This window comes from Salvelinus fontinalis, chromosome 14 (genome assembly GCF_029448725.1).
Source record: "Salvelinus fontinalis isolate EN_2023a chromosome 14, ASM2944872v1, whole genome shotgun sequence".
Taxonomy (NCBI): domain Eukaryota; kingdom Metazoa; phylum Chordata; class Actinopteri; order Salmoniformes; family Salmonidae; genus Salvelinus; species Salvelinus fontinalis.
In genome coordinates, this window is record NC_074678.1 from 16536726 (window position 1) to 16608814 (window position 72089).

At 47.0% G+C, this 72089-nt stretch overlaps 1 protein-coding gene across 1 annotated transcript; it reads left to right on the forward strand.

Annotated features, from left to right (window-relative positions):
• Positions 1 to 8254: 8254 nt before the first annotated feature.
• LOC129869558 (desmocollin 2-like protein) lies at positions 8255 to 45056 on the forward strand. The gene is made up of 16 exons (XM_055944063.1): positions 8255 to 8540; positions 11732 to 11822; positions 23648 to 23847; positions 24112 to 24276; positions 24546 to 24701; positions 24862 to 25006; positions 25088 to 25242; positions 25635 to 25769; positions 27083 to 27268; positions 28239 to 28486; positions 28990 to 29132; positions 36634 to 36861; positions 42822 to 43043; positions 43302 to 43411; positions 43580 to 43918; positions 44172 to 45056. The coding sequence occupies exons 1-16, from the start codon at positions 8502 to 8504 to the stop codon at positions 44379 to 44381; spliced, it is 2772 nt and encodes a 923-aa protein (XP_055800038.1). The 5' UTR covers positions 8255 to 8501; the 3' UTR covers positions 44382 to 45056.
• The last annotated feature ends 27033 nt before the right edge of the window (positions 45057 to 72089 follow it).

Genomic DNA, 72089 nt, shown 5'->3' on the forward strand with positions numbered 1-72089 from the left:
CAGCGTAAACTGTCTCTAACCAGAATAGAAAGAGGAGTGGGAGGCCCCGGTGCACAACTGAGCAAGAGGACAAGTACATTAGATTGTCTAGTTTGAGAAACAGACGCCTCACAAGTCCTCAACTGGCAGCTTGATTAAATAGTACCGGCAAAACACCAGTCTCAACGTCAACAGTGAAGAAGCGATTCCGGGATGCTGGCCTTCAAGGCAGAGTTGCAAAGAAAAAGCCATATCTCAGACTGGCCAATGAAAGAAAAGTTTAAGATGGGAAAAAGAACACAGACACTGGACAGAGGAATTCTGCCTAGAAGGCCAGCATCCCGGAGTCACCTCTTCACGTTTGAACGGTAGTGTATATCATTGAGTTAATAAAGCCACATACAAACATGTCTCTTTTTTGGTTTCTTGAGTAAGGCAGCTCCAAAATGCAGGTATTTCATCCTTGTTCAGTGCTTTCTGTGGTGGTGGAGCAAGCCAGCAGACAATATTGAGCGTTGTACCAATTGACTCAATGTTCTGTCGCTCATCGGGACACGTCACCGCCAAGTCTAATGGTAGAGCTCTAAAATTCAAGCCCCTTGGGTGCTGCCATAGAGTTACATTAGAAGTACCCATCCAAGAAGGCTCAAGGTCATTGGCCACAGATAAAATTACATCAAATCACATTATATCTACAGTAGCTTTGATTGGATTGATCTTAGCTAGCAGTCATCATCATGAATCAAGTCGACAATCTACTGGCAAATCCTTTTTAATCCTTGTCATATGAAGAGAAATTATGAAATTATAGATAAAACATATTGGTGCTCATCGGCCATTGGACATAAACATTACACAATAAGTTGGAAATCGCAAATTCAAGGAGTTTGGAAGGAATCAGTGGCTAACTGCAAGCATTGCAAAGCAATCATTAGCCTGTTATTCCATGGAGTGGCTGTGTGGTCCCAAGTCTAAGATTAAGGGTCTCTTTTCCTAGTTTAGAATTATAAACATTCAACATTGGCCATGCAGTCAATGAAGCATGATTTGTGCCGCACTCAAAACAACTGTTAACTCGGAACTGCAAAATCTGACTTTAGTGAGTTCAAGACAACTGGAAACTAGGGAAAAATGAGCTACGACTGGGAAAATACATTTTGAACTTTCATCCAATTGTAAATCTGGAACTCAAGCCTCTTTATAGAGCTACGACATGAAGGTCACTGACGTCATCATGATTCAACTTTTTTTTCTTCAGATTTCCCAGTTGTCTTGAAAACACCATAAATCCAGAGAATGCCAGACTTTGATGACAAAGTTTGATGACAACATTTGCCCAAGGGCCACGGCGCCACCTTCCTGTTCAAGTGAGCACAGCACAACAAGGTGAGTCCAAAAATGTCTTGTGTGCTGCTGCATAAACTATGTAATATGCCAGGGAGGTATGTATACTGTAGCTAAGAAAGTAATACTAAGTGTATGTTCTGTAGTAAGCTGTTAGTAGCCCATGTGCCTCACCCTAATAATTTGGTCTATTTTCACCTCTTAATTTCACGTACTGTTCTGACTTGGTGGTACACATGTAGCCTATAACCTGTTTTTGAGAAATGTAATCATCGAATATTGTAAGAGCTTTCATTGTCTGCTTATATGCCCCCTTTATTTATCCTACAGTTCTGATTTTGTGTACAGGGAGAACACTGTAAGAATGGCCCATGTTCTGAATTCTGTCGTTGTACATTTCAAAAGTGCTGAACAAATAGTTATATTGACAACGTCCGTTCTAGCTTGCTCATTAATGTCTTAATTGGAATTACGGATTGCCTCTGATCCGCTTGTCGTCCCCTTATGCCATAGTTTGTACATCTCAATTGTCAGTAGAAACCACATTTGTTTAAGCAAGTCAGCCATATCAGCTATGCTTTTTTTAAGGGAGTAAATGAGGTCTAAGGAACTGTTTTGCTGCCAGACAAGGCTCCACTGATAGCCAGGTGTAGCAGTGGTAAGGTGTTGGGACTCTGCTGTTGGAACAGCTTTATGTAATTAATGTATTGTTTAGGGTTGTGTTGTGTAGTGGCTTTGCTGGCATGCATCCCACATAGTTTATTTTTTTCTCCCACCAAGATGTACATGCTAAAATCGCCACTGGTCATACGGGGATGATAGCTGGTCTGTTGATCCCTAGCCTAGTTTCGTGGTCCCAAATAGCACCCTATTCCCTACATAGTGCACTACTTTTGACCACAGCCATATAGGAAATAGGCTGTAATTTGGGACGCAGACAAAGTTTCTCTGATCTGCTGGATGAAGTGGACTTTCCCTTTCAGCAGATCAGCAGTTGCGTTTCAAATGGAACCCTTTCCCCTACACTATAAATGGAACATAGTGCCATTTGGGACAGACCAGTAGTTGAGGTTTTCTTTCAGTTCCCTCCTTCTTTCTGCTAATGTAATTGGACACCACTGTGGGAGGTTGTCCTCTCGTTGCCACTGGTTACAAGCTACAAGTCAGAAGGGTGGAGGCCCGGGGGTGGGAAGCTAAGGATTGAGTTGGACCTGAGGGAAGGAAGGGGGAGAGAGAAGGGAGAGGAGGGAGGAGGGAGACACTCCCCAAATATCAGAGTAGTGCTACATTTCAGGCTCTGCTGGAGCCGCACCCTGTGAATCCTGCGGCTCTGCCCTGGCAAATCTCTTTGCGTGTGTGTGTGTGTGTTTACCGTCGCATTTATTGTGTATGTGTGTGTGTTCTCTTTCGCGGTGTGATGATATATGCTTCAGAATGACTGGAATAAAGTGTTGTTGGGAAACAAATTGGATTTGCAGGCGCAGTGCCAGGATTCACACACACACACAATCTCCTCGACCTCGACCTCAACTGAAAACCCGTCAATCTCTCAGTTATAATTTTCGCAAACAATCATCTGGTTAGATAATATGTTCCAGACAGTTATTTGGACCAGGCTGCTGTGATGATTGTCATGCAGATTGCTGTTTTTGTGTTTATGCTTTTTCATAATGAAAGGACAACTTTTTTGCCGGACAACAACGATAGAATGTTAAAGAGCGACTGCCCCAAAAAGCAACAAATCCCTTTGAAAACGGCTTATGTGGCATCTATATGAGTCAGAAACATTTTGACTACAAAGTGTAAATAGGATCATTTTGGTCATAAGTTCAGCCTCGTCTGAAACAAAGTTTGGAACCTCAGTTCATCACGAGTAAATGAAGGTTGGGTTTGGATTAAAATTATGTCAACAAATCATGCCCCCTTTTGCTAAGCTCCACGTTCAAATCGCCCCTCCGCCCACTTTGCTTCCCTGCATTTAATGGGGCTCCGTTGTTTCATGGCCCCCAACGCATTCAAAGGACGGCAGACTGAAAAGCCCTAAACGGATTGACCATGCCTCCACAGCCAAAGTTCTATTTTCTGCATGCCATGCCGAAGGACCCTAGTATGCAGAATAGGTGGTTGGAGTTGGTCAGCCCCCAAGTCTGCACCAGTAACGGTAGCTTTGTGTGCAATGACCGGTGGTGGTGAGTATAATCAGGGATACTGGAATATAATGACCTCTCTGGTATAATTTAGGTAACGACGTTAGATAATGTTATTGCTGGTTATGTAGGTAGCTATCTTTTGATAAAGCAGGCAGGCTAGCTAACGTTAACTAGCGAGGCAGGCTAGCTAATGTTTTAGTTAACGTTAGCTACCAAGCTACCTCATTACAACTTAGTTAGGTCGTAGCTCATACCAGTTTATTGTGTATTGTAGATACTGCTGGTTATGTAACGTTATCATTTGATAATGCTAGCGATGCAGACTAGCTAGCTAGCTACAAGGTAGTTTGTTGCTCATAAAGTGTATTCTGTATTGTCTAGGGCAAAACAAAATAATAGATGCAGCTATGGCGGCAGCTAACTCATGTCTGAGTCTGACTAATACACCCAACTAGCCAAAAGCCCCAAAACGAGGCCAAATCACCGGGTGCAGTTCCCCTTTAATAATTGAATGCGTGCTAACGACGGTAATATGAAAGTTGACATTTATACATTACCGCAATCATGACTAGGTCAGATGGTGGAAATAGAAGTACAGGCTTTGTGGCGGGCAATACCTTTCAGATATAAAGAAAAGTTGGTGGAATGTTAAAGTTGGCAGGTTTTCGTCTCTGTTTGAAAGGAATATTAGTTTGCTCTCTCTCTCTGCTCCCTCCAGTGTCATGCACCCTGATCAGCTCTTCATAAAGAGGTGGGAGTGAGGTCACCATTCTGCTTTCTCACTCCCTCTCAACTCCCCTGTCTGTGCCCCTCACTTAGCCTACCACACACATTGACACACAAACACACACACTTATCACACACACATATGAATGTAGATACGCACACATATTCCTCACACACACACTCCTCAAGGGCCTGGAGTGGTGGATGTGCATTCCTGGAGTCTGGGCTATGAAGGCTAGGTGGTTTATTTTCTCTGTGGAAAAGTGTGCGGTACATGAATAAGAGGCTAGAGCAGTAGTCTTTGTATAGACACCTTAATATACAACCACAAACAAAGATTAACATGTTTTACTTTTGTAACAGTATAGCTTCTGTCCCTCTCCTCGCCTCGAACCAGGGACCCTCTGCACACATCAACAACTGCCTCCCACGAAGCATCGTTACCCATCGCTCCACAAAAGCCGCAAGGGTAACAACTACTTCAACGTCTCAGAGCAAGTGACGTCACCGATTGAAACGCTATTAGCGCGCACCCCACTAACTAGTTAGCCATTTCACATCGGTTACACTGTAATGACACATAATAATGACTTATAATAATTGATTGGAATAACTTTTCCACCTAGGTGCTCAAAGCGCTTTACATAGTAAGGGGGAAACTCGCGTCATCCACCACCAATGTGTGGCACCCACTTGGGTGATTCATGGCAACCATTTGTGCCAGGATGCTCAGCACACATCACATTTGTACTCTCCCTCAGCAGGCTTCTTTCTGTATGTCTGTATTTCAAGGTGTAGACTAGACTGTGACTCATGTACTATTGTTCTGTCTGATACACCTGTATGAATGAATTAAGTAAAGTTCAACCTGTTTATGTCTGGAGATAATGTAACGCATAACAACATAACTAAGGTCAGAACGTGACAGTACCCCCCCCCCAAAGGTGCGGACCCCGGCCGCAAAACCTGAACCTATAGGGGAGGGTCTGGGTGGGCATCTGTCCGCGGGGCGGCTCTGGCGTGGAACCCCACTCCACCAATGTTTTAGCCCGCTTAAGTGGCGTCTTTGGAGCGGCAACCCTTGCCACGACCTTGGACTGGGGACCCTAATAAAGGTCCCCACTGGACCTTGGACTGAGGAGCGCCTCAGGACTGAGGGGCAGCTCCGGACTGAGGGGCAGCTCCGTACTGAAGGGCTGCTCAGGCGCCTCCGTACTGAAGGGCTGCTCAGGCGCCTCTGGACTGAAGGGCTGCTCAGGCGCCTCTGGACTGAAGGGCGGCTCAGGCGCCTCTGGACTGAAGGGCGGCTCAGGCGCCTCTGGACTGAAGGGCGGCTCAGGCGGCTCCTGACTGAAAGGCGGCTCAGGACAGACGGGCGGTTCAGGCGGCTCAGGACAGACGGGCGGCTCAGGCGGCGCTGGACAGGAGGGCGGCTCCTGAGAAGGGCGGCTCAGGCGGCTCAGGACAGGAGGGCGGCTCAGGCGGCGCTGGACAGGAGGGCGGCTCAGGCGGCGCTGGACATGAGGAAGACTTTGGCAGCACTGAACAGGCGGGAGCACCTGTAGGGAGGAGACGGAGAGACAGCCTGGTGCGTGGAGGCGGCACCGGATAGACCGGACCGTGGAGGCGCACTGCAGGTCTCGAGCACCGAGCCTGCCCAACCCTACCTGGCTGAATGCTCCTCGTAGCCAGGCCAGTGCAGCGAGGTGGAATATCCCGCACTGGGCTGGGCTGGCGAACCGGGGACACCATGCGTAGGGCTGGTACCATGTACCCTGGCCCGAGGAGACGCACTGGAGACCAGATCCGCTGAGCCGGCTTAATGGCACCAGGCTCGATGCCCACTCTAGCCCGGCCGATACGAGGCGCTGCTATGTACCGCACCGGGCTATGCCTGCGCACCGGGGACACCGTGCGCCTCACGGCATAACACGGTGCCTGCCCGGTCCCTCTCTCTCCACTGTAAGCACGGGGAGTTGGCTCAGGTCTCCTACCTGACTTAGCCACATTCCCCGTGTGCCACCCCCCCAATACATTTTTGGGACTGCCTCTCGGGCTTCCAACCGCGCTGCCGTGCTGCCTCTTCATACCACCACCGCTCAGCTTTCGCTGCCTCCAGCTCTGCTTTGGGGCGGCGATATTCTCCAGCCTGAGCCCAGGGTCCCTCTCCGTTCAAAATCTCCTCCCATGTCCAGGAGTCTTGAGATTTTGGCCGCTGCTGCTGCTGCTGCTGCTGCCCGTTACCACGCTGCTTGGTCCTTTGGTGGTGGGTGATTCTGTAACGCTCGTCTTCCTCCTCTTCTGAGGAGGAGTAGTAAGAAGGATCGGAGGACCAATGTGCAGCGTGGTAAGTGTCCATATTTTAATAAAGAAATAGAACACTGAACAAAAACAAAGTGAACGAACGAAAATGAAACAGTCCCGTATGGTGAAAACACAGACACAGGAACAATCACCCACAACACACAATGACAAACAGGCTACCTAAATATGGCTCCCAATCAGAGACAACGACTGACACCTGCCTCTGATTGAGAACCATATTAGGCCAAACACATAGAAACAGAATAACATAGAAAAAGGAACATAGACTACCCACCCAACTCACGCCCTGACCATACTAAAACAAAGACATAACAACATAACTAAGGTCAGAACGTGACAGATAAAGGTTTTATTATGACTGATTACTTCACTCTCTCTTTCTCACACACGTATACCACACGAACGCACACACACAGACGTTATGTTATTTTATCCTCGTGGGGACCTAAAATTCATTCAAATCCTAGTTTCCCTAACCCCTAACCTTAACCATCCCGAGTGGCGCAGCGGTCTAAGGCACTGCATCTCAATGCAAGAGGTGTCACTACAGTCCCTGGTTCAAATCCAGGCTGTTTCACATCTGGCTGTGATTGGGAGTCCCATAGGGTGGTGCCCAGCGTCATCCGGGTTTGGCCAGAGTAGGCTGTCATTGTGAATATGAATTTGTTCTTAACTGACTTGCCTAAAGGTTAAACAAATAAACCTAACCCCTTAAGGTGTCCGAATGCTTGCCAGCCGAAACATTTTGGTAGAGTTTTGATGATGATGACTTTTTGTTTGTTTTGGACTTCGGTGAGGGTATTTTCTGTTGTTCGGGCACACACATTTTTTTCAGGAGTCAAGCCGAAGTTCGGAGCGGAAGTCTATGCCCTTCGTCTGTGATTGGTCAACAGTACGAATTCTTCAATTCTTCAATAAAGACTTTATCATTCAATGAGAGACAACTCATTTTCATGCACATTTTTTAATTGAAAAATACTTCACCAAACATTTTAGTTAGATGTAAAATTGCACGATTACGATCTCTTTGGCAAAAACATCAGAATTAATGCCTGATTTCTTGAGTTATCTTAGATTAATTTGGACTTTTGAGGAACTGTATACTGGCTACGGCGTCTCAAAATGGAAAAACAGCACTATTGCGCTTTTTCAAAATGTTCAAGTGCAGGTCGGCTAGCCGAGGTTGGCTAGGCGCCTGCTGAACTGAAGCATGCTGATGCCTTTACCCTTACCCTAACCTTTATTCTAACCCTAATTGTAACCCTAAATCTAACCCCTAAGCCTTTGTCCTCATAGGGTGTGGGAAAAGTTCCCACGAGGGAGAATTTTCCTTGTTTTCCTATCTTTGTGGGGACTTTTGGGGATTTTAGGTCCCCACAAGGATAGAATAACCAACACACACACCTAACAAGGGAATGATACTATACATGGCTGTCAGACTTCTTACCTGCAAAGAGATAAAATCACACCTCTGGTCTACACTGAAGCCTCTGGTTCCTTTCTGGTTGGTTTGGTCAATGACTCACTATGAATCCATTAAAAACATAGGCCTAATATACAGGGTGACACTTTTATTACAATAGCACATTTTGAAATGTTGGATAATAACTTAGATAAACACTTATAGTCAACATAGACAGTAAAACACACACAGTTGGTAAGGTTTGGCGTGGGTGGAGTCCAGACCCGAGATAAGACAGGACAGGAGGCGGGACAGTCCCTCTCAGTAAACCTGTAGGTGGTGATCGTTACGGCCAACCCCAGAGCGGACTCCGTACACCCTAACAGCCTGTCTCTCTCAGTCTCAATTCTTCCCGACACACCCTTGGAATTAATGTGTGAGCTAAAATAATTACAAAGGCTCTAGAGCCAAAACCTCACCCATCCCTCGCTGCACCCGGGACTTCACCGAACGACTTCGGTCATTTTAGGTAGGGCGCGATTCTCCAGACGTCTGTTTATTCATCCCGCCACGCCATGGCCCCGGGCGTCTTTTGCGTCAGCCTGCTCACTGTGGTAAGTGACGGAAACCGCAAACAATACTTTTGTCTTGAAAGTTGCAATAGCTGTCTTGGAGAATAGCTCTGATGTAGACAATTTAACACACAAGGCACACACTGGTTTAATCAATTTTGTTTCCACGTAATTTCAAAGGAATATACGTTGAATTGACGTCTGTGCCCAGTGGAAAGGTATTCAATCAATCAAGTTTATTTTATATAGCCCTTCGTACATCAGCTAATATCTCGAAGTGCTGTACAGAAACCCAACCTAAAACCCCAAACAGCAAGCAATGCAGGTGTAGAAGCACGGTGGCTAGGAAAAACTCCCTAGAAAGGCCAAAACCTAGGGATCCGTTTTTTTCGGTATTTTCGGTATTTTCCCTGAATAAAAGTGTTGAGGGACGTAAGTTCAGCTTTAAAAGTAGGTGGGCAGTCCAGTCCTCAATGTCTGACCACTGCGCTTATCTCATGCAGAAGTTTCGTAAGTAAATCGTTGTGGAATTTAGCACAGAAATGACAGACGTATGTTGTTGAGCTGAAACTGTATAAAATGAGCATGATCCGTGTTCTCTAGTCTCCTGTCCTAGTCTCTTTCTCTGACGTGTGTTTAGGCTATAGGCTACTTATTTGTCAAACTGAGTAGGCCTGTGTAGATCTTTTGCAAATGCATTCATTAGTTCTACATTTCACTGATACAGCACTCTCGCTGCGAATGGGGTTAATGATTATCGAAGGCACTACGGGTTATAAATGAAACGAAGGCCTGGGAAAGCAGAATCCAGATAAGACTTTTTTGATAAACTCCTGTAAGCTAAAATATTTTAAAATAGCCAAGTGAGTGGCGGCCCATGTTGACATATTGTTTTGAGCCATAATGACCAGGCTACTCCATATAGGAAAATAATAAGATCATTTGGGGGCTTCATACAAACAGCATTAGGCCTACTTACTCATTGCTCAACAATGACCCACCAAAACATCTTATACAGTTTCAGAGACCTATATTAGAAATATTGCTTAAAATAACCCATATCCCAATCTGGGATTTAAAAAACAAAGCAGTCACCTCACCACTTGTTTTGATAAACAGTTGATGTGAGAAAAAAAATTGATGTACCAATCTCACATTGAAGATTAAACTTGAATACATAGTATTGCCTTTGACTCGGGCTACATTTATCATTGTATGTTATTCACACGTCTACTGGTTTCCTCACACTTGCTAGAATTAGTCAGGCACTCTTCAGCAGTAGTATTACTATAGGCTTATTAGTTCAAACACATTTCAATGATGTGAACAGTGTGATTGGAAAACTGATCTGTCCAACATGAGTGTCTTTTTCCTAGCCACAGTGCTTCTACATCTGCTTTGCTTGCTGTTTGGGGTTTTAGGCTGGGTTTCTGCATAGCTGCTGATGTAAAAAGGGCTTTATAAATACATTTGATTGGTTAATATTTTTTTTTAAACTAGGCAAGTCAGTTAAGAACAAATTCTTATTTACAATAACAGCCTAGGAACAATGGGTTAATTGCCTTGTTCAGAACGACAGATTTTTACCTTGTCAGCTGTGGGATTTGATCTTGTAACCTTTCGGTAACTGACCCAGAGCTCTAACCACTAGCCTACCTGCCACTCTAAAGGTTCGGTATTTTCAGTGAAGCTAGAATCCCTAGTTTCTACATCCATTTTTGGACTTATAAATAAATGGTATATAACAGGGGTATTCAACTCTTACCCTACAAGGTCCGGAGCCTGCTGGTTTTCTGTTTTACCTTATAATTAATTGCACCCACCTGTTGTTCCAGTTATAAATCAGTCCCTGATTAGAGGGGAACAATAAACGCAGTGGAACTGGTTTTGAGGTCCAGAGTTGCGTTTGAGGGAAATATACCCTTTGATTCTTGAAGAATATAGATAAATGCCTCATGAGCTAAGTTCAACTGTCATACTCCATCAGAATCCAAAATATAAGCTTATTTTACTTCAATGTTTGTAAACAACATAAATGTGAACAAACACCGTACAGCCTCAAAACTAGTGATGGGGAAGAAATTGATACAGTTACATATCAAAATATTATTTGGGATGATATTATATTGATACTTTGACTCCAAATATAGATTTGTAGATTATTATGTTTTGGCTTGGTAGCATTAGCAAGCGCTAGTCGGCTGTATCTATGCCAAAACGGAAGTATTTTTCATCCTATAGCTTTTTAAATAGTGAGCCAACAAGTTTTCAGCACTTATATTTCCATGACTGATCAATACAAATTTGTATTATGGGTCTCACTTGTCTCTCTGCAGTAGACATACACTGAGTGTACAAAACATTACAAAAACAAATATTGAGTTGCACCCCTTTTGGTCTTGGAACAGCCTCAATTCATCAGGGCATGGACTCTACAAGGTGTCAAAAGCTTTCCACAGGGATGGTGGCCCATGTTGACGCCAATGCTTCCCACAGGTGTGTCAAGTTGGCTGGATGTCTTTTGGGTGGTGGACCATTGTTAATAAACACGGGAAACTGTTCAGCATGAAACTCAGCAGCATTGCAGTTCTTTACACACTTAAATCTTTTGTCTTGCCCATTCAACCTCTGAATGGCACAAGTACACAATATCTCAAGGCTTAAAAATCCTTCTTTAACCTGTCTTTTCCCTTTCATCTGCCATGAGTGACATCAATAAGGGAGCATAGCTTTCACCTGGATTCATCTGGTCAGTCTATGTTATGGAAAGAGCAGGTGTTCCTACTGTTTTGTACACTGTGTACAATGAGCAATACATATCGTATCGGCACCTGCGTATTGTGATAATATCGTATCGTGAGTTCCCTGGCAATTCCCAGCCCTGATACATGGTTAAAACTATTGTATGGTCAGTCCATGCATCCATAGATCTGTCTGAATTTGAGTGGTTACATTTCTCCCGGCCAATCCCTAATCTTTTTAGGAAAACAGAGGCAAGGTGCCTGCTTTGTTATTGTTTTAATGAAGGATTATATCTTAAAGGTTAGTGTTAGAAGACATACATCTGTAGCCAGTCTGTCTGCTCTCGTGACAAGGAGTTGGCAAATAGCAGAAATGGATTTGGGGGTTAATGCATCACTGCCAATAAAGAATTGAAAATATGGACTGTAGGAGGAGAGTGACAAAGACAGGATGAAAGACACACGTAAACCCTGTTCTCTCTTCTCTCTCAGATCATAGCTCAGTCTGTTGAGTGCTGTGTTCCTCATTCCATCCAAGCCCAGGTCCCAGTGGAGGTCAGGCCTGGCTATGTCATCTCTCAAGGTAGGCCTATAACACCTACCTATCTGTGTGTAGCCTAGTCAATGTAAACTCCAAAAAACAAATGTCCTCTCACTGTCAACTGTGTTTATTTTCAGCAAACTTAACATGTGTAAATATTTGTATGAACATAACAAGATTCACCAACTGAGACATAAACTGAACAAGTTCCACAGACATTTGACTAACAGAAATTGAATAATGTCTCTCTGAACAAAGGGAGGGTCAAAATCAAAAGTAACAGTCAGTATCTGTTGTGGCCACCAGCTGCATTAAGTACTGCAGTGCATCTCCTCCTCATGGACTGCACCAGTTCTTGCTGTGAGATGTTACCCCACTCTTCCACCAAGGCACCTGCAAGTTCCCAGACATTTTTGGAGGTAATGTCCCTAGCCCTCACCCTCCAATCCAACAGGTCCCAGACATGCTCAATGGGTTTGAGATCCGGGCTCTTCGCTGGCCACGGCAGAACACTGGCATTCCTGTCTTGCAGGAAATCACGCGCAGAACGAGCAGTATAGCTGGTGTCATTGTCATGCTGGAGGGTCATGTCAGGATGAGCCTGCAGGAAGGGTACCACATGAGGGAGGAGGATGTCTCCCTGTAACGCACAGCGTTGAGATTGCCTTCAATGACAACAAGCTCAGTAGGATGATGCTATGACGGACACTCCACCTCCAAATCGATCTCGCTCCAGTGTACAGGCCTCGGTGTAACGCTCATTCCTTTTGACGATAAACGCAAATCTGACCATCACCCCTGGTGAGACAAAACCACGACTCGTCAGTGAAGAGCACATTTTGCCAGTACTGTCTGGTCCAGCGTCAATGGGTTTGTGCCCATAGGGGGCGTTGTTGCCAGTGATTTCTGGTCTCTTTTTATTATTTATTTAACTAGGCAAGTCAGTTAAGAACAAATTCTTATTTACAATGACAGCCTAGGAACAGTGGGTTAACTGCCTTGTTCAGGGGCAGAACAACAGCTTTTTACCTTGTCAGTTCAGGGATTTGAGCTTGCAACCTTTTGGTTACTAGTCCAACGCTCTAACCACTAGGATACCTGCCACCCCTCACTCAGCCTATTGCGGACAGTCTGAGCACTGATGGATGGATTGTCAGCAGCATACCACCCTGCATACCACTGCTGGCTTGCTTCTGAAGCTAAACAGGGTTGGTCCTGGTCAGTCCCTGGATGGGAGACCAGATGCTGCTGGAAGTGGTGTTGGAGGGCCAGTAGGAGGCACTCTTTCCTCTGGTCTAAAAAATATCCCAATGCCCCAGGGCAGTGATTGGGGACACTGCCCTGTGTAGGGTGCCGTCTTTCGGATGGGACGTTAAACGGGTGTCCTGACTCTCTGAGGTCATTAAAGATCCCATGGCACTTATCGTAAGAGTAGGGGTGTTAACCCCGGTGTCCTGGCTAAATTCCCAATCTGGCCCTCAAACCATCATGGTCACCTAATAATCCCCAGTTTACAATTGGCTCATTCATCCCCCTCCTCTCCCCTGTAACTATTCCCCAGGTCGTTGCTGCAAATGAGAACGTGTTCTCAGTCAACTTACCTGGTAAAATAACGGTAAATAGAAAAAATAAAAAATAAAAAAATTGTGCCTTCCTTTGTGTAACTCAGGCAGTTGTTGTTGCCATCCTGTACCTGTTCCGCAAGTGTGATGTTCGGATGTACCGATCCAGTGCAGGTGTTATTACACGTGGTCTGCCACTCCGAGGACGATCAGCTGTTCGTCCTGTCTCCCTGTAGCACTGTCTTAGGCGTCTCACAGTACGGACATTGCAATTTATTGCCCTGGCCACATCTGCAGTCCTCATGCCTCTTTGCAGTATGCCTAAGGCACGTTTACGCAGATTTTTTATTTTTTATTTTACCTTTATTTAACTAGGCAAGTCAGTTAAGAACAAATTCTTATTTTCAATGACGGCCTAGGAACAGTGGGTTAACTGCCTGTTCAGGGGCAGAACGACAGATTTGTACCTTGTCAGCTCGGGGATTTGAGCAGGGACCCTGGGCATCTTTCTTTTGGTGTTTTTCAGAGTCGGTAGAAAGGCCTCTTTAGTGTCCTAAGTTTTCATAACTGTGACCTTAATTGCCTACCGTCTGTAAGCTGTTAGTGTCTTAACGACCGTTCCACATGTGCATTTCATTAATTGTTTATGGTTCATTGAAAAGCATGGGAAACAGTGTTTAAACCCTTTACAATGAAGATCTGTGAAGTTATTTGGATTTTTACGAATTATCTTTGAAAGACAGGGTCCTGAAAAAGGGGTACGTTTCTTTTTTTTGCTGAGTTTAGTTAGTGACAGTGTTTTATGTGTGTGTGAGTTATGTCTGCCTCACTGCCTGTAGTTACCGTGGCCCGTATTCAGAGTAGGATATAGGATCAGATTTCCCTTTTAGATCATACTGAATAAGTTTATATGGATAGAGAAGACCTGATCCTAGATCAGCACTTCTACTCTGAAACTATTTGTGAATACGAGCTTGAGTGTTCTGTCCAAAGTTCTGTGTTCTGTTCTGACTGTGTGTGTGTGTTGCCCAGTGTGTCAACTGTCATGATGTGCCCTGGGGGGAGGATCATAGCCCCCCCCCCCCCCCCCTCTCTCTCCCAATTCAATTCATGGGGCTTTATTTGCATGGGAAACATATGTTAACAATGCCAAAGCAAGTGAAGTAGATCATATACAAAAGGGAAATAAATAATTAAAATGAACAGTAATCATTACACTCACAGAAGTTCCAAAAGAATAAAGACATTACAAATGTCATTATGTATATATACAGTGTTGTAACGATGTACAAAAGGGGAAATAAATAAACATATGGCTTGTATTTATTACAATGGTGTTTGTTCTTCTCTGGTTGCCCTTTTCTTTTGGCAACAGGTCACAAATCTTGCTGCTGTGATTGCACACTGTGGTATTTCACCCAGTAGATATGGGAGTTTATCAAAATCGGGTTTGTTTTCGAATTCTTTGTAGATCTGTGTAATCTGAGGGAAATATGTGTCTCTAATATGGTCATTCATTTGGCAGGAGGTTAGGAAGTGCAGCTCAGTTTCCACCTCATTTTGTGGGCAGTGTGCACATAGCCTGTCTTCTCTTGAGAGCCAGGTCTGCCTATGGTGGCCTTTCTCAATAGCAAGGCAATGCTCACTGTGTCTGTACATAGTCAAAGCTTTCCTTAAATTTGGCTCAGTTACAGTGGTCAGGTATTCTGCCACTGTGTACTCTCTGTTTAGGGCCAAATAGCATTATAGTTTGCCTAGTTTTTTTGTTGTTAATTACTTGACACGTTGGAAAGAATGATCTTTTTGTTTTCTCATGATTTGGTTGGGTCTAATTGTGTTGCTGTCCTGGGGCTCTGTGGGGTCTGTTTGTGAACAGAGCCCCTGGACCAGCTTGCTTAGGGGACTCTTCTCCAGGTTCATCTCTCTGTAGGTGATGGCTTTGTTATGGAAGGTTTGGGAATTGCTTCCTTTTTAGGTGGTTGTAGAATTTAACTCTTTTTTGGATTTTGAACATTAGCGGGTATCAGCCTAATCCTGCTCTGCATGCATTATTTGGTGTTTTACATTGTACACGGGGGATATTTTTGCAGAATTCTGCATGCAGAGTCTCAATTTGGTGTTTGTCCCATTTTGTGAATTCTTGATTGGTGAGCGGACCCCAGACCTCACAACCATGAAGGGCAATGGGTTCTATATCTGATTCAATTATTTTTAGCCAGATCCTAATTCGTTTGTCGAATTTTATGTTCCTTTTGATGGTATAGAATTCCCTTCTTGCCTTGTCTCTCAGATCGTTAACAGCTTTGTGGAAGTTACCTGTGGCGCTGATGTTCTAGGCCAAGGTATGTATCGTTTTTTGTGTGCTCTAGGGCAACGGTGTCTAGATGGAATTTGTATTTGTGGTCCTGGCGACTGGACCTTTTTTGGAACACCATTATTTTGGTCTTACTGAGATTTACTGTCAGGGCCCAGGTCTGACAGAATCTGTGCAGAAGATCTAGGTGCTGCTGTAGCCCCTCCTTGGTTGGTGACAGAAGCACCAGATCATCAGCAAACAGTAGACATTTGACTTGAGATTCTTGTAAGGTAAGGCTGCAGGTTGTTCAAGTGCCCTTGCCAATTCTTTGATATATATGTTGAAGAGGGTGGGGCTTAAGCTGCATCCCTGTCTCACCCCACGGCCCTGGGGGAAGAATCCTGTGTGGGTTTTTTTGTGCCTATTTTAACCGCACACTTGTCTGTGTGCATGGATTTTATAATGTTGTATGTTTTTTCCCCCAACACCACACCACACCTTTCCATCAATTTGTATAGTAGCCCCTAATGCCAAATTGAGTCGAAGGCTTTTTTGAAATCAACAAAGCATGAGAAGATTTTGTCTTTGTTTTGGTTTGTTTGTTTGTCAATTAGGGTGTGCAGGGTGAATGTGTGTCTGTCGTACGATAATTTGGTAAAAAGCCAAGTTGACATTTGTTCAGTACATGTATGATTCTGCTGTTAATGATAATGCAGAGGATTTTCTCAAGGTTGCATATCCCACGGTAGATATTGGGGTCAAATTTGTCTCTACTTTTGTGGATTGGGGTGATCAGTCCTTGGTTCAAAATATTGGGGAAGATGCCATAGCTAAGGATGATGTTAAAGTGTTTTAGTATAGCCAATTTGAATTTGATGTCTGTATATTTTATAATTTCATTAAGGATACCATCAACAACACAGGTCTTTTTGGGTTGGAAGGTTTTTTTTTTTTGTCCTGTAGGTCATTCACGGTAATTGGAGAATTCAGTGGGTTCTGGTAGTCTTTATTAGTTGATTCTAAGATTTGTATTTGATTATGTATATATTTTTTGCTGTTTGTGCTTTGTTATAGAGGCAAAAAGATTAGGGAAGTGTTTTACCCATACATCTCCATTTTGGATAGATAATTCTTCATGTTGTTTTTTGTTTAGTGTTTTCCAATTTGACCAGAAGTGGTTAGAGTCTATGGATTCTTCAATTAATTTGAGCTGATTTCTGACGTGCTGTTCCTTCTTTTTCCGTGGTGTATATCTGTATTGTTTTAGCGATTCACCATAGTGAAGGCGTAGATTCAGGATTTCTGGGTCTCTATGTTTTTGGTTGGACAGGTTTCTCAATTTCTTTCTTAGATTTCGTCAAACCATTTGTCATTGTTGTTCATTTTCTTCGGTTTTCTAATTGAGATTTTTAGATTTGATAGGGAAGCTGAGATGTCAAATATACTGTTAAAAATTTATACTGCAAAGTTTACACCTTCACTATTACAGTAGACCATTTTGTCCAGGAAGTTGTCTAAAAGAGATTTTAATTTGTTGCTTAATTGATTTTTGATAGGTTTCCAAAGTACATTCCTTCCATCTATAGCATTTCTTAATATTACTCAGTTCCTTTGGCTTTGATGCCTCATGATTGAGTATTGCTCTGTTCAAGTAGACTGTGACCATTTTGCTGTGGTCTGATAGGGGTGTCAGTGGGCTGACTGTGAATGCTCTGAGAGACTCTGGGTTGAGGTCAATGATAAAGTCGTCTACAGTACTACTGCCAAGAGATGAGCTATAGGTGCACCTACCATAGGAGTCCCCTCGAAGCCTACCATTGACTATGTACATACCCAGTGTGCGACAGAGCTGCAGGAGTTGTGACCTGTTTTTGTTGGTTATATTGTCATAGTTGTGCCAAGGAGGATATGGGGGAGGGAATGCTGTCACCTCCAGGCAGGTGTTTGTCCCCCTGTGTGCTGAGGGTGTCAGGTTCTTGTCCGGTTCTGGCATTTAGGTCGCCATAGACTAGTAGATGTCCCTGGGCCTGGAAATGATTGATTTCCCCCACCAGGATGGAGAAGCTGTGTTCATTAAAGTATGGGGATTCTAGTGGGGGGATAAAGGTAGCATAAATGTTCCTGTTTTGATTAATTTAATGGACTGAGTTAGGGGGTATGCTAATTTGGTATAGAGTAGACCTGAGTCCCTTCCCTGTTTTACACCTGGTAGTTTGGTGGATGGGACTACTAGCTCTTTTTAACCTAGAGGAAAACCAGTGGGTCCGTCTCCTCTACCATTTTTCTGTAGGATGACAATGTCTGTATTTCCGATTTCTTTAATGAAGTCCAGGTTCCTGCTCTTTTGGCCAAAGGCAGATGACCTCAGGCCTTGGATATTCCAGGATGAGATAGTGAAGGCTTTGTGTTACATAAAGTGTCAGGCCAGTAAGTGTGAGCAGAGCCGGCTGAGCATCTGGTACATGCCATTGGCTTGGGTTAGTGTAAGAATGGGGGTTGGACCTGTTTGCTTGCTCACGGTCTGAGCGTATGTGTGCCATCCATGTTGAGGCCCTCTTTGCGGGGGTGGGGTGCATGGGGTGGGCATAGGTCTGATCTGAGGGGGCCTAAATGGGGTGTGGGTATGGTTGACTTGGGGGGGTGGTGTTGATTGGTGGGGGTGTGGATGTGGTTGGTGGTGTTGTGTTCTGGATGTAGCTCCTCTCGGCGTTGGTCCTCTGTGTAGGTACGGGGGTGGGGTTCCACAGGTCTGGGAGAGTGTCTCGCTGGTCTGGGCGGGGTGTCAATTGATCTGTTGCTCCTGTGTGAAGTATTGGGGCTGTGTTTGAGAGCGATGTCCTTTTGGGTCCGGGCGAAGGTGGGCACTGCTGCCTTGTATTGGTGGAACTGGTCATAAAGGCTGTTCAAGTCCAGGGAGGAGTGGTGGGCCAGGTAAACATTTGGTTTTGAGGCACAGTCACGGGAAATACTTGTGTTTACCCGCTGTATGGTAGCAGGGTGGAAGTCTTTTCATGGTATCAGGGTGGATATAACCACTTGTGCATTGGGGAAAGTAAAATAAGCTTTTTCAATCACTCCCTTGGGTGCTGTGCCCACCCTTTCCTGCTGTGCTCTCAGGTCGTTTGTGCCCGTGTGTATTATTAAGTCCCTAGGTGAACCTAGTTGGTCCTCAGACAGAAGGTCTATGGTGCGCTGGGTGTTTGGACACACTGTGTTTGGGAAAAAGTTTTTTTTATCTTGTGTATATATTTCCCGTTTGAGTCCATAGGGAGTACAATCTGTGTCGTGTGTATGTCCTCAGTGCGTGTGGGGGGGTTGTCAGGAGGACTATCAGGGTGGCTGACAGGGGGCTTGCTCAGAGGGGGTGAGATCCCCTGGGCTTGGGGTTCTTTATTTGTCTGTCCCGCTGTGATCATGGTCTGGGGTGGACTGTTCTGCTGTGGTGTCAAGACTTTTTTTGGGAGCTGAGGTGGGCTGTTCTGCTGGCTTCTCTGCGGGGGTGGCCACTTCTCTAGTTGGTTGTTCTGTCACACGCCATCCCAATTACCCTCTCCTCCAGCAGTCTGATCCTTTCCTCTAGTGGTCTGTTCTTCTCCTGCTCCTGCTTTTTCTCCTGTTGAAGTTGTCTCACCACAGTTCAGAGTGTAGAGATGTCTCTCTCCACCTCCAGCTCTCCGGGTCTGGTTAAGGGGGTGTTGTTGTGCTGGACTGTTGTCTGGGTCTGTGCTGACTGGAGTGTAATCACCTGCTATTCCAGCTCCACCTGCCTTACCTCCACTTAGGTGAATTTATCCTTCATTTCAATGAGGGAGTAGTACTCTGTGCTGGGAGGTTGACTTTCCGCTTGGGGTTGCTCGTCTGTGGGGTTATATAATGATGAGGTCTGACCCGCTCGGGGTGGGGGTATCTTTCTCAAGGTAGAGCTTCTCCTGCTGAGCTAATTATTTGATTAGGTGAAAGTCCAGCTGAAACTGTTTGGGGTTACCCTTTACCTATACTGTTCCAGACTTATAGAGATTATTATTAGCTGACTCAGAGTCCTCATTGTCTAGTATCCTGAGTTTCCACCCCTCGGTAACACCCCCCCCCCCCCTCTTAACTTCACTAGGGTAGGTGGCAGCATTCGGAATTTTGGATGAAAAGCGTGCCCAAATTAAACTGCCTGCTACTCAGGCCCAGAACCTAGGATATGCATATAATTAGTAGATCTGGATGGAAACACTCTAAAGTTTCCAAAACTGTTAAAATGATGTCTGTGAGTATAAAATAACTGATATGGCAGGCGAAAACCTGAGGAAATCCATCCAGGAAGTACTCTTATTTTGAAAGGCTGTTTTTCCATTGAAAGCCTATCCACCATACAAAGACTTCATAATCTCTATGGCTTCCTCTACATGTGGCCAGTCTTTAGGCATTGTTTCAGGCTTTTACTCTGAAAAATGAGGGAGATACAGCACTTTCAATGAGTGGACAGTGGACATTTCCAGACATGAGTCCAGCGCGTGATCGGGAGCGCGCATTTCTTGTTTCTCCTTTTCTATTGACGAAGCGGTTGAAATAGCGGTTTTGTCCGGTTGAAATATTGACTGTTTATGACAAAAACAACCTAAGGATTGATATTAAACATCGTTTGACATGTTTCTACGAACTTTTATTGTACTATTTTTGACTTTTCGTCTGGATGTTGAGAGCGCGGGTTGTTGTGCCTTTGGATTACTGAACTAAACGCACCAACAAAACGGAGGTTTTTGGACATAGAGGGACATTATCGAACAAAACAAACATTTATTGTCTATCATGGAGACCTGGGAGTGCCACCAGATGAAGATAATCAAAGGTAAGCGATTCATTTTAACGCTATTTCTGACTTTTGTGACACCTCTCCTTGGTTGGAAAATGGCTGTATGGTTTTTTGTGACTAGGCGCTGACCTAACATAATCACATGGTATGCTTTCGCCGTAAAGCCTTTTTGAAATCGGACACTGTGGTTGGATTTACAAGAAGTTTATCTTTAAAATGGTTTATAATACTTGTATGTTTGAGTAATTTTAATTTGGGGATTTCTGTTGTTTTGAATTTGGCGCCCTGCAATTTCACTTGTTGTTGTCGAGGTGGGACGCTACCGTGCCACTGGTGCCTGTAACAGTCCTGACCTGTTTTATGTTGTTTTTATGTGTTTATGGTCAGGGCATGTGTTTTGGGTGGGCAGTCTATGTTATCTGTTTCTATGTTGGTTTTGTTTGCCTGGTATGGCTCTTGATTAGAGGCAGGTGGTTTGCGTTTGCCTCTAATTAAGAGTCATATTTAGGTAGGGCGTTCTCACTGTTTGTTGGTGGGTGATTGTCTCCTGTGATGTCTTCGTTGTGTTCGATGTTATTCACTATCGGGACTGTTTGGCTGTTCGTACGTTTCGATGTAACGTTCCTGTTCGTGAGTTTACGTTTGTGATGTGAGTTTATGTTCAGGTTTCGTTCTACGTCGTTTTGTTATTTTGTAGTTTTGAAAGTGTTTTGTTTTGTTTCGTTACCATCGTATTTATAATAAAGATGGCTTATTTCCCTGAACCCGCATTTTGGTCAGAAGATCCTTCTCTCCTCACCTCATCTGAGGATGAGGAAAGCGACAGCTATAACAGTGCCAGAGAGGTTAACTGAGGGGTAGTGTGTTAATATAGCACTGTGCCATGCCAGGGGATGGTCTGTGTGGAAGATGAGGTTGCTGATGTTCCCATTTTTTTTAATAGTCAGCAAAAAGTGTCTCTTGTTTTTCCATAAGGAGCTTCATTTTGTGCTCTTTTCATGTGTCTTATCATTCTTTACATACACAGGGTACTGTATTTTAACTACCTCTGAACAGCGGGAGGCAGCATCTAAGGCCTCTCCATTTGGTTGGAGTAGACTGTGTGACTCTCCTGCCATTGTTGGGCGAAAGGGCTTTAGCACTGACATGTCAAGTGAGAGGTGTCAATTTAAGTTGTATCAAGCTTGGCAGCCTTAATTCTTGCATTCAGTACTTATAAAGTAAAGTAATATATTTTTCTTCTTGGCTTTTAGAAATAAAATAAAGCTTCAGACTAAATATTACTCACTCAGTTCCAGGTTGGATGGTGTTTTCAGCATTCTGTCGTTATCCAGAGCATTTGCTGTATAGCTTTGGAATAATAATCTTTGGTAGTTGTACGCCTTCCAGGTGATTCCGTAATTCCGTCCAAAATCAGGTTGTAGGTTTTGATTTGGAGTTAAGGTTATGTTGTAGAGGGTAGCATACAGTATATGTCCCTGACACAAAACATTTACTTTTTTCCAACTCTAAATCCATCTTTTTTAAGAACATGCTGAAAAATGCAGAAGCTCATGTGTTCATGACTGCTCCTCTCAATTTCAATTTAAGGGCTTTATTGGCATGGGAAACATGTGTTAACATTGCCAAAGCAAGAGAAGTAGATAATAAACAAAAGTGAAATCAACAATAAAAATGAACAGTAAACATTACACTCACAGAAGTGCCAAAAGAATACAGACATTACAAATGTCATATTATGTATATATACAGTGTTGTAACGATGTCCTCTCTCTCTTCTCTTCTTTCTCTCAAGTTTTATGACTTTACGACAGGTCATACATACCTGGTAGAAACTGCCATGCAGTATTTAGAGAGTCTAAGAGAATAAAGAACCTCTTGGCCAAATGAAGCAATATTTCTACTTTTGAGAATGTGGGAATGCTCCGTGGACACTTAGGGGACAGTTATGACAAGTGTGTTTCATTTGGTGATCCCATGAAGGACAGGAAACACACACAACTCCCAGCTATCAGGTTTGCATCTAAATATTGTGAAACGTATGTGATTAAACATTAAACTATTTGTGAAAGATGTAATGTGATGTTAACCTTATAAATGAGAGTGGGTTTTTCATATAAACTTACACGTACGTGAGCATAGACATTACGTCGGTGTCATGGACCGCCCTTTTCTCTGAAGTGTATAAAACCCACTCGTGACGCAATTCACACCAGACCACGCAAACCACAGTGTAAGCTGAGGTTGCAAATGGTTGAACTACATTACTACCTAAAGAAATTGACATGAGACTGGAAAACATGCAGCTGATGCGACATGTTGAAATCGTTGGCACTACAACTCTACCAAAGGACAAGACCATATCACGTGGAGCATTGGCTACACGGCTGGAAATGGTTAAACTCTGAGACCATTGATCACTACAGAATAAGAGCAAATGCTAGACGTATAATTACTAGTCTGCAGCTAGAAATTAAGTCTAGAACGAGAATACCGACAACCGCCGAAACATCTATTCTAAAAACATTTCTGAATGATACTCTGAAGTATCCATTCTAACAACATACAACTTTGATCTCTGGTGGACAAACCAGAGGCTTTCTGTCGACTCTCTCCAGCAGATGGACCGGCTACCATAGAGAGACAACAAGACATACATTCGTAAATATGTAAATTGCAATTTCCTTTCAAATTAAAGGTCGTTCATGTAATGTATTATCAATTTCTATGAGTGTAGTTATCAGCTATCGGTTTTGTCCGCCAGTATGTAATACCCCATGTATTAACTAATTGTGTGTATTTTCATGTATTTCTGTGACTTGATTAGTTATTTAGTAAATAAATAATTAAACCAATTTGTATATCACTGATTCATAATTTATGCTAGGGTTCGTGCAGATAACCAAGAATTTTATGACGTTTGGAATGAGACTAACGGAAGGTAAAGATTAATAAGCATTAATAGAAGACTGTACTTGATAAGATATGAAAATATCTGAAGAGTCGATTCGGGAAATAGAGACTATTAAAAAAATTCCGTGGTGCTCCGACTTCCTAGTTAATTAAAGTTTACATGATTAGTTAAATCGCGTAATAATAATTACACCTAGAAAATTGATTTGATAAAATGTCTTCACTTTTAATGATAGTTCAATCGACATAACAGTGTGTGTTCTCTCTGTGTGTGTCTATGTTCTCTGTTGTCCAGTACCAGTGACAGGGTGTCACATACAGGGTCAGTGGCTGACCTCCAGTGACCCCCACTTCGCCATGCGGAGCGACGGCACCATAGTCACGGTGGACGTCACCACGGTTACAGCGGAGGGCAGGTCCTTCTGGGTGAGGGGGAGGGACGGGGGAGGACGGCGCTGGAGGATGGAGGTCCATCTGTCCCCAGACCTTGAACAGGTGAGGAATGCCTGGGAGGGAGAGAGAGAGAGAGATACTTCTGAATGACTTTACTGAATCATGCAATGAATCATACATGCAACATGCAGTATTGAATCACAAACAGAAGACACACCCAGTACTCCCCACCAACCCTTCCACTCAAACTGCACTCTACAACAGAAATGCAATAACAGAGTTACAGTAGATATGTGAGTCTTCCGGTAAGGTTTAGAAAGTAGACTGCTTGTATCTTTACTTATCACTGTGACACTGTCCTTGTAGGAGCATATTCAAGTACCCATGAGGGTGCCCTTCAATGTGCCTGCGCATAAAGGGGTTCCGAGGGGTCCGTCTGAGGTCCTGAGGCGCTCTAAAAGGAGATGGAGTCCTCTCCCTTTCAGCATCATAGAGCAGGACATCCCTCCTTTCCCCAAAGATGTAGAACTGGTGAGGACATGCATTCATCGTTATCACCGTCCTCACATCCTCTCTTCTGTTTCCTTATGTATCCCATCAGTCTTACTCTCCTATCCCTCTTCTGTAATCCCCCCCCCCCCCCTCATCTCAATCACCTTCCTCCAATCTCAAACTCCCCCCTTTTGTTATCATCATTCACCTCTCTCCTTGGCTCTTGTTTTATGTGTCAGTGTGTTAGAACTGTACTGGTGTTATTTTAGGCTATTTCTGTAAGTCTGTCTCTCTCTCCCTCTCTGTAGGTGGGGTCAGATTCATCAGTGAATTTCACAGTGTACTATGTAATCAGTGGTTCAGGGGTGACTATGCCCCCGGAGAAGCTTTTCTCTGTGGATCGGGACACAGGCATGGTGCGTGTGCACTACCCTGTTGACCGGGAACAGTACCCCAAGTTTGTGGTAAGTGTGACAGACCTTCAGTACAGGCCATAAAGTTGGTCTAAATGAACGCACAACGATTATAGGCAAGATAATAGCGGTGGAGTCATCTTGTCTGTCTGCTGTCTGTAGCTCAGACCAGATGTGTTCAGTATGTGTGTTCTTAATGAGTGGTGTGTAGTTCACAGCCCAGGTGTTTGACAGGCGGTCAGGGAAGGAGACAGATCGACCTCTGGACATCACTGTTCTGGTGGAAGATATCAATGACAACGCACCGACCTTCTCTGGACCACTCACCTTCTCTGTTTTAGAGCAGTGCAAACCTGGTGAGTGAGTGTGTGTGCGTCTGATAGTTTAAATACAATATTGATCTTTCTTTCTCTCTCCCCCTCCCTCCCTCTCTCCAGGTACTGAGGTAGGAGAAGTGAAATCCACTGATAAGGATGAAGCAGACACCCCCCACACTAAGATCAGATACACCCTTCTGACTGGTGGTCAGTTCTTCACCATCGGGTCTCACAGTGGGCTGATCACAGCCAAGACCAGCACTCTTGACAGAGAGGTACCATAGGCAGCGCTTCCTTCCTTATTCAACACCCACCTGTTTCCCTCTAAATAGACCAGCATCACTGTAAGATGGAGTTAGCCTATTATATTGTTGGGCTATGTTAATATTGTGTGATTGTTAGTGTCTGACATTCTAGCTAACTGAATGGTGTACTGAATTTGAGGTATAAACCAGAGCAGACTTGCGTACTCTTGAATGATGATACTTCTCTGAGGTTTTCTGTGGTGGAAATGTTGTGGCTCAATTGATAGAGCATTGAGCTTGCAATGCCAGGGTTGTGAGAGACCAGTACGAAAAAATGTATGCACTCTCGATAAGAGCGTCTGCTAAATGACTAAAATGTATATGCAGTAGAAATGCCTCTCTGTGTGTTTGGGTCTTTCCAGACGCAGGTTGTCAATGCTGTTACCGTGGAGATCCGGGACATGGACGGAGCTAAGAACGGCCTGTTTAACACTGCTACGGCCACCATTACGCTACTGGACATCAACGACAACCCTCCCACCTTTAGGGAGACCACCGTACGTCACTCATCCCACTTGTGTTTAAGATGACAACTATGGTTGCATCCCAAATGGCACCCTATTCCCTATATAGTGCATTACTTTTGACCGGAGTCCGTCGGGATATAGGGAATAGGGTGCCATTTGGAATGCTGTCAATAAATCACTCATCTTTGACGCAAACTCAACGATATTGCACACAAATAATAGCCATAGAGTGAATATGTGGAAAACATTACATTTTGATATCCCAACCCCTCGCCACAATGCATTAGCCTACAGCATTTGAAAATGTTAAATAGATTTTCACTTTTCTCAAACATGCTGAGATATTTAGGTAACATCAGAGCTGTAGAGAGTGATTGCCTGGACAGGTTACCAGTTCTTTAACCTGAGGTCCTATTCTAACCTCTCAACCCTTCTGCCATGAGACAGAACTGTTCTGTGTTCCAAATAGCACCCTATTCCCTGCATAGTGCCCTATGGGCCCTGGTCAAAAGTCATGCACTATAAAGGAAATTATTTACATTAAATTGGCTGTTGGAAAATAACACTGCTGGCTAATCTCTGCGTGACAGGCCATTTTAGAGTGTATTAGTTAACACATTATTTTGATTGGAAGCAGACCTGCAAAATGTGTTTTAATGTAAAGAGAATAACACATAGTAAGGTTGTAAGATTCTGGAAATGTTTCCTAAATTACCAGATTTTCTAGAAATCCTGGATGAAAGATTTCCGAAATCGAAAGGGAGTAAGCAAAAAATCTGGGATTTTGGGGAAAGTTAACAGGTTGTGCAGTCCTTCACAGAAGTGGTATTGTCTGATATTGTGGTATAAAAAGACCATAACCTTGGTATCCTCAATTAAAACGATCAGAGGTGTTAGTGATTTAGTAATGTTTGTGTGCTTCTGGGGTCATTAAATGGATGATCTGGAAGGCTGTGTCCACAAGACCTTTAATTTGGACTTTTTGCAGACCTCTTTTTAACACCTCTTTTTGCCCTCTTTTACCCTTTTGACCTTTCGTACCTGTCCATTCAGTCAATATGTGTCTAAACAAAACAGGTATGTGGTGTTAATAATGCAGTCAACAAATCACCTCAGGGTGTTTTCGGTAGGTGCTAAGTGGTCATTATTGACACGCTACTTAAATAGTCAAATATACTCAGGCGACGCTATTTATTTAATGAATTTATTTGCACTTAAAAGGAAACATTATACATAAAAAATTAGGTGAAATATAACCAGGCAAGGGCAAAAACAACAACGACAACAAAAAACGAGGGCTCCACTTATTTTACAAAATGATTTAGTTTGTTTCTGCCTGACAGTACAAGGCCACTGTAAAGGAGAACCAAGCAGACGTGCTGGTCCTGAGGATTCCTGTGGATGACAAGGATGAGGAGAAGACTCCAAACTGGAACGCCAGGTTTGTCATCACCCAGGGCAACGAGAATGGGAATTTCCGGATCGACACGGACCCTGAAACCAACGAGGGCCTGCTCTATGTCATCAAGGTGACAGAGATATCAACAACCACAGACGAAAGCACTGACACAAACAAAGATAGTCACGTACTTGAAATATGTTCCAAATACTTTTATGGGTATACTACTATGATTTCATAACTTTACTATTCCATTAGTCAGCACATGTCCATCTCGTTTGGGTGTGTCAACACTTGCTTTTTACTTGACTGACACAAATAAAAAGACTGCTACAGAGAGAGACTGACATACTGACAAAGACAGAGCGACACTGACTAAAAGATGAATGATGAAATTAATCTGCTCACACTGTTATAATTCAGAGGCAGCTCTCTGGAGAGTTGAGCGTGGAATTTGTCTTGGCAGACTTGTCTCTCTGTGTGTGTCACATAGAGTGTCACACAGAGACACTCACAAGCTGTTTTTCTTAGTAAAGTGACAGCGCAGTCAAAAACATGATTTCCCTGTTATTTATATATATTTCCACAATATGAGGTTGGATGGCTGGACTTTTGGCCTGTCTGGCGGTATAAGTTAATAGCTCCCTGGAGAGCTGAGTGTGGATTAGTCTTGTCAGACTTGTGTGTGTGGGGGTATGTGTGTCTAAGTTGTAGCAGTGATAAGAAGTGAGCGTGGATGTTATTATTAGCAGGTCACAGTGCGTCTCTGCTCTCTGGTAGGTGGGTGTTAAATGTGTCCGAGGATGGATACTTCAGCTTGACCCGAGTCGTAACAGGAACATTTTGCACAGGTTATGTCCCAAATGGAACCCTATTCCCAAATGGAACACTATTCCCTATATAGTGCTAATTTTGACCAGGGGCCATAGGGCTCATTGGGATCTGGTCAAAGTTGTGCACTTGGTAGGGAATAGGGAGCCATTGGGGATGCAGCCACAGAGCTCAGGCTAATGCTGACAGAATGACAGCCAGGCTAGTCTGAGTTAGTCATGAGCTTAACCTGTTTTTTTCCCCTCTTCTCTCCTCTCCCACCGCTCCAGCCTCTTGATTATGAGAAGGGGAAGACAGTGAAGCTGATGATCTCTGCCCAGAACGAGGCTCCCCTGGTGGGCATGGCAGGGACCTGGCTGTCCATCCCTGTGGATGTCAGTGTGGGTGATGAGGACGAGGGGCCAGAGTTTACCCCTGCTAACATGGTGATCAGGGTTAAAGAGAACACTCCCAACGGGACCCTCCTCTCCACCTACACCGCACTGGACCCAGAGACCAAGAGTAGCAAGGGGATCAAGTACGACCCACTGTCCCCAGTGCACGCTAACGACCCACTGTCCCCAGTGCACGCAAACGACCCACTGTCCCTAGTGCACACTAACGACCCACTGTCCCTACACATCCAGAAACAGTAAAGGAAGAATAAAGACCAATGACTACCCTAAAGCTGGTTATATTAGAGTAGATTGGGAGTAAATTATATTTTCCTTTAGATTAAGTTAGATGTTATGAGATGTTTTCTAGTGTCTTTCATACATTCTTCTATTCATGTTTCTACATGCATATCGTGTTGCACTTGTCACCTATAGTTTGGAATGCATCAATAGCTCTATGCTATCTGTTAAACCTGTTCTCTCTCTCTCTCTCTCTGTCTCTCTCTGTGTGTGTGTAAGATGGTGCTGACAGACATGGCAGGTCTGCTTCTAGCTCCTAAGTAACTTTGCACTACTTCATTTTTTTGCGCAACATGTGCTAAAAATGTGTATGTGACCAATACAAATGTTGATTTGTGTGTTGTAGGTACTACACAAAATTTGACCCTGGCTCATGGATAGCTGTGGGAGAGACCACGGGAGAGCTGAGGGTAGCTAACACCATCGACCTGGAGTCTCCTCTAGTTACCAACGGAGCCTACACCATCACTATCAAAGCTGTGGACGAGAGTGAGTGTGGTTTTCACCCAAACTGTTATTACACATGGGCAACCGCACTGGAGAGTGTATGAAGGATATTTCATACATGTATTAGTATGAAATGACACATCTGCCTTTTGGGGTTTAATAACATTTCCCTGTGAGGTTTACAGCTTTACTCATAGTGTAGGTGAACATGCAGTGATACAGTAAAACATGACTTTATTGGTGTTCATAAAGGACCACGTCCTTACAGTATAACAGACTTGCTATGCTATTGTGAGGCGTTGGTGAGAACACCTGGAGTAGCTGAACTGGGGTGTGGCTGATCAGTGTTGTTGGGTTGTCAATCAGGGTGCGGTAGGCGGAAACTCTCCTTTGTGCTCAGTGTACTTTATCTATTTGCACATTGTTACAAAACTGTATATAGCTGTAATATAACATTTGAAATGTCTCTGTTTGGAACTTTTGTGAGTAATGTTTACTCTTAATTTTTTATTGTTTAGTTCACTTTGGGTTATTCTCTGTTTCACTTGCTTTGGCAATGTAAACATGTGGACACCCCTTAAAATGTGTCAATTCGGCTATTTCAGCCGTTTTAACCCGTTGCTGACAGGTGTATAAAATCGAACACACAGCCATGCAATCTCAATAGACAAACATTGGCAGAGAATGGCTTTACTAAAGAGCTCAGTGACTTTCAAAGTGGCACCGTCATAGGATGCCACCTTTCCAACAAGTCAGTTCTTCAAATTTCTGCCCGGTCAACTGTAAGTGCTGTTATTGTGACGTGGAAACGTTTAGGAGGAGCAACGGCTCAGCCGCGAAGTAGTAGGCCACACAAGCTCACAGATCGGGACCGCCTAGTGCTGAAGCGCGTAAAAATCGCATGTCCTCGGTTACAACACTAACTACCGACTTCCAAACTGCCTCTGGAAGCAATGTCGGCACAATAACTGTTTCTTGGGAGCTTCATGAAATGGGTTTCCATGGCTGAGCACCCGCACACAAGCCTAAGATCACGATGCACAATGCCAAGCGTCGGCTGGAGTGTTGTTTAAGCTCGCCGCCATTGGAAACTAGAGCAGTGGAAACGTGTTCTCTTCACTATCTGGCAGTCCGACGGACAGATGCCAGGAGAACGCTACCTGCCCCAATGCATAGTATCAACTGTAACGTTTGGTGGAGGAGGAATAATGGTCTGGGGCTGTTTTACATGGTTTGGGCTAGGCCCCTTAGTTCCAGTGAAGGGAAATCATAACTCTACAGCATACAATGACATTCTAGACGATTCTGTGCTTCCAGCTTTGTGGCAACAATTTGGGGAAGGCCCTTTCCTGTTTCAGCATGACAATGCCCCCATGCACAAAGTGAGGTCCATAGAGAAATGGTTTGTTGAGATCGGTGTGGAAGAACTTGACTGGCCTGCACAGAGCCCTGACCTCAACCCCATCGAACACCTTTGGAATTAATTGGATGGCTGACTTCGAGCCAGGGCTATGTGCCCGACATCAATAATGCCCATCTGGCTGAATGGAAGCAAGTCTCCACAGAAATATTTCAACCTCTAGTGGACAGCCTTCCCAGAAGAGTGGAGGCTGTTATAGCAGCAAATGGGGGACCAACTCCATATTAATGCCCATGATTTTGGAATGAGATCTTCGACGAGTAGGTGTCCACATACTTTTGGTCATGTAGTGTATGTTTCCCATGCCAATAAAGCCCATTGAATTGAAAGGGTTAAACTAATCTGTATCATCTGAATGTCTACCATTCCTGAGAGTGATATGTGTGAAAGGGTCACGCAACACCATAGTGTAAATTAGATCAAAGCCGTTGGTTGCTATCTGTCTCTATCTAGTCTTGCTTTAAGTACTGAGTCACATAGAATGTAGCAGGAGGACATTCATGCAAGACGCTTGAACTGTTTAATCTTCATTAGGGCTGAACTGTTCTAAACCCCCAAAGGAAATCTACACAACAGAACACTCACAAGCTGTTTTTCTAATTACGGGAGCAGTGCAGTCAAAAACGGGATTTAACTGTTTTTTGAATATATATTTCACAAAATGAGGTTGGAATAATACTGTGAAATTTAGAAAATTATGATAATACACTGCTCAAAAAAATAAAGGGACCACTTAAACAACACAATGTAACTCCAAGTCAATCACACTTCTGTGAAATCAAACTGTCCACTTAGGAAGCAACACTGATTGACAATAAATGTCACATGCTGTTGTGCAAATGGAATAGACAAAAGGTGGAAATTATAGGCAATTAGCAAGACACCCCCAATAAAGGAGTGATTCTGCAGGTGGTGACCACAGACCACTTCTCAGTTCCTATGCTTCCTGGCTGATGTTTTGGTCACTTTTGAATGCTGGCGGTGCTCTCACTCTAGTGGTAGCATGAGACGGAGTCTACAACCCACACAAGTGGCTCAGGTAGTGCAGCTCATCCAGGATGGCACATCAATGCGAGCTGTGGCAAGAAGGTTTGCTGTGTCTGTCAGCGTAGTGTCCAGAGCATGGAGGTGCTACCAGGAGACAGGCCAGTACATCAGGAGACGTGGAGGAGGCCATAGGACATGCACATTTGTGACCTGCTGGAGGTAATTTTGCAGGGCTCTGGTAGTGCTCCTCCTTACACAAAGGCGGAGGTAGCGGCCCTGCTGCTGGTTTGTTGCCCTCCTACGGCCTCCTCCACGTCTCCTGATGTACTGGCCTGTCTCCTGGTAGCGCCTCCATGCTCTGGACACTACGCTGACAGACACAGCAAACCTTCTTGCCACAGCTCGCATTGATGTGCCATCCTGGATGAGCTGCACTACCTGAGCCACTTGTGTGGGTTGTAGACTCCATCTCATGCTACCACTAGAGTGAGAGCACCGCCAGCATTCAAAAGTGACCAAAACATCAGCCAGGAAGCATAGGAACTGAGAAGTGGTCTGTGGTCACCACCTGCAGAATCACTCCTTTATTGGGGGTGTCTTGCTAATTGCCTATAATTTCCACCTTTTGTCTATTCCATTTGCACAACAGCATGTGACATTTTATTGTCAATCAGTGTTGCTTCCAAAGTGGACAGTTTGATTTCACAGAAGTGTGATTGACTTGGAGTTACATTGTGTTGTTTAAGTGTTCCCTTTATTTTTTTGAGCAGTGTACCTTTTTTATTATAAGAGCTGTTTGAAAAGAGAGCCTGCAATTCCAACTCTTTTTTCCATGGGTGGAGTTTTGGCATGTCTGGCGACATCACCTGGCAGTGTAAGTTAATAGACCAATAACAAAGAGTTTCAAACCTCTCCACCCATAACTGCTAGTTTTCAGGTTACATATCCCTCCCATTAGGCCCCTCACTCAGGCCACTCCCAGGCAGTCCTAGCAAAATTCTTGCTTGAGAAATAGATGCTGTTTTTGTTTGACCATTTTAATTTAAATCAATCACAGTAAGGTACTTACTTAATTGCTACCCATAAATGATTTCATATTTAGATAAAAACGGCTACATTTGACCTTAACATAACAGTGCATGTGTGTGTACAGCACTTCAACTGTTATTACATATTCCACTCAAAGTATTGTACTTTCAATTTACAAAAAAAAAATGACGTTTTTGTCTTTTGAGCTTCTAGTCATGAAATCTATGCAGCCTACTCAATCACTTTTTATAGCTACTGTTTACAGGCCTCCTGGGCCATATACAGCGTTCCTCTCTGAGTTCCCTGAATTCCTATCGGACCTTGTAGTCATAGCAGATCATATTCTAATTTTTGGTGATTTTTAATATTCATATGGAGAAGTCCACAGACCCACTCCAAAAGGCTTTCGGAGCCATCATCGACTCAGTGGGTTTTGTCCAACATGTCTCTGGACCTACTCACTGCCACAGTCATACTTTGGACCTAGTTTTGTCCCATGGAATAAATGTTGTAGATCTTAATGTTTTTCCTCATAATCCTGGACTATCGGACCACCATTTTATTACGTTTGCAATCGCAACAAATAATCTGCTCAGACCCCAACCAAGGAGCATCAAAAGTCGTGCTATAAATTCTCAGACAACACAAAAATTCCTTGATGCCCTTCCAGACTCCTTCTGCCTACCCAAGGACGTCAGAGGACAAAAATCAGTTAACCACCTAACTGAGGAACTCAATTTAACCTTGCGCAATACCCTAGATGCAGTTGCACCCCTAAAAACGAAAAACATTTGTCATAAGAAACTAGCTTCCTGGTATACAGAAAATACCCGAGCTCTGAAGCAAGCTTCCAGAAAATTGGAACGGAAATGGCGCCACACCAAACTGGAAGTCTTCCGACTAGCTTGGAAAGACAGTACCGTGCAGTATCGAAGAGCCCTCACTGCTGCTCGATCATCCTACTTTTCCAACTTAATTGAGGAAAATAAGAACAATCCAAAATATAAGCTAACTAAAAAGCAGCATTCCCCAAGAGAGGATGGCTTTCACTTCAGCAGTAATAAATTCATGAACTTAATTGAGGAAAAGATCATGATCATTAGAAAGCAAATTATGGACTCCTCTTTAAATCTGCGTATTCCTCCAGGGCTTAGCTGTCCTGGATCTGCACAGCTCTGCCAGGGCCTGGGATCGGGAGAGACACTTAAGTGTTTTAGTACTATATCTCTTGACACGATGATGAAAATAATCATGGCCTCTAAACCTTCAAGCTGCATACTGGATCCTATTCCAACTAAACTACTGAAAGAGCTGCTTCATGTGCTTGGCCCTCCTATGTTGAACATAATAAACGGCTCCCTATCCACCGGATGTGTACCAAACTCACTAAAAGTGGCAGTAATAAAGCCTCTCTTGAAAAAGCCAAACCTTGACCCGGAAAATATAAAAAAAACTATCGGCCTATATCGAATCTTCCATTCCTCTCAAAAAAAAATTAAAAAGCTGTTGCGCAGCAACTCACTGCCTTCCTGAAGACAAACAATGTATACGAAATGCTTCAGTCTGGTTTTAGACCCCATCATAGCACTGAGACTGCACTTGTGACGGTGGTAAATGACCTTTTAATGGCGTCAGACCGAGGCTCTGCATCTGTCCTCGTGCTACTAGACCTTAGTGCTGCTTTTGACACCATCGATCACCACATTCTTTTGGAGAGACTGGAAACCCAAATTGGCCTACACGGACAAGTTCTGGCCTGGTTTAGATCTTATCTGTCGGAAAGATATCAGTTTGTCTCTGTGAATGGTCTGTCCTCTGACAAATCAACTGTACATTTCGGTGTTCCTCAAGGTTCCGTTTTAGGACCACTATTGTTTTCACTATATATTTTACCTCTTGGGGATGTTATTCGAAAACATAATGTTAACTTTCACTGCTATGCGGATGACACACAGCTGTACATTTCAATGAAACATGGTGAAGCCCCAAAATTGCCCTCGCTAGAAGCCTGTGTTTCAGACATAAGGAAGTGGATGGCTGAAAACGTTCTACTTTTAAACTCGGACAAAACAGAGATGCTTGTTCTAGGTCCCAAGAAACAAAGAGATCTTCTGTTAAATCTGACAATTAATCTTGATGGTTGTAAAGTCGTCTCAAATAAAACTGTGAAGGACCTCGGCGTTACTCTTGACCCTGATCTCTCTTTTGACGAACATATCAAGATTGTTTCAAGGACAGCTTTTTCCATCTACGTAACATTGCAAAAATCAGAAATTTTCTGTCCAAAAATGATGCAGAAAAATTAATCCATGCATTTGTTACTTCTCGGTTAGACTACTGCAATGCTCTACTTTCCGGCTACCCGGATAAAGCACTAAATAAACTTCAGTTAGTGCTAAATACGGCTGCTAGAATCCTGACTAGAACCAAGAAATTTTATCATATTACTCCAGTGCTAGCTTCCCTACACTGGCTTCCTGTTAAGGCAAGGGCGGATTTCAAGGTTTTACTGTTAACCTATAAAGCGTTACATTGGCTTGCTCCTACCTATCTTTCCGAGTTGGTCCTGCCGTACATACCTACACGTACGCTACGGTCACAAGACGCAGGCCTCCTAATTGTCCCTAGAATTTCTAAGCAAACAGCTGGAGGCAGGGCTTTCTCCTATAGATCTCCAGTTTTATGGAACGGTCTGCCTACCCATGTGAGAGACGCAGACTCGGTCTCAACCTTTAAGTCTTTACTGAAGACTTATCTCTTCAGTAGGTCATATGATTGAGTGTAGTCTGGCCCAGGAGTGTGAAGGTGAACGGAAAGGCTCTGGAGCAACGAACCGCCCTTGCTGTCTCTGCCTGGCTGGTTCCCCTCTCTCCACTGGGATTCTCTGCCTCTAACCCTATTACAGGGGCTGAGTCACTGGCTTACTGGTGCTCTTTCATGCCGTCCCTAGGAGGGGTGCGTCACTTGAGTGGGTTGAGTTACTGACGTGATCTTCCTGTCTGGGTTGGCGCCCCCCCTTGGTTTGTGCTGTGGTGGAGATCTTTGTGGGCTATACTCGGCCTTGTCTCAGGATTGTAAGTTGGTGGTTGAAGATATCCCTCTAGTGGTGCGGGGGCTGTGGTTTGGCAAAGTGGGTGGGGTTATATCCTTCCTGTTTGGCCCTGTCCGGGGGTATCATCGGATGGGGCCACAGTGTCTCCTGACCCCTCCTGTCTCAGCAACCAGTATTTATGCTGCAGTGTTTGTGTCGGGGGGCTAGGGTCAGTTGGTTATATCTGGAGTACTTCTCCTGTCTTATCCAGTGTCCTGTGTGAATTTAAGTATGCTCTCTCTAATTCTCTCCTTCTCTCTTTCTTTCTCTCTCTCGGAGACCTGAGCCCTAGGACCATACGTCAGGACTACCGGGCCTGATGACTCCTTGCTGTCCCCAGTACACCTGGCCTTGCTGCTGTTCCAGTTTCAACTGTTCTGCCTGCGGTTATGGAACCCCTACCTGTCCCAGACCTGCTGTTTTCAACTCTTAATGATCGGCTATAAAAAGCCAACTGACATTTATTCCTGATTATTATTTGACCATGCTTGTCACTTATGAACATTTTGAACATCTTGGCCATGTTCTGTTATAATCTCCACCCGGCACAGCCAGAAGAGGACTGGCCACCCCTCATAGCCTGGTTCCTCTCTAGGTTTCTTCCTAGGTTTTGGCCTTTCTAGGGAGTTTTTCCCAGCCACCGTGCTTCTACACCTGCATTGCTTGCTGTTTGGGGTTTTAGGCTGGGTTTCTGTACAGCACTTCGAGATATTAGCTGATGTACGAAGGGCTATATAAAATAAACTTGATTTGTTATGTGGCACTATTGTATAATACAATGGATTTTAGATGTAACAAAATAGTTGAATGGATTACTGAATGAATAGACAAATTAATTCAGGTTACAGATGACATCATGTTTGAATGAATGGATGAGCGATTCCAGGTTTGAATGAACGAATGGATGAATAAGTTCAGTTATGAATGAGTGAAACCTGAAAAGTTACCCAACAGGGACTGTCGCTCAGAGCTTGACCTTGTTCACCTGACCCCTCCACCTTCTTTCTGTCTCTTAGGTAAGAAGTCTGGCAATGGCAATATAACGCTGCTGATCGAGGACGTCAATGACAACGTCCCGATGATCGTCCCGGGGACATACCTGACGCTGTGTGAGGGGGAGGATGGGCAGATGGGCTCCGTAACCATAGAAGCAGAGGATGCTGACCTATCACCTTATGCCAGACCCTTCAACTTCATGCTGCCAGAGGGGCATGATGGGAAATGGAGGCTGAGAGACATTAAAAGTGAGTAGAGTGGGTTGGGTTTGAAATATGGTTGTGGTTGAATTGTGGGTATAGTATGTCTACATCCAGAGCAGTGGCAGTCTGTGACGTTTAAGATGAGGGAGGAAGCTATATTTTTGAATGAGCTTTGCCTTATTTCTATTACAGAATATTGGATGACTGTCATTCATATTCTATTCACCCAGCTCAATGTAACATTGATAGGTTTAGGCTATTTTCCCTATACCCAACATGAGGTTGCTACAATCTAACCTGTGAATTAAAGTTTACAACGTATGTGCACAGGTCAAGATCATTTTTCGTAATCAGTGCAGAGAGTGACAGTACCGCCTTGCACACTCTTGCCTGCATCTAGCTGATCTAGGGTGTAATCGTTAGTCCAACAGTTGCAAACGAGAGTTTAGGTATGTTTATCCCTGTTTGATTCCATTTGCTTCTGCTTTAAGAAACATTTTTCAACAGAATTAGTGGAATGAATACACCCCTGATCGCAAACACAGTTCACTTTCATAACAGCCACATACAAACAGCATGATCACTTTGTTGTAATTCCTTCTCGCATCTACGCGCTCTCCTCCTCTTTCACCTTTTCCCTTTTCGTGGACTTCAGTATCCAACATATCTACTGTCTGTGACCAGGCAAAAAAGAACTTTCCAAGCCAAACCTTCCTATCATAATCGCTACACACAGCCTACCTACATCGTTGTAACCATATTATCTAATGTCATAGTCAACATAGCTAATAGAACTAACACATTAGTAAACCCGCTACAATTATGTAGTACAGTCAGCAAGTTTCAATATTTTTGTATTTTTATGACCAGGGGTTGTGGTCTGTGTCTATTTGTCTATAACAGCTGGTTCGCTAAATCTAATATTAAAGAAGTCCCAAGGTTTTGCTCGCCTGATGTAGAGTATCTCATGATAAGCTGAATAACCACACTATTTACCAAGAGAGTTTACATCTACATTTTTCGTAGCAGTCTATTTAAGATGAGAAAAAATAAAGCTGTATATTTACCACCACAAACCGATGCTGGCACTAAGCCCGCACTCAATGAGCTGCATAAGTCCATAAGCAAACAAGAAAATGCTCATCCAGAGGTGGCGCTCCTAGTGGCCGGGAACTTTAATGCAGGAAAACTTAAATCCATTTGACCAAATTTTTACCAGGATGTCATATTTGCAACCAGAGGTAAAATAAACTCTAGACTACCTTTACTCCACACACAGAGACGCATACAACGCTCTCCCTCGGACTCCATTTGTGAAATCTTACCATAATTATATCCTCATGATTCCTGCTTACAAGTAAAACCTAAAGCAGGAAGTGGAAGTGATTAGATCATTACGGAAGTGGTCAGATGGCGCAGATGCTAAGCTACAGGACTGTTTTGCTAGCACAGACTGGCATATGTTCTGGGATTCATCCGATGGCATTGAGGTGTATACCACATCAGGCACCGGCTTTATCAATAAGTGCATCGATGACGTCGTCCCCACAGTGACCATACGTACATACCCCAACCAGAAGCAATGGATTACAAGCAGCATCTGTACTGAGCTAAAGGGTAGAGCTGCCCCTTTTCAAGGAGCGGGACTCTAACCCGGTAGCTTATAAGAAATGCCCTCCGTCAAACCATCAAACAGGCAAAGCTTCAATACAGGACTAAGATTAAATCCTACTACACCGGCTCTGAGGCTCTTCGGATGTGTCAGGGCTTGCAAACTATTATGGAGCGAGCTGCCCAGTAACACGAGCCTACCAGACTAGCTAAATTACTTCTATGTGCACTTCGAGGCAAGCAACACTGAGGCATGCATGAGAGCACCAGTTGTTCTGGATGACTGTGTGATCACTCTCTCCGTAGCCGATGTGAGTAAGACCTTTAAACTGGTCAACATTCACAAGGCCAGACGGATTACCAGGACTTGTACTCAAAGCATGCACTGACCAACTGGAAAGTGTCTTCACTGACATTTTCAACCTGTCCCTGACTGATTCTGTAATACCTACATTTCAAGCAGACCACCATAGTATAGTCCAAGTGCCCAAGGTAAACTGCCTAAATGACTACCGACCCGTAGCACTCACCTTTGTAGCCATGAAGTGCTTTGAAAGGCTGGTCATGGCTCACATCAACACCATCATCCCAGAAACCCTAGACCCACTCCAATTTGCATACCGCCTCAACAGATTCACAGATGATGCAATCTCTATTGCACTCCACACTGCCCTTTCCCACCTGGACAAAAGGAACACCTTTGTGAGAATGCTGTTCATTGACTACAGCTCAGCATTCAACACCACAGTGCCCTCAAAACTCATCACTAAGCTAAGGATCCTGGGACTAAACACCTCCCTCTGCCACTGGATCCTGAATTTCTTGACGGGCCTCCCCCAGTTGGTAAGGGTAGGCAACAACACATCTGCCAGGCTGATCCTCAACATGGGGGCCCCTCAGGGGTGTGGGTGTGTGTGTTCGTAGTCCCCTCCTGTACTCCCTGTTCTCCCACGAATGCGTGGCCAAGCATGACTCCAACACGATCATTAAGTTTGCTGACGACACAAGGGTGATAGGCCTGATCACCGACAACGATGAGACAGCCTATAGGGAGGAGGTCAAACCTGGCAGTGTGGTGCCAGGACAACAACCTTTCCCTCAATGTAAGCAAGGCAAAGGAGATTATCATGGACTATGACAGGGCTGTAGTGGAGCAGGTTGAGAGCTTCAAGTTCTTTGGTGTCCACATCGCCAACAAACTAACATGGTCCAAACACATCAAGACAGTCGTGAAGAGGGCACGACAACGCCTGTTCTACCTCAGGTGACTGAAAAGATTTGGCATGGGTCTTTGGATCCTCAAAAAGTTATACAGCTGCACCAGCAAGAGCATCCTGACTGGTTGCATCACCGTCTGGTATGGCAACTGTTCAGCCTCCGACCGCAAGGCGCTACAGAGGGTAATGCGTTCGGCCCAGTATGTACATCACTGGGGCCAAGCTTCCTGCCATCCAGGACCTCTATACCAGGCGGTGTCAGAGGAAGACCCAAAAAAGTGTCAAAGAATCCAGCCACCCTAGTCATAGACTGTTCTCTCTGCTAACCCATGGAAACCATACCGGAGCGCCGAGTCTAGGTCTTAAAGGCTTCTTAACAGCTTCTACCCCCAAGCCATAAAACTGCTGAGCAGATAATCAAATGGCTATCTGGATTTACCAGATTTGCACTATTTGCATTGACCCGTGCTTCTTCACCTGCATTCTAGCTGTTTGGGGTTTTAGGCTGGGTCTCTGTACAGCACTTCGAGATATTAGCTGATGTACGAAGGGCTATATAAAATAAACTTGATTGATTGATTGACCCTCCCCCCTTTTTTTATGCTGCAAACTTTTATTTTTCTTAACTGCATTGTTGGTTATGGGCTTGTAAGTAAGTATTTCGTTAAGGTCAGCGCGTGTGACAAGTAACATTTGATTATAAGACTATATCTAGAATTTAAATGACCATAGAACAGATTACTAGATCCCAGATTGCCACTTTAAGCCCAGTGGAACAGACAGAAGGCAGTGATTGTTCAGAGGCCTGTGTGTCCTAAATGGCACCCTATTCCCTTTTATAGGGCACTACCATGTGTGACCTGGTCAAAAGTAGTTTGATTTTATATATATATATCTAGGAAACAGGGTACAATTTGAGATGCAGCCTTAGTGTATGTTAGACAGAGCCAGACCTCTGTTTGTGGGAAGGGGGGGGGTGGGTGTATTGTGTGTGTATCAGCCCTAGCCAGACCTCTGCAGCCTCACAGGGGAGAAAGGTCCAACTAAATGCCAGGCAGCACAGAGGAAATGTCACCCTCCATTTAGTGTGCGTGTGTGTCACCTTCTATTTAGTGGCAGAGTAAATACATCTGTGGATAAGTTCCAAAACAACCACCACAGGCTGCCATAGGCCCAGCACACAGTGGGCACATAGACACACGTGCATGCAGGCACGCACACACCACACGCACGCACACAGTGACCAGAGTGAGATGCCGGAGGGGATAGGGATTGAGATAAATACACAGGTTACACTCCAGGGGACCCTCGCGCTGCAGGACACTCACATGACGCCATGGCGCACAGCCACACGCTGCAAAGCACATAGTGTATTCGGAAGTATTCAGACCTCTTGAATTTTTCCCACATTTTGTTACAGCCTTATTCCAAAATTGATTAAATAAATAAAGTCGTGATCAATCTACGCACAATACCACATAATGACAAAGGAAAAACTGATTAGAATTATTAGCAAAATTATAAAAAATTAAAAACGGAAATACCTATTCAGACCCTTTGCTATGAGACACGAAATTGAGTTTAGGTGCATCCTGTTTCCATTGATCATCCTTGATGTTTCTACAACTTGATTGGAGTCCACCTGTGGTAAAATCAATTGATTGGACATTATTTGGAAAGGCACACACCTGTCTATATAAGGTCCCACAGTTGACCGTGCATATCAGAGCAAAAACCAAGTCATGAGGTCGAAGGAATTGTCCGTAGAGCTCTGAGACAGGATTGTGTTGAGGCACAGATCTGGGGAAGGGTACCAAAACATTTCTGCAGCATTGAAGTTCCCCAAGAACAAAGTGGCCTACATCATTCTTAAATGGAAGAAGTTTGGAACCACCAAGACTTCCTAGAGTTGGCTGCCTGTCCAAACTGAGCAATCAGGAGAGAACGACCTTGGTCAGGGAGGTGACCAAGAAACCGATGGTCACTCTGACAGAGCTCCAGAGTTCCTCTGTGGAGATGGGAGAACCTTCCAGAAGGACAACCATCTCTGCATCACTCCACAAATCAGGCCTTTATGGTAGAGGGGCCAGACGTGAGCCACTCCGCAGTAAAAGGCACATGACAGCCCGCTTGGAGTTTGCCAAAAGGAACCTAAAGGACTCAGAACAGGAGAAACAAGATTCTTTGGTCAGATGAGACCAAGATTGAACTCTTTGGCCTGAATGTCAAGTGTCACGTCTGGAGGAAACCTGGCTCCACCCCTACGGTGAAGCATGGTGGTGGCCGCATCATGCTGTGGGAGATGTTTTTCAGCAGCAGGGACTGGGACTAGTCAGGATCGAGGGAAAGATTAACAGAGCAAAGTACAGAGATCATTGATGAAAACCTGCTCCAGAGCGCTCAGGACCTCAGACTGGGATGAATGTACACCTTCCAACAGGACAACGACCCTAAGCACACAGCCAAGACACGACAGGAGTGGCTTTGGGACAAGTCTCAATGTCCTTGAAGGGCCATGCCAGAGCCCGGACTTCAACCTGATCCAACATCTCTGGAGAGACCTGAAAATAGCTGTGCAGTGACGCTCCTGATCCAACCTGAAAGAGCTTGAGGATCTGCAGAGAATAGGAGAAATTCCCCAAATACAGGTGTGCCAAGCTTGTAGCATCATACCCAAAAAGACTTGAGGCTTTAATTGCTGCCATGTTGCCTCAACAAAGTACTGAGTAAAGGGTCTGAATACTTAAGTAAATGTAATATTTCTGTTTTTTCTTTCTCGTAATGGGGTATTGTGTGTTGATTGATTTAATAGTTTTTTCCCCCATCAATCTTAGAATAAGGCTGTCACAAAATGTGGAGAAAGTCAAGGGGTCTGAATACTTTCTGAATGCACACACACACACACACACACTGCGAGGGGCAAAGCCTCCACAGGAGACTACCAAATATGGAGGGAAACTCTGAACGCTGAACATTCCAAAGGTTATCTCCTCACGAGGCATTTATACCCTGGTTAGAGTAATCTATCTCTAGCTCGCTCTGTCTCTCATTTTTTTTCTCTCCCCCCTTTCTCTTTTTCTCTCTAACTCTCTAAATCCCCTTCTTCTATTCTTCTATCCCTCATATTGTCAATCACCTCCTAACTCCCTTCCTTCTTACACCCCGCCCCTTCTGTAGATGGGTCAGCTGTGCTGGAGCAGGTGGTGGAGATGGCCCGGGGTGTGTATACGGTCCCTGTGCATGTGACTGACCTCCAGAATAAGGGCGGGGTCCAGGTGTTGTCTGTAAGGGTGTGTCAGTGCCTGGGGGGAGAGTGTGTGGCCAAGAGGAGTTCTGTCTCTGTGGGGATCTGGGGCGTCCTAGCCATGCTGCTAGCCTTCCTGCTTCTCCTACTGCTCTGTGAGTAGGAATGATGGATACACACTAGCACATGCCCGCACTTGTACATTCATCACATATTTATCCTGCATCACTTAGTCACATCGGATACTTTGTCAGTTTATTCCTGTATTAAATCAAGTACCACTCAGAGTACACATACCATTTTCTCAGGCATGAATATGACATATCCTACATTATACTTCACATCTATCATTTCAGTCAATTCTCCATTTATTTGGATTTATATAACTAAGATATTTGCTCTCTCATATGCAGGTCTATTATTTGTGTTTTACTGCACCACTAAGGGGGAGAAGATCTACATGGAAGACTGTAGTGGTGGCATGCTGCTGAAGTCTAACACAGAGGCTCCTGGAGATGAAGTGGTGAGATCAGCTTTCCTCTGGACTAGCTCCTCTATCATTGATGAGTGTGTGTGTCGTGTGTGTGTGTGTGTACTGTTTGCCTGCGTGTTTTGTGTGTGTATGCGTGTGTGTGTGCACGCATGTTTGTGTGTGAATGGGACTTTGTTATTGTCTCTTATCTCTGGTCAGAAATCTGCGGCCCTGCTGATTGTACCTTCCACCGGTGTTGCCGTGGACACAGTGGATGGCTCCGTGAAGGGGGCAGGGCTGGTGGGGCTTTTGGATCAGAATGGGGCGGGGTGTCCGGCTCCAGGTCCTCCTCTGATTGGTCAGAAGACGATCAATCTGAATCGGGAGAGCAGTAGGCGGGACTTCCTGACAGCTCAGGGACAGAGTAGCTTTTACTCTACTGGACAGTACGGGGGTGGTAACTTCTACACAGACACTACCTTCCTCAAACAGTCCCAGGCTTCCTCCACTCTCTCCGCCTTGCACACCTGGAAGACCAATGGACTCTACCTGGGCAAGGTAAACCATAGCCAAAGCAACATGTGGTTTTTTGTTGTTGTGGTTTTTGTGATGGTATTCAGATTAATGTATTGCATTTGTAGATTTAGTCAATATGGGCTGTTTCAAAAGAATGTAATTTCAGCACTCAATTTGTCATTCCTGTCAAGTGTTTTTGCAATAAATATCTGGGTTCGTGTGACAACAGTCGGGACCTGGTTGTATTCCTAAGCCGTTCTGTAACCTGTTGACACCTCTTTTCTCTGTCCTGCAGAAGCTGGTGTATTTTGCAGATGAGTCAGAGGAGCGTTTTGCGGATGACCTGGCCCGAGCGTACGGGTACGAGGGTGAAGGGTCACCGGCCGGGTCGGTGGGTTGCTGCAGTGACTTTGGTGACCAGGATAACCTGGACTTCCTGGACTCACTGGGGTCAAAGTTTAAAACACTGGCAAACATCTGCATGGACAAGGAGGAGGAGATCTGAGACGGAGATGAGAACACGAATAAAGAACACAACTAACGGGAACACAAAGCAACTAATAAGATCAGAACCTTTGAGAGAAAGACAATCACTAAAGTCAATGGAAGGTGAATGCCAAAGGCGTGTCGTCAGTATGTGAGACTGTCAGTGAGTGAGACTGATGATAGATCTGTTGTTTTGGATGGGAGACAAAGATATGGCAGGTATTCTCTCTTTCCTCAGCCTTCTACATTGCCTGTAGAAGAGTGAAGAAGCGAGACATCACCCAGACTATTCTCACTGAGGTACACATGCTACTGACTGTTAGTGCTCTGATCTGGTTTCTGTTATGCTCTGCTTTGACACCAGGGGGCGTATGTCCCGGTTTTTACTGTAATACAACACTGGCCAGCATCAGTGTGTTTATGTGTGTGATAGAGATCGTATTGCTGGAGTTGTCATTGCTGAATGTGTAACATAATCTCTGAGTCAATTGGTTTCTGTAGGAGACGAGATAATGCTTCATAATTGCTGCCGTTTGTCAAGAGCTCACACTATCTTGTCTTTTTCTAATGAGAAAATAAATAGCAAATTTAAGCAGAAAGAGAAGAGCTTTGTTTTGTACATTTGTGCTTGAAGATGTTATTGCAGAGTATTTTTCTATTCTACTGTATACATTAAAACGGTCTGCTTCTTGAATGTTTGTTTCTCTTAAATTAAACCCAAAGGTATTTTGAAAGAGGTAATAGAGGGGGAGAAGTGTGTGCTGCCAGCTGAGGAAATAGAGAAAATAAAACGGTAAAGAACGATGATTGCTCTTTCTAACACAGCGGGTTGAGAGCTTCAAGTTCCTGTGTCCACATCATTAAGAAATGATCATGGCCCACACACACCAACACACTTGTGAAGAAGGCACGACAACACCTCTTCCTCCTTAGGAGGCTGAAAAGATTCGGTATGGGCTGAGATCCTGAAAAAGTTTACAGCTGCACGATTGAGAGCATCTTGACTGTCTGCATCACCGCTTAGTATGGCACCTGCTTTGCATCTGACCGCAAGACGCTACAGAGGGTAGTGCGTATGGTCCAGTACATCAAAGGGGCCGAGCTCCTTGCCATCCAGGTGTTGGAGGACGGCCCTAAAAATGGTAAAAGACTCAAGACCCAAGACATAGACTGGAACCAACAGGTGGGGTAGTGGGCGTGTAAAATGGCGCGGTCTCCGACCAAGATTTTTAAAGGCCCTCCTGTTAGGTGCAGAGAACATTTTTGCTGTTTTATAGCTAATTTCTTGCAATTCTACACATTTTTCCATGGTTTATGCCAATCTCTTCTGCTATCTGAGTGACTCAAACATTATTTAAAAAATTATGGGGGGCCCATGCCATGACATCTTCAGAATTTTAGATGTTCCCTGAATGTCTAGTTTTTATTTTGTTGATTTTTAGTTCTCAAAGATCTTATTTAAAAGTAAAGTACCATTCAAACGTTTGGAAACATCTACTCATTCAAGGGTTTTTCTTTATTTTACTATGTTTTACATTGTAGAATAATAGTGAAGACATCAAAACTATGAAATAACACATGGAATCATGTGTTAACCAAAAAGTGTTATACAAATTGTACTTTTTATATTAGAAATTCTTCAAAGTAGCCTCCCTTTGCCTTGATGACAGCTTTGCACACTCTTGGCATTCTCTCAACCAGCTTCATGAAGTAGTCACCTGGAATGCATTTCAATTAACAGATGTGCCTTGTTAAAAGTTAATTAGTGGAATTTCTTAACTATTTTTAATCCGTTTGAGCCAATCAGTTGTGTTGTGACAAGTTAGGGGTGGTATACAGAAGATAGTATGGACTTGGGCTTTTACCAAATAGGGCTGTGTCAAGAACAGCTTAAATAAGTAAAGAGAAATGACAGTCCATCATTACTTTAAGACATGAAGGTCAGTCAATGCGGAGAATTTCAAGAACTTTGAAAGTTTCTTCAAGTTCAGTCGCAAAAACCATTAAGTGCTATGATGAAACTGGCTCACATGAGGATGGAGACCTAGATTTACCTCTGCTGCAGAGGATAAGTTAATCAGAGTTACCAGCCTCAGAAATTGCAGCCCAAATAAATGCTTCACAGAGTTAAAGTAACAGACAAATCTCAACATAAACTGTTCAGAGGAAACAGCGTGAATCAGGCCTTCATGGTCGAATTGCTGCAAAGAAACCACTACTAAAGGACACCAATAAGAAGTGACTTGCTTTGGCCAAGAAACACGAGCAATGGACATTAGACCGGTGGAAATCTGTCCTTTGGTCTGATGAGTCCAAATGTGAGATTATTGGTTCCAACCGTTGTGTCTTTGTGAGACGCAGAGTAGGTGAACGGATGATCTCTGCATGTGCCCCGCAAAGCATGGAGGCGGTGTGATGGTATGGGGGTGATTTGCTGGTGACATAATCAGTGAGTTATTTAGAATTCAAGGCACACTTAACCAGCATGGCTACCACAGCATTCTGCAGCAATACGCTATCCCATTTGGTTTGCGCATAGTGGGACTATCATTTGTTTTCAACAGGACAATGACCCAAAACACACCTCCAGGCTGTGTAAGGGCTATTTGACCAAGGAGAGTAATGAAATGCTGCATTAGATGACCTGGCCTCCACAATCACCCGACCTCAACCCAATTGAGATGGTTTGGGATGAGTTGGACCGCTGAGTGAAGGAAAAGCAGCCAACAAGTGCTCAGCATATCTTTTAAGAACTCTTTTAAGACTTTTAAGACTGTTGGAAAAGCATTCCTCATGAAGCTGGTTGAGAGAATGCCAAGAGTGTGCAAAGCTGTCATCAAGGCAAAGGTTGGCTACTTCTAAAATTTAAAATATACTTTATTGGTTACTACATGATTCCATATGTGTTATTTCATAGTTTTGATGTCTTCACTATTATTCTACAATGTAGAACATAGTAAAAATAAAGAAAAACCCTTGAATGAGTAGGTGTGTCCAAACTTTTGACTGGTACTGTTTATAGCTCCATTATCTTTTCTACATACTTCATATCTAGTTTTAGTCAGTTAAGTTTACACTGAAAACGTTTTACCAACTGGATTTTTTTGTTGTTGAAAAATCATTCAATCATATTTTTGAGAGTGGCTGCAACAAATGAATATAGGCGAAACACTGGTGTATGTGTAAGTCTGTGTCTTAGTTCCTCCAGGATGGAGAATTTGGGATACTGTGGAGATGGGAGTGATAACCTATTAATACAGTAGGTGCTATCTGACATTCATGGATAATGTTGAACATTTTTAGATTAGATTTTTCCATAGAAAATATTGTGTTGATGAATTCAGCTACCAGTAATTGGAAGCAAGCCAATTTTGACAACATATAAAAGATGTTTAAAATAATAATTCAATAATGTGGGTGATTATTTAGTTTGCAGTAAACAATGTGGTAATGGTCTCGTGAGAGTTGTTGAAATGTTAATTTGTGTTCTAAATGTTTCACTTACCAGATAAACATTCATTACTATTAGATAGCAGAGGAGATGGAGGCCGACCGGCACCGACATCTCAGAGCAAATGTGACTCTTCCTATCAGGCTGAAACTCAGTACTGTCATGTTCCACTGTCACACTAAGACATGCTTAAATGTTAATGACCTAACCCACTGGGCACACACTGGTTGAATCAACGTTGTTTTCTATGTCATTTCAATGAAATGATGTTGAACCAATGTGGAATAGACGTCTCTGCACAGTGTGAAAGATCACTACCGTTATGCAAATTCTGCCTTTGAAAATATGTTAATGACAGTAGAGGCGGTAGATATTTCTTACCGCAATCAAACCAAATGCACACTTATAATATACCCTGTCGTTAGGCTTAATAAACCACCCAAGAGCATGATAGCTCTCATAGGCATGTTGATGTTATTCTGCTCATGCTCTATCTCTCATTTTGAACTTGTGTTCGTGTGTGTGTGTGCGACAGAGATGCTGACTCAAGATGGAGATAGCATGCTGCAAACTTATGAAAGAAGAAAGCCTTCAAGGATTATTTCAGGTCATTCCCAGTGGGTGCAATTAGGACGTTTTTAAGAGCTCAAACACCTCTCTAAATTCATCAGAGCTTCTGGGCTAACACTGGCCCTGAGCACTCATTTTGGGTCTGAGTAGGCAGTGGCCAGGGGCGGGATACAGGCAGTGGACGTCTCCTCTATAATGTAGAGGGGGGAATGTGTGTGCGTGTGTGAGAGAGAGAGACCCACATACAGAGATAGAGAGGGCGAGAGAAAGAGAGAAATAGAAACAAAGAGATGTTGACTCAAGAGGGAGATAGCAGGCTGAACATTTAGTCAGAGGGAGAGTTGTTCATGAGGTACCAGCTGATGTGAGTCAGCAGCATTAGGGATTAGGGAGTCATTCCTTCATAGCCACCCGTTATTCATTCAGCTGCTCTGCCACTGGGGTACCGAGTGGAGGAAGAAAGCTATTACAAAACTCAGAACGTGCTATGTATACAAACGCAAGGCACAATAAGGAACACAGACATAGTATAGCCATACAGAAATGCGTTTCTTTAATGTTAAAAAAATGCATTTAAAGACACTTCCACATAACCACCATTAGCCATTATGCATTATGTAGGAAAATGAACGTAAACTGCTCACAAAACTGATCTTCACTCGCTGCAAAGTCATGAAACAAGAAAGCCTTCAAAGATTATTTCAGATCATTCTCAGCGGGTGCAATTAGGAAGTTTTGAATAGCTCAAACGCCTCTCTAAATTCACTGGAGCATCTTGCCTGAGACTGCAACACTGGCCCTGAGCACTCATTTTGGGTTTCAAGTAGGCAGTGGCCAGGGGCGGGATACAGGCACTGGACGTCTCCTCTATAGTGTGTGTGTGTGCGTGCGTGCGTGAGTTACGTGTATTTATGTTGAGTAAAACTTTTTGTGGAAGATATGAGAGCCTTCAGACAGGTTTAAATTAGTTGCTTATGTGGCAGCCTTTGCTGTAAAATATAACACGTTGTGGATGTTCTTTGGTGTGTGTGTGTGTGTGTGTGTCTGTGTGTGTGGTTGGCAAGGCCAGGGCTGGGTCTACATCAGTACAGAGGAAAGAGGATAGTTGGCCAGGGTATAGGGGCTGGGCAAGGGGCTTCTGTCCAGTGGTTATTGTTGCATAACTAATCAGACAGTTTTGCTCTCTTCCGGCACCACTGATCTATAATAAGCCTTGGAGTGTCAGCCTTCTGGGCTGGATTAGGTTTGGTTGGGCTGGACTGGACTGGACTGGTTTGGGCTGGGTTAGGCTGGACTGGACTGAGCCTATCTGGGCTGCCAAACAACATGATTCAGATCTAGTGGAATTCAGGTCTAGTGGAAAGATCTAGTGGAATTCAAGTCTAGTGGAACAGGGCAGTTGGACTGAGTTGAGGGTGTTGGATTTGATATAGGGGTGACTTGGCCTGGTGTTGCTCTCCTTACTGTCAGTGTTACTGGGGTTGTTATTGAGTGTTGGCTCGTTTATAACCGAGTCATAGAATAGGCATTACCTGTCTCCTCCATGCTACTCCCTCCTGCTGTTGTAGAATGTCACACACAGGCTGTATGAATTATCTCAGGGACTAGAGAAGACAGGTGTGTCCCAAATGGCACTATATTCCATACATGGCACACTACTTTTGACCAGAGCCCTATGGTCAAAAGTAGTGCACTATAAATGGAATAGGCAGAAATTTGAGACGCCACTGAAGACTTGGGAGGCAGGGAGATTCTGCTTCCATGTGCAATTATTCCATATGCTGATGAGGTGTCAGAGGAGGGCTATGTTGGGGGTTAGGGTGGGGTGGGTTGGGAGGGGTGGTGAGGGTTCAGGGGGTGATTTTGTGTGTGTGCGTGCATGCGGTTGTGTGTGCGTGTGCATGTGTGTGTGTGTGTGTCTGTGGATGAGGTTGACTGACACAGTATGACAGGATAACAGAGTGACGGGATACGGTTTGTATATTATTAGATCCATACCATCACTGTAGAGTTATAGTCCACCTGTATACTGTATATTAGATCCATATCATCAATGTAGAGTTATAGTCCACCTGTATGCTGTATATTAGATCCATACCATCACTGTAGAGTTATAGTCCACCTGTATACTGTATATTAGATCCATGCCATCACTATAGAGTTATAGTCTACATGTATACTGTATATTAGATCCATACCATCACTGTAGAGTTATAGTCCACCTGTATACTGTATATTAGATCCATATCATCAATGTAGAGTTATAGTCCACCTGTATGCTGTATATTAGATCCATACCATCACTGTAGAGTTATAGTCCACCTGTATACTGTATATTAGATCCATACCATCACTGTAGAGTTATAGTCCACCTGTATACTGTATTATTAGATCCATACATCACTGTAGAGCTTGTGGCAGACCAGGGGGTTGGGTCAAAACGTTTACACAGATCAGACACGGACAGAGTAGGATTATCTCAGTTTCAAATGTGTTCATTAAAATAATAATTCAAAAGAAAATAATAGGTCTCCCCCATGAGACCCTCTCCGGGATACTATCTTCTTGGCTCCGGGTCTTGCTGTATCCTGTGGGGATCAAAAACTGAACTCACTCCTGTTACCTCTGCAACCGTTCCCAACTATACAGGAGTCCTTTCTTCCCCCACTGTCTCCCCTGTGTGCTGCCCTTCTGGCAGATTTATGGGATTTGTACAGCTGGTGAGCAATCATCCCTTGATTACTCACCAACCCCCAATCAGCCCCAATTAGTCCTGGCCGGAGAGCCCGTCGAGACCCGGCACGTCCAGCAGATGGAGCCATCGCCTCATGATGTATACTCCGTCTGACCTGCTGTACGTCCCCCCCCCCTTAGCTCTGCCGGGGAGGGGACTGGCATCAGTGTGACGTATGTCTCCCTTCTTGATAGGGCATCCGCGTTTCCATGCTTCGCCCCTGACCTGTGCACAACAGCAAAAGAGAAGTGTTGAAGGGACAAGAACCACCTGGTGACTTGATTGTTTGTGTCTTTTCCCCTGGCCATCCAGACCAGGGGAGCATGGTCCGTGACCACGGTGAAGTGGGTACCGAACAGGTAATACTTGAGAGTGTCTAGCACCCACTTCACCCCTAGACACTTTCTCAGCAATACAGTACTTTTTCTCTCTAGGTATCAGCTTTCGGCTGATGTACATGATGGGGTGCTCCTCCCCATCGTGTATCTGGGACAGAACGGCCCCTCGTCCCCCTCGTATCACATGCATCCGTCTGGACCACCATTGGCGCCTGGAAATCGGGCGTTACGAGAATCGGATGGGAGCACAGCACTTCCTTCAGACGGCTGAACGCCGCTTCTGTCTCGTCCTTCAATTTCACTGTTTTCGGGAGGTGGGCCCTAGTTAGATCGGTGAGGGGGGAAGCTATAGCCGCAAAGTTGGGGATAAACCGGCTATAGTATCCTGCCAGTCCCAGGAAGGACTTGACCTGTGTCTTGGTGCGTGGAACGGGCCAGTCACGTACCGCGTGAACCTTCCTCTCCTGGGGCTTGACGTTCCCCCGTCCGATCAAATACCCCAGGTACTCCACCTCCTCGAACACTAGTTTTCATTTATTGGGGTTCGCGGTCAACCCGGCTTGTCTGAGCGCAACCAGCACCGCCTGGAGGCGTGTCAGGTGCTCTTCCCAAACTTGGCTGTGGATGATGATATCATCCAGATAGGCCACTGCGTACTGCTGGTGGGGTCGAAGCACTCTGTTCATCAGTCGCTGGAATGTGGGCGGGGCTCCGTGGAGACCAAACGGGAGCACCCGGTACTGATACAAACCGTCTGGTGTCGAGGACACCGTCTTCTCCCGGGAGGAGGCTGCCAACGGTACCTGCCAATAACCTTTGGTCAGGTCAAGGGTGCTGATGTACCGGGCCTTTCCCAATCGGTCGATGAGCTCGTCCACCCTTGGCATGGGGTATGCGTTGAATAAGCTCATGTCGTTCACACCCCGGAAATCATTACAGAAGCGGAGGTTACCGTCCGGTTTGGGCACCAACCTGATGGGGCTGCACCATGCACTGTGGGACACTTCAATGACCCCCATCCTCAGCATAGCCTCCACTTCCTGTTTCACGGCCTTCCTTCGGGCCTCCGGAATCCAATATGGCCTCTTTCGTACCGTTTCCCCAGATCGGGTACGGATGTGGTGTTCAATGAGGATCGTGCGGCCTGGCTTCTCGGAGAACACCGCCGTGTTCTTATCGACGAGCTCCCTGAGCTCTTGCTTCTGGTCCGGGTCCGGGTTGAGGTCCTCATTGCTCGGGACCACCACTGGTACCGTTGGCGTCCTGGGTCCCGACCATAACACGGCCAAGGCTGTCCTCTCGTGCCACTTCTTCAACAGGCTCACGTGGTAAATCTTTTGGGGTTTCCATCTCCCCGGTTGCCGTATGCAGTAATTGACAGGTCACAGCTTCTCGATCACCTCGTATGACCCGTGCCATGTTGCCAGGAACTTACTTTCGGCCGTGGGGATTAAGACCAACACCTTGTCTCCCACCTGGAATTCTCGGGGCTGGGCTCCCCGATTGTAGACCTGGGCTTGGGCGCGTTGGGCCTTCTCCATATGTTCCCTCACGACTTGCCATATGGCTTTCATCCGCTCCCTCATTGTCACCACGTGCTCTACCACACTGTGTAAGGGGGTCAGTTGGGCTTCCCACACCTCCTTGGGGAGGTCCAGTAGGCCGCGTGGCCTCCTCCCATAGAGGAGTTCGAAAGGGGAAAACCCAGTGGAGGACTGGGGTACTTCTCAGATTGAGAACATTAGGTGGGGTAGTAGCTGGTCCCAGTTCATCCCGTCCTGCTTGATGACCGTCCGCAGCATTTGTTTGAGCGTTTTATTGAAGCGCTCGACGAGCCCATCCGTCTGCGGGTGAAAGACGGCGGTCCGGATCTGCTTGATCTGCAGGAGAGCACACAACTCTTTCATTAGGCGGGACATAAACTCAGTACCTTGGTCTGTCAGGATCTCGTTCGGGATGCCTACCCGACTAAAGAGGTGGAACAGCTCCTGGGCGATTCCCTTGGATACCGCTGGCCATAGGGGAATGACCTCGGGATACCGGGTGGCATAATCTACTATCACCAGGATGTACCGGTGTCCTCGTGCTGTTTTTACCAGGGGTCCAACTATATCCATGGCGATGCGTTCAAAGGGCACCCCGATGATCGGTAGGGGGACCAGTGGGTTTCGGAAGTGTGCTTTTGGGGCAGTGAGTTGACACTCCGGGCAGCTGCGACTGTAGTCTTCCACGGCCCTCCTCATCCCGGGCCAGTGGAACCGGGCGGCGATCCATTCCCGGGTCTTCTCCATTCCCAGTTGCACCCCCAACAGGTTGGTGTGGGCCAGCTGAAGAACGGTTCCCACGTACTGTCGGGGCAGTAACAATACCTCTCGAAGTTCCCCCTGTTGGCGCGACACCTGATACAAAAGATTATTCTTGATTTGGAAATGGGGGTATCGCCAGTCACTCACCCCCGGAAGTAGCTGTCCATCCACCGCTATCACTTGGGCTGCGAAGGCTTTCAAGTTCGGATCCTCCCACTGGGCCGTCCCGAATTGTCCCCTCAGTTGGCCCCCAGCGAGTGTCTCGACTGGCCCCTCGAAATCGAGGAGAGGGAGGCTGGGCTCCTCCTCCAGTGGTTCCCCGGGGTGGGAGGGGTGGGGGGGTCAGGTTCCGGCGCCCCCTCTGACTCCGACTCCGGACCTGTAGATACAGGTTGGTCAACTGGTTGCTTCCGGGTTGCACAGGTGATGGGTCGTCCCCGCTCTCTTCTTCGGCCGGCTAGTATCTTTTTCTTCAGCTCGTGACCCCATGGGGCCATGAACAGCGGACAATCCCGTCCCACTAGGAGAGATACCGGCAACTCTGGTACTGCACCCACCATCATCTGGCAGCTCCCTTGTGGTGTCATGATGTTGGTCCGTACGGTTGGATACCGCTTTGTGTCACCGTGAACACAGGAAATTGACATCTCCCTACCCCGTTCGGTCTCCTGGTTCAGCAGGCTCGTGGTTACGAGCATAACCATACTTCCGGAGTCTAATAGCTTCCGTGTCGTGTCCGTCAACCTTCACCAGGACCATGGTTGCAGCTGATTTGTGGTGCGCCCAACAGGAGGTGACAGAGTTCACGGCATCACCCATCTCGCCTCCGGGGCTTGCTGATGGCATCAACTCCTCTCGAGCGGGGCAATTCCAGGCAATGTGCCCCCGGGCGCCACACTCAAAACACCTCCTTTGGTCTCCATCTACTTGGGGTCGTCGGTGGCAGGTCGGCCCTACCCCAGCCGTCTCTCCATGGGTTTGCGGTCCTTTGGCCCTGCCGACTGTCTGTTTGGGGTACACAGCGGTGGGGCTGTCCTTCCGTCCCCTCGAACGGGTCGCCGACTCGGCCTGGCTCCCACTCAGCAGGGCCTGAGTGTTCTGATGCGTCTCCACTGCTTCCAGGAGGCGCTCCAAGGTCTGGGGCGCACATAGACTCGCTGCCCTCCACATGTCGTGGTGTAGCACCCATAATAAGCGATCCAGGACCACTTTATCGAGGATGGAGAGGGTGGATACTTTGGTTAGGAGTCATGCCCTGGTGACGAGCAGTAGGTCACTCATCTGGGCTCGGGGGGATGCGTTGGGTACGAACATCCAGTCGTTGAACAGTTGAGCCCGATGGGCCAGGCTGTACCCGTAGCGGCTGACTATCTCCCGTATGAGTCCGTCGTAGTTAACCGCCTGTTCGTCGTTCAGGTCCCAATCGGCCTTTTGGGCATTCCCAGAGAGGAACGGGGCCAGCATACTTGCCACGTTGGCCTTGGCCATCCTTCCCGTAGCGCTGTCCGTTCAAACGTACAGAGGTATGTTTTGATGTCATCGTCTTCCGTTAGCTTGATTAAAAACTGGTTGGGATGTGATTCAGGAGACGCTCATCCTTGCAGCTTCCTGATGTCCTCAAAGGGGCAGACGTTCTGTAGTCGCTGTTCCGCCAGCGTTCGTTCCTGAACAGCCTGTTGTGCTTGGTGGGCCCGGACGAACTAAGCTATCAACTCGTCCATGCTGATGCTGTGTAAACGTCAACCCTGATCTGACCACGTTATCAGAATGCCCGCATTCTCCACCACTTGTGGCAGACCAGGAGGTTGGGTCAAAACGTTTACACAGATCAGACACTGACAGAGTAGGATTAACTCAGTTTCAAATGTGTTTATTAAAATAATAGCTCAAAAGAAAATAATAGGTCTCCCCCATGAGACCCTCTCCGGGATACTATCTTCTTGGCTCCGGGTCTTGCTGTATCCTGTGGGGATCAAAAACTGAACTCACTCCTGTTACCTCTGCAACCGTTCCCAACTATACGGGAGTCCTTTCTTCCCCCACTCTCTCAGCTGTGTGCTGCCCTTCTGGCAGCTTTATGGGATTTGTACAGCTGGTGGGCAATCATCCCTTGATTACTCACCAACCCCCAATCAGCCCCAATTAGTCCTGGCCGGAGAGCCCGTCGAGACCCGGCACGTCCAGCAGATGGAGCCATCGCCTCATGATGTATACTCCGTCTGACCTGCTGTACGTCCCCCCCCCCTTAGCTCTGCCGGGGAGGGGACTGGCATCAGTGTGACGTATGTCTCCCTTCTTGATAGGGCATCCGCGTTTCCATGCTTCGCCCCTGACCTGTGCACAACAGCAAAAGAGAAGTGTTGAAGGGACAAGAACCACCTGGTGACTTGATTGTTTGTGTCTTTTCCCCTGGCCATCCAGACCAGGGGAGCATGGTCCGTGACCACGGTGAAGTGGGTACCGAACAGGTAATACTTGAGAGTGTCTAGCACCCACTTCACCCCTAGACACTTTCTCAGCAATACAGTACTTTTTCTCTCTAGGTATCAGCTTTCGGCTGATGTACATGATGGGGTGCTCCTCCCCATCGTGTATCTGGGACAGAACGGCCCCTCGTCCCCCTCGTATCACATGCATCCGTCTGGACCACCATTGGCGCCTGGAAATCGGGCGTTACGAGAATCGGATGGGAGCACAGCACTTCCTTCAGACGGCTGAACGCCGCTTCTGTCTCGTCCTTCAATTTCACTGTTTTCGGGAGGTGGGCCCTAGTTAGATCGGTGAGGGGGGAAGCTATAGCCGCAAAGTTGGGGATAAACCGGCTATAGTATCCTGCCAGTCCCAGGAAGGACTTGACCTGTGCCTTGGTGCGTGGAACGGGCCAGTCACGTACCGCGTGAACCTTCCTCTCCTGGGGCTTGACGTTCCCCCGTCCGATCAAATACCCCAGGTACTCCACCTCCTCGAACACTAGTTTTCATTTATTGGGGTTCGCGGTCAACCCGGCTTGTCTGAGCGCGTCCAGCACCGCCTGGAGGCGTGTCAGGTGCTCTTCCCAAACTTGGCTGTGGATGATGATATCATCCAGATAGGCCACTGCGTACTGCTGGTGGGGTCGAAGCACTCTGTTCATCAGTCGCTGGAATGTGGGCGGGGCTCCGTGGAGACCAAACGGGAGCACCCGGTACTGATACAAACCGTCTGGTGTCGAGGACACCGTCTTCTCCCGGGAGGAGGCTGCCAACGGTACCTGCCAATAACCTTTGGTCAGGTCAAGGGTGCTGATGTACCGGGCCTTTCCCAATCGGTCGATGAGCTCGTCCACCCTTGGCATAGGGTATGCGTTGAATAAGCTCATGTCGTTCACACCCCGGAAATCATTACAGAAGCGGAGGTTACCGTCCGGTTTGGGCACCAACCTGATGGGGCTGCACCATGCACTGTGGGACACTTCAATGACCCCCATCCTCAGCATAGCCTCCACTTCCTGTTTCACGGCCTTCCTTCGGGCCTCCGGAATCCAATATGGCCTCTTTCGTACCGTTTCCCCAGATCGGGTACGGATGTGGTGTTCAATGAGGATCGTGCGGCCTGGCTTCTCGGAGAACACCGCCGTGTTCTTATCGACGAGCTCCCTGAGCTCTTGCTTCTGGTCCGGGTCCGGGTTGAGGTCCTCATTGCTCGGGACCACCACTGGTACCGTTGGCGTCCTGGGTCCCGACCATAACACGGCCAAGGCTGTCCTCTCGTGCCACTTCTTCAACAGGCTCACGTGGTAAATCTTTTGGGGTTTCCATCTCCCCGGTTGCCGTATGCAGTAATTGACAGGTCACAGCTTCTCGATCACCTCGTATGACCCGTGCCATGTTGCCAGGAACTTACTTTCGGCCGTGGGGATTAAGACCAACACCTTGTCTCCCACCTGGAATTCTCGGGGCTGGGCTCCCCGATTGTAGACCTGGGCTTGGGCGCGTTGGGCCTTCTCCATATGTTCCCTCACGACTTGCCATATGGCTTTCATCCGCTCCCTCATTGTCACCACGTGCTCTACCACACTGTGTAAGGGGGTCAGTTGGGCTTCCCACACCTCCTTGGGGAGGTCCAGTAGGCCGCGTGGCCTCCTCCCATAGAGGAGTTCGAAAGGGGAAAACCCAGTGGAGGACTGGGGTACTTCTCAGATTGAGAACATTAGGTGGGGTAGTAGCTGGTCCCAGTTCATCCCGTCCTGCTTGATGACCGTCCGCAGCATTTGTTTGAGCGTTTTATTGAAGCGCTCGACGAGCCCATCCGTCTGCGGGTGAAAGACGGCGGTCCGGATCTGCTTGATCTGCAGGAGAGCACACAACTCTTTCATTAGGCGGGACATAAACTCAGTACCTTGGTCTGTCAGGATCTCGTTCGGGATGCCTACCCGACTAAAGAGGTGGAACAGCTCCTGGGCGATTCCCTTGGATACCGCTGGCCATAGGGGAATGACCTCGGGATACCGGGTGGCATAATCTACTATCACCAGGATGTACCGGTGTCCTCGTGCTGTTTTTACCAGGGGTCCAACTATATCCATGGCGATGCGTTCAAAGGGCACCCCGATGATCGGTAGGGGGACCAGTGGGTTTCGGAAGTGTGCTTTTGGGGCAGTGAGTTGACACTCCGGGCAGCTGCGACTGTAGTCTTCCACGGCCCTCCTCATCCCGGGCCAGTGGAACCGGGCGGCGATCCATTCCCGGGTCTTCTCCATTCCCAGTTGCACCCCCAACAGGTTGGTGTGGGCCAGCTGAAGAACGGTTCCCACGTACTGTCGGGGCAGTAACAATACCTCTCGAAGTTCCCCCTGTTGGCGCGACACCTGATACAAAAGATTATTCTTGATTTGGAAATGGGGGTATCGCCAGTCACTCACCCCCGGAAGTAGCTGTCCATCCACCGCTATCACTTGGGCTGCGAAGGCTTTCAAGTTCGGATCCTCCCACTGGGCCGTCCCGAATTGTCCCCTCAGTTGGCCCCCAGCGAGTGTCTCGACTGGCCCCTCGAAATCGAGGAGAGGGAGGCTGGGCTCCTCCTCCAGTGGTTCCCCGGGGTGGGAGGGGTGGGGGGGTCAGGTTCCGACGCCCCCTCTGACTCCGACTCCGGACCTGTAGATACAGGTTGGTCAACTGGTTGCTTCCGGGTTGCACAGGTGATGGGTCGTCCCCGCTCTCTTCTTCGGCCGGCTAGTATCTTTTTCTTCAGCTCGTGACCCCATGGGGCCATGAACAGCGGACAATCCCGTCCCACTAGGAGAGATACCGGCAACTCTGGTACTGCACCCACCATCATCTGGCTGCTCCCTTGTGGTGTCATGATGTTGGTCCGTACGGTTGGATACCGCTTTGTGTCACCGTGAACACAGGAAATTGACATCTCCCTACCCCGTTCGGTCTCCTGGTTCAGCAGGCTCGTGGTTACGAGCATAACCATACTTCCGGAGTCTAATAGCTTCCGTGTCGTGTCCGTCAACCTTCACCAGGACCATGGTTGCAGCTGATTTGTGGTGCGCCCAACAGGAGGTGACAGAGTTCACGGCATCACCCATCTCGCCTCCGGGGCTTGCTGATGGCATCAACTCCTCTCGAGCGGGGCAATTCCAGGCAACGTGCCCCCGGGCGCCACACTCAAAACACCTCCTTTGGTCTCCATCTACTTGGGGTCGTCGGTGGCAGGTCGGCCCTACCCCAGCCGTCTCTCCATGGGTTTGCGGTCCTTTGGCCCTGCCGACTGTCTGTTTGGGGTACACAGCGGTGGGGCTGTCCTTCCGTCCCCTCGAACGGGTCGCCGACTCGGCCTGGCTCCCACTCAGCAGGGCCTGAGTGTTCTGATGCGTCTCCACTGCTTCCAGGAGGCGCTCCAAGGTCTGGGGCGCACATAGACTCGCTGCCCTCCACATGTCGTGGCGTAGCACCCATAATAAGCGATCCAGGACCACTTTATCGAGGATGGAGAGGGTGGATACTTTGGTTAGGAGTCATGCCCTGGTGACGAGCAGTAGGTCACTCATCTGGGCTCGGGGGGATGCGTTGGGTACGAACATCCAGTCGTTGAACAGTTGAACCCGATGGGCCAGGCTGTACCCGTAGCGGCTGACTATCTCCCGTATGAGTCCGTCGTAGTTAACCGCCTGTTCGTCGTTCAGGTCCCAATCGGCCTTTTGGGCATTCCCAGAGAGGAACGGGGCCAGCATACTTGCCACGTTGGCCTTGGCCATCCTTCCCGTAGCGCTGTCCGTTCAAACGTACAGAGGTATGTTTTGATGTCATCGTCTTCCGTTAGCTTGATTAAAAACTGGTTGGGATGTGATTCAGGAGACGCTCATCCTTGCAGCTTCCTGATGTCCTCAAAGGGGCAGACGTTCTGTAGTCGCTGTTCCGCCAGCGTTCGTTCCTGAACAGCCTGTTGTGCTTGGTGGGCCCGGACGAACTAAGCTATCAACTCGTCCATGCTGATGCTGTGTAAACGTCAACCCTGATCTGACCACGTTATCAGAATGCCCGCATTCTCCACCACTTGTGGCAGACCAGGAGGTTGGGTCAAAACGTTTACACAGATCAGACACTGACAGAGTAGGATTAACTCAGTTTCAAATGTGTTTATTAAAATAATAGCTCAAAAGAAAATAATAGGTCTCCCCCATGAGACCCTCTCCGGGATACTATCTTCTTGGCTCCGGGTCTTGCTGTATCCTGTGGGGATCAAAAACTGAACTCACTCCTGTTACCTCTGCAACCGTTCCCAACTATACGGGAGTCCTTTCTTCCCCCACTCTCTCACCTGTGTGCTGCCCTTCTGGCAGCTTTATGGGATTTGTACAGCTGGTGGGCAATCATCCCTTGATTACTCACCAACCCCCAATCAGCCCCAATTAGTCCTGGCCGGAGAGCCCGTCGAGACCCGGCACGTCCAGCAGATGGAGCCATCGCCTCATGATGTATACTCCGTCTGACCTGCTGTACGTCCCCCCCCCTTAGCTCTGCCGGGGAGGGGACTGGCATCAGTGTGACGTATGTCTCCCTTCTTGATAGGGCATCCGCGTTTCCATGCTTCGCCCCTGACCTGTGCACAACAGCAAAAGAGAAGTGTTGAAGGGACAAGAACCACCTGGTGACTTGATTGTTTGTGTCTTTTCCCCTGGCCATCCAGACCAGGGGAGCATGGTCCGTGACCACGGTGAAGTGGGTACCGAACAGGTAATACTTGAGAGTGTCTAGCACCCACTTCACCCCTAGACACTTTCTCAGCAATACAGTACTTTTTCTCTCTAGGTATCAGCTTTCGGCTGATGTACATGATGGGGTGCTCCTCCCCATCGTGTATCTGGGACAGAACGGCCCCTCGTCCCCCTCGTATCACATGCATCCGTCTGGACCACCATTGGCGCCTGGAAATCGGGCGTTACGAGAATCGGATGGGAGCACAGCACTTCCTTCAGACGGCTGAACGCCGCTTCTGTCTCGTCCTTCAATTTCACTGTTTTCGGGAGGTGGGCCCTAGTTAGATCGGTGAGGGGGGAAGCTATAGCCGCAAAGTTGGGGATAAACCGGCTATAGTATCCTGCCAGTCCCAGGAAGGACTTGACCTGTGCCTTGGTGCGTGGAACGGGCCAGTCACGTACCGCGTGAACCTTCCTCTCCTGGGGCTTGACGTTCCCCCGTCCGATCAAATACCCCAGGTACTCCACCTCCTCGAACACTAGTTTTCATTTATTGGGGTTCGCGGTCAACCCGGCTTGTCTGAGCGCGTCCAGCACCGCCTGGAGGCGTGTCAGGTGCTCTTCCCAAACTTGGCTGTGGATGATGATATCATCCAGATAGGCCACTGCGTACTGCTGGTGGGGTCGAAGCACTCTGTTCATCAGTCGCTGGAATGTGGGCGGGGCTCCGTGGAGACCAAACGGGAGCACCCGGTACTGATACAAACCGTCTGGTGTCGAGGACACCGTCTTCTCCCGGGAGGAGGCTGCCAACGGTACCTGCCAATAACCTTTGGTCAGGTCAAGGGTGCTGATGTACCGGGCCTTTCCCAATCGGTCGATGAGCTCGTCCACCCTTGGCATAGGGTATGCGTTGAATAAGCTCATGTCGTTCACACCCCGGAAATCATTACAGAAGCGGAGGTTACCGTCCGGTTTGGGCACCAACCTGATGGGGCTGCACCATGCACTGTGGGACACTTCAATGACCCCCATCCTCAGCATAGCCTCCACTTCCTGTTTCACGGCCTTCCTTCGGGCCTCCGGAATCCAATATGGCCTCTTTCGTACCGTTTCCCCAGATCGGGTACGGATGTGGTGTTCAATGAGGATCGTGCGGCCTGGCTTCTCGGAGAACACCGCCGTGTTCTTATCGACGAGCTCCCTGAGCTCTTGCTTCTGGTCCGGGTCCGGGTTGAGGTCCTCATTGCTCGGGACCACCACTGGTACCGTTGGCGTCCTGGGTCCCGACCATAACACGGCCAAGGCTGTCCTCTCGTGCCACTTCTTCAACAGGCTCACGTGGTAAATCTTTTGGGGTTTCCATCTCCCCGGTTGCCGTATGCAGTAATTGACAGGTCACAGCTTCTCGATCACCTCGTATGACCCGTGCCATGTTGCCAGGAACTTACTTTCGGCCGTGGGGATTAAGACCAACACCTTGTCTCCCACCTGGAATTCTCGGGGCTGGGCTCCCCGATTGTAGACCTGGGCTTGGGCGCGTTGGGCCTTCTCCATATGTTCCCTCACGACTTGCCATATGGCTTTCATCCGCTCCCTCATTGTCACCACGTGCTCTACCACACTGTGTAAGGGGGTCAGTTGGGCTTCCCACACCTCCTTGGGGAGGTCCAGTAGGCCGCGTGGCCTCCTCCCATAGAGGAGTTCGAAAGGGGAAAACCCAGTGGAGGACTGGGGTACTTCTCAGATTGAGAACATTAGGTGGGGTAGTAGCTGGTCCCAGTTCATCCCGTCCTGCTTGATGACCGTCCGCAGCATTTGTTTGAGCGTTTTATTGAAGCGCTCGACGAGCCCATCCGTCTGCGGGTGAAAGACGGCGGTCCGGATCTGCTTGATCTGCAGGAGAGCACACAACTCTTTCATTAGGCGGGACATAAACTCAGTACCTTGGTCTGTCAGGATCTCGTTCGGGATGCCTACCCGACTAAAGAGGTGGAACAGCTCCTGGGCGATTCCCTTGGATACCGCTGGCCATAGGGGAATGACCTCGGGATACCGGGTGGCATAATCTACTATCACCAGGATGTACCGGTGTCCTCGTGCTGTTTTTACCAGGGGTCCAACTATATCCATGGCGATGCGTTCAAAGGGCACCCCGATGATCGGTAGGGGGACCAGTGGGTTTCGGAAGTGTGCTTTTGGGGCAGTGAGTTGACACTCCGGGCAGCTGCGACTGTAGTCTTCCACGGCCCTCCTCATCCCGGGCCAGTGGAACCGGGCGGCGATCCATTCCCGGGTCTTCTCCATTCCCAGTTGCACCCCCAACAGGTTGGTGTGGGCCAGCTGAAGAACGGTTCCCACGTACTGTCGGGGCAGTAACAATACCTCTCGAAGTTCCCCCTGTTGGCGCGACACCTGATACAAAAGATTATTCTTGATTTGGAAATGGGGGTATCGCCAGTCACTCACCCCCGGAAGTAGCTGTCCATCCACCGCTATCACTTGGGCTGCGAAGGCTTTCAAGTTCGGATCCTCCCACTGGGCCGTCCCGAATTGTCCCCTCAGTTGGCCCCCAGCGAGTGTCTCGACTGGCCCCTCGAAATCGAGGAGAGGGAGGCTGGGCTCCTCCTCCAGTGGTTCCCCGGGGTGGGAGGGGTGGGGGGGTCAGGTTCCGGCGCCCCCTCTGACTCCGACTCCGGACCTGTAGATACAGGTTGGTCAACTGGTTGCTTCCGGGTTGCACAGGTGATGGGTCGTCCCCGCTCTCTTCTTCGGCCGGCTAGTATCTTTTTCTTCAGCTCGTGACCCCATGGGGCCATGAACAGCGGACAATCCCGTCCCACTAGGAGAGATACCGGCAACTCTGGTACTGCACCCACCATCATCTGGCTGCTCCCTTGTGGTGTCATGATGTTGGTCCGTACGGTTGGATACCGCTTTGTGTCACCGTGAACACAGGAAATTGACATCTCCCTACCCCGTTCGGTCTCCTGGTTCAGCAGGCTCGTGGTTACGAGCATAACCATACTTCCGGAGTCTAATAGCTTCCGTGTCGTGTCCGTCAACCTTCACCAGGACCATGGTTGCAGCTGATTTGTGGTGCGCCCAACAGGAGGTGACAGAGTTCACGGCATCACCCATCTCGCCTCCGGGGCTTGCTGATGGCATCAACTCCTCTCGAGCGGGGCAATTCCAGGCAATGTGCCCCCGGGCGCCACACTCAAAACACCTCCTTTGGTCTCCATCTACTTGGGGTCGTCGGTGGCAGGTCGGCCCTACCCCAGCCGTCTCTCCATGGGTTTGCGGTCCTTTGGCCCTGCCGACTGTCTGTTTGGGGTACACAGCGGTGGGGCTGTCCTTCCGTCCCCTCGAACGGGTCGCCGACTCGGCCTGGCTCCCACTCAGCAGGGCCTGAGTGTTCTGATGCGTCTCCACTGCTTCCAGGAGGCGCTCCAAGGTCTGGGGCGCACATAGACTCGCTGCCCTCCACATGTCGTGGCGTAGCACCCATAATAAGCGATCCAGGACCACTTTATCGAGGATGGAGAGGGTGGATACTTTGGTTAGGAGTCATGCCCTGGTGACGAGCAGTAGGTCACTCATCTGGGCTCGGGGGGATGCGTTGGGTACGAACATCCAGTCGTTGAACAGTTGAACCCGATGGGCCAGGCTGTACCCGTAGCGGCTGACTATCTCCCGTATGAGTCCGTCGTAGTTAACCGCCTGTTCGTCGTTCAGGTCCCAATCGGCCTTTTGGGCATTCCCAGAGAGGAACGGGGCCAGCATACTTGCCACGTTGGCCTTGGCCATCCTTCCCGTAGCGCTGTCCGTTCAAACGTACAGAGGTATGTTTTGATGTCATCGTCTTCCGTTAGCTTGATTAAAAACTGGTTGGGATGTGATTCAGGAGACGCTCATCCTTGCAGCTTCCTGATGTCCTCAAAGGGGCAGACGTTCTGTAGTCGCTGTTCCGCCAGCGTTCGTTCCTGAACAGCCTGTTGTGCTTGGTGGGCCCGGACGAACTAAGCTATCAACTCGTCCATGCTGATGCTGTGTAAACGTCAACCCTGATCTGACCACGTTATCAGAATGCCCGCATTCTCCACCACTTGTGGCAGACCAGGAGGTTGGGTCAAAACGTTTACACAGATCAGACACTGACAGAGTAGGATTAACTCAGTTTCAAATGTGTTTATTAAAATAATAGCTCAAAAGAAAATAATAGGTCTCCCCCATGAGACCCTCTCCGGGATACTATCTTCTTGGCTCCGGGTCTTGCTGTATCCTGTGGGGATCAAAAACTGAACTCACTCCTGTTACCTCTGCAACCGTTCCCAACTATACGGGAGTCCTTTCTTCCCCCACTCTCTCACCTGTGTGCTGCCCTTCTGGCAGCTTTATGGGATTTGTACAGCTGGTGGGCAATCATCCCTTGATTACTCACCAACCCCCAATCAGCCCCAATTAGTCCTGGCCGGAGAGCCCGTCGAGACCCGGCACGTCCAGCAGATGGAGCCATCGCCTCATGATGTATACTCCGTCTGACCTGCTGTACGTCCCCCCCCCTTAGCTCTGCCGGGGAGGGGACTGGCATCAGTGTGACGTATGTCTCCCTTCTTGATAGGGCATCCGCGTTTCCATGCTTCGCCCCTGACCTGTGCACAACAGCAAAAGAGAAGTGTTGAAGGGACAAGAACCACCTGGTGACTTGATTGTTTGTGTCTTTTCCCCTGGCCATCCAGACCAGGGGAGCATGGTCCGTGACCACGGTGAAGTGGGTACCGAACAGGTAATACTTGAGAGTGTCTAGCACCCACTTCACCCCTAGACACTTTCTCAGCAATACAGTACTTTTTCTCTCTAGGTATCAGCTTTCGGCTGATGTACATGATGGGGTGCTCCTCCCCATCGTGTATCTGGGACAGAACGGCCCCTCGTCCCCCTCGTATCACATGCATCCGTCTGGACCACCATTGGCGCCTGGAAATCGGGCGTTACGAGAATCGGATGGGAGCACAGCACTTCCTTCAGACGGCTGAACGCCGCTTCTGTCTCGTCCTTCAATTTCACTGTTTTCGGGAGGTGGGCCCTAGTTAGATCGGTGAGGGGGGAAGCTATAGCCGCAAAGTTGGGGATAAACCGGCTATAGTATCCTGCCAGTCCCAGGAAGGACTTGACCTGTGCCTTGGTGCGTGGAACGGGCCAGTCACGTACCGCGTGAACCTTCCTCTCCTGGGGCTTGACGTTCCCCCGTCCGATCAAATACCCCAGGTACTCCACCTCCTCGAACACTAGTTTTCATTTATTGGGGTTCGCGGTCAACCCGGCTTGTCTGAGCGCGTCCAGCACCGCCTGGAGGCGTGTCAGGTGCTCTTCCCAAACTTGGCTGTGGATGATGATATCATCCAGATAGGCCACTGCGTACTGCTGGTGGGGTCGAAGCACTCTGTTCATCAGTCGCTGGAATGTGGGCGGGGCTCCGTGGAGACCAAACGGGAGCACCCGGTACTGATACAAACCGTCTGGTGTCGAGGACACCGTCTTCTCCCGGGAGGAGGCTGCCAACGGTACCTGCCAATAACCTTTGGTCAGGTCAAGGGTGCTGATGTACCGGGCCTTTCCCAATCGGTCGATGAGCTCGTCCACCCTTGGCATGGGGTATGCGTTGAATAAGCTCATGTCGTTCACACCCCGGAAATCATTACAGAAGCGGAGGTTACCGTCCGGTTTGGGCACCAACCTGATGGGGCTGCACCATGCACTGTGGGACACTTCAATGACCCCCATCCTCAGCATAGCCTCCACTTCCTGTTTCACGGCCTTCCTTCGGGCCTCCGGAATCCAATATGGCCTCTTTCGTACCGTTTCCCCAGATCGGGTACGGATGTGGTGTTCAATGAGGATCGTGCGGCCTGGCTTCTCGGAGAACACCGCCGTGTTCTTATCGACGAGCTCCCTGAGCTCTTGCTTCTGGTCCGGGTCCGGGTTGAGGTCCTCATTGCTCGGGACCACCACTGGTACCGTTGGCGTCCTGGGTCCCGACCATAACACGGCCAAGGCTGTCCTCTCGTGCCACTTCTTCAACAGGCTCACGTGGTAAATCTTTTGGGGTTTCCATCTCCCCGGTTGCCGTATGCAGTAATTGACAGGTCACAGCTTCTCGATCACCTCGTATGACCCGTGCCATGTTGCCAGGAACTTACTTTCGGCCGTGGGGATTAAGACCAACACCTTGTCTCCCACCTGGAATTCTCGGGGCTGGGCTCCCCGATTGTAGACCTGGGCTTGGGCGCGTTGGGCCTTCTCCATATGTTCCCTCACGACTTGCCATATGGCTTTCATCCGCTCCCTCATTGTCACCACGTGCTCTACCACACTGTGTAAGGGGGTCAGTTGGGCTTCCCACACCTCCTTGGGGAGGTCCAGTAGGCCGCGTGGCCTCCTCCCATAGAGGAGTTCGAAAGGGGAAAACCCAGTGGAGGACTGGGGTACTTCTCAGATTGAGAACATTAGGTGGGGTAGTAGCTGGTCCCAGTTCATCCCGTCCTGCTTGATGACCGTCCGCAGCATTTGTTTGAGCGTTTTATTGAAGCGCTCGACGAGCCCATCCGTCTGCGGGTGAAAGACGGCGGTCCGGATCTGCTTGATCTGCAGGAGAGCACACAACTCTTTCATTAGGCGGGACATAAACTCAGTACCTTGGTCTGTCAGGATCTCGTTCGGGATGCCTACCCGACTAAAGAGGTGGAACAGCTCCTGGGCGATTCCCTTGGATACCGCTGGCCATAGGGGAATGACCTCGGGATACCGGGTGGCATAATCTACTATCACCAGGATGTACCGGTGTCCTCGTGCTGTTTTTACCAGGGGTCCAACTATATCCATGGCGATGCGTTCAAAGGGCACCCCGATGATCGGTAGGGGGACCAGTGGGTTTCGGAAGTGTGCTTTTGGGGCAGTGAGTTGACACTCCGGGCAGCTGCGACTGTAGTCTTCCACGGCCCTCCTCATCCCGGGCCAGTGGAACCGGGCGGCGATCCATTCCCGGGTCTTCTCCATTCCCAGTTGCACCCCCAACAGGTTGGTGTGGGCCAGCTGAAGAACGGTTCCCACGTACTGTCGGGGCAGTAACAATACCTCTCGAAGTTCCCCCTGTTGGCGCGACACCTGATACAAAAGATTATTCTTGATTTGGAAATGGGGGTATCGCCAGTCACTCACCCCCGGAAGTAGCTGTCCATCCACCGCTATCACTTGGGCTGCGAAGGCTTTCAAGTTCGGATCCTCCCACTGGGCCGTCCCGAATTGTCCCCTCAGTTGGCCCCCAGCGAGTGTCTCGACTGGCCCCTCGAAATCGAGGAGAGGGAGGCTGGGCTCCTCCTCCAGTGGTTCCCCGGGGTGGGAGGGGTGGGGGGGGTCAGGTTCCGGCGCCCCCTCTGACTCCGACTCCGGACCTGTAGATACAGGTTGGTCAACTGGTTGCTTCCGGGTTGCACAGGTGATGGGTCGTCCCCGCTCTCTTCTTCGGCCGGCTAGTATCTTTTTCTTCAGCTCGTGACCCCATGGGGCCATGAACAGCGGACAATCCCGTCCCACTAGGAGAGATACCGGCAACTCTGGTACTGCACCCACCATCATCTGGCTGCTCCCTTGTGGTGTCATGATGTTGGTCCGTACGGTTGGATACCGCTTTGTGTCACCGTGAACACAGGAAATTGACATCTCCCTACCCCGTTCGGTCTCCTGGTTCAGCAGGCTCGTGGTTACGAGCATAACCATACTTCCGGAGTCTAATAGCTTCCGTGTCGTGTCCGTCAACCTTCACCAGGACCATGGTTGCAGCTGATTTGTGGTGCGCCCAACAGGAGGTGACAGAGTTCACGGCATCACCCATCTCGCCTCCGGGGCTTGCTGATGGCATCAACTCCTCTCGAGCGGGGCAATTCCAGGCAATGTGCCCCCGGGCGCCACACTCAAAACACCTCCTTTGGTCTCCATCTACTTGGGGTCGTCGGTGGCAGGTCGGCCCTACCCCAGCCGTCTCTCCATGGGTTTGCGGTCCTTTGGCCCTGCCGACTGTCTGTTTGGGGTACACAGCGGTGGGGCTGTCCTTCCGTCCCCTCGAACGGGTCGCCGACTCGGCCTGGCTCCCACTCAGCAGGGCCTGAGTGTTCTGATGCGTCTCCACTGCTTCCAGGAGGCGCTCCAAGGTCTGGGGCGCACATAGACTCGCTGCCCTCCACATGTCGTGGCGTAGCACCCATAATAAGCGATCCAGGACCACTTTATCGAGGATGGAGAGGGTGGATACTTTGGTTAGGAGTCATGCCCTGGTGACGAGCAGTAGGTCACTCATCTGGGCTCGGGGGGATGCGTTGGGTACGAACATCCAGTCGTTGAACAGTTGAACCCGATGGGCCAGGCTGTACCCGTAGCGGCTGACTATCTCCCGTATGAGTCCGTCGTAGTTAACCGCCTGTTCGTCGTTCAGGTCCCAATCGGCCTTTTGGGCATTCCCAGAGAGGAACGGGGCCAGCATACTTGCCACGTTGGCCTTGGCCATCCTTCCCGTAGCGCTGTCCGTTCAAACGTACAGAGGTATGTTTTGATGTCATCGTCTTCCGTTAGCTTGATTAAAAACTGGTTGGGATGTGATTCAGGAGACGCTCATCCTTGCAGCTTCCTGATGTCCTCAAAGGGGCAGACGTTCTGTAGTCGCTGTTCCGCCAGCGTTCGTTCCTGAACAGCCTGTTGTGCTTGGTGGGCCCGGACGAACTAAGCTATCAACTCGTCCATGCTGATGCTGTGTAAACGTCAACCCTGATCTGACCACGTTATCAGAATGCCCGCATTCTCCACCACTTGTGGCAGACCAGGAGGTTGGGTCAAAACGTTTACACAGATCAGACACTGACAGAGTAGGATTAACTCAGTTTCAAATGTGTTTATTAAAATAATAGCTCAAAAGAAAATAATAGGTCTCCCCCATGAGACCCTCTCCGGGATACTATCTTCTTGGCTCCGGGTCTTGCTGTATCCTGTGGGGATCAAAAACTGAACTCACTCCTGTTACCCCTGCAACCGTCCCCAAATATACGGGAGTCCTTTCTTCCCCCACTCTCTCACCTGTGTGCTGCCCTTCTGGCAGCTTTATGGGACTTTATGGTACAGCTGGTGAGCAATCATCCCTTGATTACTCACCAACCCCCAATCAGCCCCAATTAGTCCTGGCCGGAGAGTCCGTCGAGACCCGGCACGTCCAGCAGATGGAGCCATCGCCTCATAATGTATACTCCGTCTGTCACCAAGCCTCGACGAGTCTCCCCCTGGTGGTTGAACAGCTGTACGCCACAAGCTATAGTCCACCTGTATAATGTATGTTAGATCCATACCATCACTGTAGAGTTATAGTCCACTTGTATAATGAATATTAGATCCATACATCACTGTAGATTTATAGTCCACCTGTATACTGTATATTAGATCCATACATCACTGTAGATTTATAGTCCACCTGTATACTGTATATTAGATCCATACATCACTGTAGAGTTATAGTCCACCTGTATACTGTATATTAGATCCATACATCACTATAGAGCTATAGTCCACCTGTATATTAGATCCATACATCACAATAGAGTTATAGTCCACCTGTATACTGTATATTAGATCCATACATCACTGTAGAGTTATAGTCCACCTGTATACTGTATTATTAGATCCATACCATCACTGTAGAGTTATAGTCTACCTGTATACTGTATATTAGATCCATACATCACTGTAGAGTTATAGTCCACCTGTATACTGTATATTAGATCCATACCATCACTGTAGAGTTATAGTCCACCTGTATACTGTATATTAGATCCATACCATCACTGTAGAGTTATAGTCCACCTGTATACTGTATATTAGATCCATACCATCACTATAGAGTTATAGTCCACCTGTATGCTGTATATTAGATCCATACCATCACTATAGATTTATAGTCCACCTGTATAATGTATGTTAGATCCATACCATCACTCTAGAGTTATAGTCCACTTGTATAATGAATATTAGATCCATACATCACTGTAGATTTATAGTCCACCTGTATACTGTATATTAGATCCATACATCACTGTAGATTTATAGTCCACCTGTATACTGTATATTAGATCCATACATCACTATAGAGCTATAGTCCACCTGTATATTAGATCCATACATCACTATAGAGCTATAGTCCACCTGTATACTGTATATTAGATCCATACCATCACTGTAGAGTTATAGTCCACCTGTATACTGTATTATTAGATGCATACCATCACTATAGAGTTATAGTCCACCTGTATACTGTATATTAGAACCATACCATCACTGTAGAGTTATAGTCTACCTGTATACTGTATATTAGATCCATACATCACTGTAGAGTTATAGTCCACCTGTATACTGTATATTAGATCCATACCATCACTATAGAGTTATAGTCCACCTGTATACTGTATATTAGATCCATACCATCACTGTAGAGTTATAGTCTACCTGTATACTGTATATTAGATCCATACATCACTGTAGAGTTATAGTCCACCTGTATACTGTATATTAGATCCATACCATCACTGTAGAGTTATAGTTCACCTGTATAATGAATATTAGATCCATACATCACTATAGATTTATAGTCCACCTGTATACTGTATATTAGATCCATACATCACTATAGATTTATAGTCCACCTGTATACTGTATATTAGATCCATACCATCACTATAGAGTTATAGTCCACCTGTATACTGTATATTAGATCCATACCATCACTGTAGAGTTATAGTCCACCTGTATACTGTATATTAGATCCATACCATCACTGTAGAGTTATAGTCCACCTGTATACTGTATATTAGATCCATACATCACTATAGATTTATAGTCCACCTGTATGCTGTATATTAGATCCATACATCACTATAGATTTATAGTCCACCTGTATACTGTATATTAGATCCATACCATCACTATAGAGTTATAGTCCACCTGTATACTGTATATTAGATCCATACCATCACTGTAGAGTTATAGTCTACATGTATACTGTATATTAGATCCATACATCACTATAGAGTTATAGTCCACCTGTATACT

Bases quoted from the DNA above. Each gene is read 5' to 3' on its own strand.
- LOC129869558 (XM_055944063.1), top strand. From the start codon at position 8,502: ATGGCCCCGGGCGTCTTTTGCGTCAGCCTGCTCACTGTG. The intron at 8,541-11,731 runs GTAAGTGACGGA...CTTCTCTCTCAG, and splicing joins GCGTCAGCCTGCTCACTGTG to ATCATAGCTCAGTCTGTTGA. The intron at 43,412-43,579 runs GTGAGATCAGCT...ATCTCTGGTCAG, and splicing joins AGGCTCCTGGAGATGAAGTG to AAATCTGCGGCCCTGCTGAT.